Source organism: Stigmatopora argus, chromosome 11 (genome assembly GCF_051989625.1).
Source record: "Stigmatopora argus isolate UIUO_Sarg chromosome 11, RoL_Sarg_1.0, whole genome shotgun sequence".
Taxonomy (NCBI): domain Eukaryota; kingdom Metazoa; phylum Chordata; class Actinopteri; order Syngnathiformes; family Syngnathidae; genus Stigmatopora; species Stigmatopora argus.
In genome coordinates, this window is record NC_135397.1 from 281,558 (window position 1) to 335,799 (window position 54,242).

General features: G+C 49.6%; 6 protein-coding genes and 1 long non-coding RNA gene across 18 annotated transcripts; 4 read left to right on the forward strand and 3 right to left on the reverse strand.

Moving 5' to 3' along the window:
* Positions 1-1,119: 1,119 nt before the first annotated feature.
* On the forward strand, positions 1,120-3,107 carry LOC144084959 (protein phosphatase 1 regulatory subunit 3C-B-like). Its single transcript, XM_077613844.1, has 2 exons — positions 1,120-1,309; positions 1,899-3,107. The coding sequence occupies exons 1-2, from the start codon at positions 1,296-1,298 to the stop codon at positions 2,845-2,847; spliced, it is 963 nt and encodes a 320-aa protein (XP_077469970.1). The 5' UTR covers positions 1,120-1,295; the 3' UTR covers positions 2,848-3,107.
* A 2,209-nt stretch (positions 3,108-5,316) lies between these two features.
* On the reverse strand, positions 5,317-16,769 carry hectd2 (HECT domain containing 2). 2 transcript variants are annotated; one of them, XM_077613805.1, is made up of 22 exons: positions 16,353-16,769; positions 15,017-15,140; positions 13,762-13,900; positions 13,582-13,684; positions 13,430-13,519; positions 13,268-13,332; positions 13,124-13,169; positions 12,940-13,049; positions 12,699-12,847; positions 12,509-12,632; positions 12,316-12,412; positions 12,137-12,244; positions 11,911-12,043; positions 11,666-11,754; positions 10,457-10,521; positions 10,287-10,380; positions 9,384-9,458; positions 8,106-8,193; positions 7,542-7,648; positions 6,838-6,953; positions 6,583-6,726; positions 5,317-6,346 (listed from the first exon to the last, which is right to left on the reverse strand). In XM_077613805.1, the coding sequence occupies exons 1-22, from the start codon at positions 16,419-16,421 to the stop codon at positions 6,226-6,228; spliced, it is 2,256 nt and encodes a 751-aa protein (XP_077469931.1). In that variant the 5' UTR covers positions 16,422-16,769; the 3' UTR covers positions 5,317-6,225. The 2 variants fall into 2 exon arrangements, with proteins under 2 accessions (XP_077469931.1, XP_077469930.1); XM_077613804.1 differs by having other exon boundaries at positions 11,911-12,244.
* Positions 16,770-17,978: 1,209 nt separating this feature from the next.
* On the forward strand, positions 17,979-27,561 carry bmpr1aa (bone morphogenetic protein receptor, type IAa). 2 transcript variants are annotated; one of them, XM_077613817.1, is made up of 13 exons: positions 17,979-18,185; positions 21,174-21,246; positions 22,235-22,488; positions 23,585-23,744; positions 23,953-24,055; positions 24,137-24,236; positions 24,303-24,390; positions 24,485-24,620; positions 25,014-25,206; positions 25,334-25,631; positions 25,724-25,899; positions 26,070-26,200; positions 26,291-27,561. In XM_077613817.1, the coding sequence occupies exons 3-13, from the start codon at positions 22,395-22,397 to the stop codon at positions 26,414-26,416; spliced, it is 1,605 nt and encodes a 534-aa protein (XP_077469943.1). In that variant the 5' UTR covers positions 17,979-18,185; positions 21,174-21,246; positions 22,235-22,394; the 3' UTR covers positions 26,417-27,561. The 2 variants fall into 2 exon arrangements, with proteins under 2 accessions (XP_077469943.1, XP_077469944.1); XM_077613818.1 differs by having other exon boundaries at positions 24,306-24,390.
* Positions 27,562-27,746: 185 nt separating this feature from the next.
* Positions 27,747-29,534, reverse strand: LOC144084968 (ubiquitin-ribosomal protein eS31 fusion protein). Its single transcript, XM_077613862.1, has 6 exons — positions 29,286-29,534; positions 29,110-29,174; positions 28,370-28,424; positions 28,207-28,292; positions 28,007-28,138; positions 27,747-27,937 (listed from the first exon to the last, which is right to left on the reverse strand). Exons 2-6 carry the CDS (start codon positions 29,155-29,157, stop codon positions 27,788-27,790), a joined length of 471 nt encoding a protein of 156 aa, XP_077469988.1. The 5' UTR covers positions 29,158-29,174; positions 29,286-29,534; the 3' UTR covers positions 27,747-27,787.
* A 2,231-nt stretch (positions 29,535-31,765) lies between these two features.
* LOC144084936 (reticulon-1-A-like) lies at positions 31,766-44,846 on the forward strand. Of its 5 annotated transcripts, XM_077613798.1 has the most exons (9): positions 31,766-32,433; positions 35,181-35,255; positions 36,076-37,542; positions 42,773-42,980; positions 43,068-43,206; positions 43,746-43,815; positions 43,929-43,975; positions 44,048-44,106; positions 44,186-44,846. In XM_077613798.1, the coding sequence occupies exons 1-9, from the start codon at positions 32,055-32,057 to the stop codon at positions 44,226-44,228; spliced, it is 2,487 nt and encodes an 828-aa protein (XP_077469924.1). In that variant the 5' UTR covers positions 31,766-32,054; the 3' UTR covers positions 44,229-44,846. The 5 variants fall into 5 exon arrangements, with proteins under 5 accessions (XP_077469924.1, XP_077469925.1, XP_077469926.1 ...); XM_077613799.1 differs by lacking the exon at positions 36,076-37,542 and having other exon boundaries at positions 31,794-32,433; XM_077613800.1 differs by lacking the exons at positions 35,181-35,255; positions 36,076-37,542 and having other exon boundaries at positions 31,796-32,433.
* Positions 44,847-46,140: 1,294 nt separating this feature from the next.
* On the forward strand, positions 46,141-50,437 carry LOC144084973 (peptidyl-prolyl cis-trans isomerase FKBP3-like). Of its 6 annotated transcripts, none has more exons than XR_013303962.1 (8): positions 46,141-46,375; positions 46,728-46,910; positions 48,577-48,703; positions 48,893-48,993; positions 49,668-49,742; positions 49,824-49,936; positions 50,182-50,257; positions 50,343-50,437. XR_013303962.1 is itself a non-coding variant. In XM_077613871.1 (8 exons), exons 3-6 carry the CDS (start codon positions 48,605-48,607, stop codon positions 49,837-49,839), a joined length of 279 nt encoding a protein of 92 aa, XP_077469997.1. In that variant the 5' UTR covers positions 46,155-46,375; positions 46,728-46,910; positions 48,577-48,604; the 3' UTR covers positions 49,840-49,936; positions 50,182-50,253; positions 50,343-50,437. The 6 variants fall into 6 exon arrangements, 4 of the variants coding, with proteins under 4 accessions (XP_077469997.1, XP_077469995.1, XP_077469996.1 ...); XR_013303961.1 differs by having other exon boundaries at positions 46,143-46,375; positions 50,210-50,257; XM_077613871.1 differs by having other exon boundaries at positions 46,155-46,375; positions 49,668-49,730; positions 50,182-50,253.
* A 49-nt stretch (positions 50,438-50,486) lies between these two features.
* LOC144084976 (uncharacterized) lies at positions 50,487-51,906 on the reverse strand. Its single transcript, XR_013303963.1, has 6 exons — positions 51,594-51,906; positions 51,349-51,511; positions 51,171-51,247; positions 50,958-51,016; positions 50,839-50,882; positions 50,487-50,543 (listed from the first exon to the last, which is right to left on the reverse strand). It is a non-coding gene; the product is annotated as an uncharacterized LOC144084976 (long non-coding RNA).
* Between the last annotated feature and the right edge of the window lie 2,336 nt (positions 51,907-54,242).

Genomic DNA, 54,242 nt, shown 5'->3' on the forward strand with positions numbered 1-54,242 from the left:
AACTGTCGCTAGGCGACAGCAACGCCGACACGATCCCAGGTGGCCATCGCTGTGCTGCTTTGGGTGCGTTTGTCATTGGGGTTACGGGGCAGGTTTGGAACGGCGCCAATTTGGAAGGAAGGGCAACAGGTTGGGGTTTGGAACGTGAACCCTGCCAGGTTTGGAGCGGGAACGGCATGGCGCGCTGTGGCGCCTCGCGGGACAAAGTGACCACATGGCGCTCTTCAAATATCTCGTCCAATGTTTGCTGACATCGATTTTGTTATTATTATCGCCAACATGAGGCTTGACAAGCTGTTCTTTTACTAATCATTTACCCAGTGTTCCAAGAGGCAAATGTATCTTTCGGCGCCATTGGCGGCAATCCATTTGGACTCCAATTTGATGCGTCGCTAATCTGCTCCATGATGGTCGGTGGTGGCCACCTGACGTGAACTTTTGCAGGCTGCCAATGTCTCCGTCCTTATTTTTCTTTTCTTTAGAGCCTCCGTTGCCATTTTGCAACAAATTACGCACGAACAAGCTGTAAAAGCAACCAGTGGGTTTTCTCCGGGCGCTCCTTCTTCCTCCCACATCGCAAAAGCGCCCACGCCGGGCTGGTGGAGTGACTAACCAGTGTTGGCCGGGATCAGCTCCAGCACCCCCGCGACCCTGGTGAGGATAAACGGTACAGAAAACATGAATATTTCAGAATATTTCAAAGAAACAAAGGCGATACCGGTACTGTACCTTCATGGTCCAAAAGCGTCGGAATCAGGAAGTAAACAAATGACATACTAGCTTCCTGCTAAATTTCGGTAGCTGCTCGCCAGCTTCCGGCAACAAGCGGCTAACTTCCGCTAGCGCCTCGCTAACTTTGCTAGCTTCTTGGGGACGAGTGTCAATTATGCCGTGAGCCCGTGACCAGCCACGCTCTCTATCCCCTTGCGAAAAGAGTGACTTGCCCGATCAAGTCGACCGGCAGAGGGCGCCGCTCACGCGTTCATCTTGCCGCCAGCCGCTGGCCGGGGCGTGAAGGGGAGACCTGAAGAAGCCGGCCCGGCCCCGCCCTCCCCGGGCCCGCCCCCCTTCGGCACCGCTCCCCGATTGGCCGCCGCGGCAAGCGTGCGACGCTAGAAAGTCAGGAGAGCACAGCTGCGTGGCCACTGTGAGAAAAACGGCGGAGCTAGCGAAAGTGAAGTGGCCGCTCGGAGGAGGAGAAAGACGTTAAGCAGCCCGAAAAGGACTTTCCGGCATGGGCGGAATGTTCTAGAAGGCTTTTTGTCGCCCTCCCGGGACCGCATCTTTACGTTCCCATGAGTTCTGCCAGGTGAGAGCGAGAGAAACTGCGTGCGAAGTCGTTCATTTGCCGTCGTCATTCGGTCACGTCGCTTCCGCTTTCGGGCTCCACGTCCAGCGACTACTTTTTCAGCACAAAACCGAAAGGAAACGGCTTGCTCCAAAGGTTTCATTGAAGTCGGTCGACACTTTTGCTTCCTTACCAAAAAAAACGTAACTTTGTGTGACCTTAAAACATAAACATCAATCTATGTTGACATTGATGACGCAGAATTGTCTCCAACTTGACTTAACTCGCCCCCGTCCAAATATCCTCACCTGAAACTGTTTCAAAATGGAGTAGGATTGCACTTCATAAATAAAAAAAACTTGTGGAATGTCCTGGCTGCACCCAAAACTACGTTGGAGGAAATGTCAAATTTGACCGAGCTACATTGATCTTGATAGCAAGTCGCCTGAAAGTTTTTTCCCCCTCTTGCTGAAAGTAGAAAAATATATCATTGTTGCTAACCCTAACCCAAAAACTCGATTTCAGAATGGATGATGTCAAACTGACTCCTCCATTACACAGGAAATAAGTGGTTGTTTCTAAGCGCATTTCCTTCCTTCCTGTGCGGCAGCCTCCTCAGGTCCTTCAGTCCGTCCGCCATGCCCGGCCCGGTCTTGCCCATGGACGTGGACATGGCCGTGCGCTTCTACGTCAGCCACTCTCCTCCTCCTCTCAGGGGCTTCCTGGGCTCCTACGAGACGCCCCTCCGTCGGAGCAAACGCGAGCGGGCGGCGGCGGCCATGGCGGCGGCGGCGGCGCTCAGGCCCTGCCTGCTGAGGGGGGCGGCGCCGGACGAGGCCTGGGGCGCCAGAGGCCAGAAGAAGAAGGTGGTGTTCGCCGACTCCAAGGGAATGTCGCTGACCGCCGTGCGCGTCTTCTCCAAGAACGAGGAGGAGCGTGGCGTCGGTGGCGGCGTCGGCGGGGAGGAACTGCAGTTCCACATGAGCGACCTGGAGAACGCGGCGGCCGAGCTGAAGATCCGGCCGCCCGTCGGCCTGGCGCTGGACTTCAAGCAGCCCTCGGCCGACTACCTGGACTTCCGGCGCCGCCTGCTGCGGGACTCTGTCTGCCTGGAGAACTGCTCGCTGCAGGGGCGCTCGCTGGCCGGCACCGTCAAGGTCCGCAACGTGGGCTTCCAAAAGTCGGTGCTGGTGCGGGCCACCTTCGACTCGTGGGCCAACTACGTGGACGTGGACTGCGCCTTCATGAACAACGTCTACGGCGCCCATGACACCGACACCTTCGCCTTCGCGCTGGACCTGCCCGCCGACGTCCCGCCGCACCACCGCGTGGAGTTCTGCGTGCGCTTCCGGGTCCCGGACCGGACCTACTGGGACAACAACGACGGCAAGAACTACGCCCTCAAGCACGCGGGCTGCTGGGAGAAGGGCGGCGAGGCCGCCGTCAAGCTCCCGGAGATGGACCAAGACCAGTTGGGGAGTCCGCGTTTGTGCGGTGGCGGCGGCGGCGGCTTCTTCCCGGGCTGGCAAAGCTGGAACCGGGCCGTGCCCTATTGGTGAGCCGGCCCGACTCTCTCAAAAACCCCCTCTGCACCTTTGGACGCGTCGTCGGAAGGCGCCTCGCCTCGCTCGCTTCCGCGGGCGGCTTTTGTGATTTGCACAGATGGACTTAAAGGAATGTGCCTTTGGACTTGCGTGTGTGTGTGAGCGAGTGTGTATGTGTGTATGTGCGTGCGTGCATGCGTGCCAGGCGGCCAATCCAGTTTTACTCTTTTGCAGATAATTTGGAGTTGTTTGGAATAAAAGTTTCTATTCAAGCACGCCTCGCCATGCTTTTTTTTTTTTTGGGTCGATCTCGGTGTACTCTTTAAAATGTCGAGGGTGGAAGGTCCTTGTTTGCTTGCGTGCAAAAAAAATGCCGAGTCACCGCGAGAAGCAATAAAATGGATGCCAGGGTCGCCGCCCCAGTGAGCGGGCGCCAGACACCTTACGCAAGCGAGGCTTGGGAGCCACGTCTGGTGGAGATATTCCAAAAATCCGGCAGGAATCTTGTTAGCCGTGCGCTCCCATCTTTTCCTTTTCATTAAGTGGGCGACCCGCCCACGTTTAGCACGCCAACGGATGCTCCTATTATCAGGATCATATGTTTCCTGTTGCCATGCTACACAGCGGCTCAACTTGACTCCGTGGACCTTTCTCGGAAGGGAGGGGGCGTGAAAGGGGCTTCACCTGAGCGCCTCAATGTCATTGTTGCCCCCCCCCCCCTGAGGTCAAAGGCCCTTTCTCGGGGGGGTACTTGGCTTTTCTCGCACACGTGTTGTGGTCGTTAGAAAAAGGAGCAAATGTCTACGGAAAAAGTTCATGGATGGCGATGGCCCAAAGTGCTTTTCTTCAATCCTGGAATTTGCTAGGCCAGAAAGTCCTCCGGTGGTCCCAAAGCTGATCTGGGCCACCTGAGCGAGCGCCCTCCAAAACCAGCAGCACGTGAAAGAACTCCAGTTAATCTTGGAAGTGAAAAGGAGGCGAAAGATTCCCGAGGACTTTGTCGCGGGGGCCTCCTGCTCTTTGCTCTTTAGCTAATTCTCACCAGATCTGAGGTGACCCACTTGAAATAGGGGATGGGTGGCCTTTATCTTATCTCATTCTAATTTTGCTCCTATGGCATTCTCCGCGTATCTTCCTTTATCTGCGCCTTTAATCTCCGAGTCCGTTATGGATGAGCGCCCCAGCTAATCGCTAGCTAACTCGTCTCCTTCATTTAGCGGGCTTTGTTAGCACGAAGCTAGCAAACTTTGCTTGGAGCGGATGACACCGTTGTGTTTGGTGCCGTGCTAATGGGCTGAGCTAACAGGTGGATGTAACTGCAGAGTTCAGAGGTCAATGTCAGGGAAACTGAATCAGTGTGTGTGAAGGTGAGGAGAGGCCCCACGTAGCATGTGACGGCTAAAGATAAGGAGGACCTTGATGGATTTATTGAGGCGGAGGCCGCAGGTCAAATATGGATGACTTTGCTGCTGATTGGCTGATAAATGGCCAGACGTTCCCATGTTTTCCTGACCAGGTCCATCTAACTCTTTCCCTTGAGGCTTGATTTCTTTTTCTTTGTTTGTGATGAACCAGATGAAAAAAATACATGCATGCACATGCACCCAAAACTCCACATCATTTTGTGTTGGTGTGTATTTTTGCGCGTGTACACTCTTTTAACACACGTGCGCACATGTGAAGACCACACGTGTTTGCGTGCAACATACGAACGGCCTATGTTCGGACTTTAGCACACGTGCGTGTCCTCGGAGAAGTCGGACGGCCGTCGCTGTCGGTAGTGGGAAGGGGAGGAGCTCGCCCCCGGCCGGGTCCAGCGAGAAGGGGGTGGCGGCTCCGTTGCCAGCGGGGAAATTTGTTTGCAAACAAAATGAGCGCAAACAAGAAGAGGACTTTGAAAGGAGCCTCAAATGGAGCGTTAGCGGCTTCTCCGCCCAGGCCCAGTCAAAGAAACAATGTCAATACGGTCGCTTGATAAGAGCGGGCCCCCCAAACCCAATAGAAAACAGATCAATGAACACAACAAAAAAAAAAGGTCCATCAGAGGTCATTACCTGAGCAACAGGCAATTTGCTGTCAAACCAGATATGGAGGCGAGGCGTAGTTACTCAATGACTCAATCTGGTGGCCGTGGCCTACTTTGTGCCTGGAAACTGGCCGTATGGACAGAAACTCCCGGCATTATTCTTTCCGCGACAATATCTTGGTGAGATCCCGTCGCTCCAAATGGCTTGGACTAGAGGTCTCGTGTCGTCCGCTGAAACGGTAGCTTAAATTTAAAAAAAGACAAACTTAGATCGTAGTTTATTTGACAAAATCTACGGAGTTGAGCAAAGAAGGTCCGAGGTTTCAAATGAATAAGAAGAGAGCTTCAGCAAAGACTTTTATTGAATGCCGCTTTTACACCAACAGCAAACAGGAAGTGGACACGCTGGTCTCAAGGCAGCTAGCTTCTTTGGGCTAAAAATAAAAGGGGGTGGGGGGGGGGGGGAACCAAAGGAAAAAAAGGCTAGCGGGGGCATTTGGCAACATTCTAAGCAGTTGGCCCGTCCGTCATCGTGTTCCAGAGAGCCAGCGTCCTCCGATCGTCATCTCGAGTGTCTCACTTTGGGTCGTGCGATTCTGCCGTCTGTATTTTCTAGTCATTGTTGGGCGTGGGTAACAAGTCGCAGCCGGTTTCCAGGTGCTCGTCGTCAAATGGGATTTCTCAAGGGGAATGTTCGAGTTTTCGTCATCGTGGTCATTTTCTCCTCGGCTCGTCTTAGACGTCGCTTTCTAGCCTGTCTAGCTTCTCACAGACTTGAATTTGACGAGGCGAGCCAGAGAGACAAAGAAGCTTTGTGAGCGAGCTGCGGTCGTCGCCGGCTGTTCTAACCCGCCGTGTTCACCTACTGGGCTCCCGGCCAGCGCCATTTTGAGGAGCCGTACGTGTTTGCTTGGAAACCGGGCCAGGAAAACAGAAAAGCCTTGACCTTGCTCTATCACCACCTTTTCCTGCTTTACGTATTTGTGACTCTCACTTCAGTCTACTGCAAAGCTAATGCTAAAGCTTCCCCGCGTCAATTTGTCTAATGCTAATAACTAAGTCGAACATCTTCAGTCTGTCGTCGTCCCTTTTTTTCGCGTTTCAGTGGCACTTCCCGTTCGGTCCGGTGCCCAGGCCGTGACGCGTCCGTGGAAAGCTTTCGAGCGCCCCGGCGTCAAAGCGCGCCGCGTTGTCAAGCGCGACCAAAAATCCAGCCCGGCAACATTTTGGCGCGATAGCCGCTAACTTCCGTAGCGAGTAGCTCGGCTCTATATTTGCAAATGGATGCGTGGGAAAGCTGGCGCCATCCCGTTAAATAAAAGCGAGGCAAAGAGTTGGAGGCGAGGGCGGGGCCGGGCGGGGTGGAGTCACTCCAGGCCGAACCCCTCCGCGTTGGAGATGGCGATGGTGAGTTTGTGCTTGAGTTCCTTCCTACTGCGGTACGGCGGCAAGCAGATCTGATTGAAGCACGTGTGTGACACGGGAAGCCTAAAAAAAAAAAGCAAAATAACGCTTTAGGAAGGCCTGACTTTAGAGAAGCGCTTTTTTTCTAGTGTTGCACCGATACCATTTTGGGGGATAGCAATCCTGCAAGTGAAATTGAAACGACGGCTGGCGGCCATCTTGGAGAGGGCCACCATTCGATAGACGGACCAGTATGGGTGCAACACTATTTTTTTGCCTCGCACGTCCGGCAAGGAAAATGAGGGCAAAAATGACGGTACCAGTCGGTGGGGGCGTCAATCTTTGAGATTTTGAAGTGCAGCTCGGCCATTCCTCCCACGGGAACGCGGTCGCTTCCCGTGGCGAAGTGAAGGAGCTTCTTTTGGAGGTCCACGGGGAAGGACAGCACCACCTCCCAGAAAATCCTGCCCGCAAAAAAAGCCAATGGCCGCTCTGGGATGTGACGACGCTCGCCGGGGTAAGCGCGTCGGTCGGCGGCTAGCTAGCGGGCGGGGCGGGGCGGGGCGGGGCCTCACCTGACGGTGGCGTCGGTCTTGCCGTAGCCCTCGTAGTGCGCGGCTTTCTGCAGGGCGCTCATGTCCAGCTGAGGGCTGCCGCACACCAACACCTCCACCTCCTCCGGACGCAGCAACTGGCGGCAGAACGCCATGACATCAAACAAGCGAGGGTGGTGTCCGCCCAAACCCATCGCAGTGGCCTTTCTTCCCACGCTTCTTTGCACCCGTGTGTCAAAGCTAAAATGGCATTTTAAACACACGGAACTAGAAGATAAACATTTCTGGTCGCTTTTTATTGGCTCGGGGGGCATTTTCGGGGGCAGTGGCGTCCAATTTATTTGGACTGGGATTTCATTTTCAGCCGTGACTTTTTTTAAAGCACTTCCTGATTCGAGCCTTGCTTTACGGGAAGTGAGGCAAGAGCGGACTTTCCAGCGAATTGCACCACCGCTCTTCCTTCCTGCCGTCAAACTCGTTTGTCTGACGGCCGGGCGTCCAATGCGTTTTGAATCGGGGGGAGGGTTGACGGCCGACGGACAAACCCTCCCCTCTCGAATGGATCGGACGTGTACTACTTGGCAATGAACTTGTAGGTAGGGACAGCAAATTGGCTAGTGAGTAGAGGTCAACACATTGACGGGAGGGTGCTCATTGGCCAGAGGAAGAACCCATTGTCTTGTTTTTTTTTTGTTTTAAGCCCGATCACCACCACGCGTGCTCACCATGAGGGCGTCCGAGGCGCAGACGCTGTGGAAGCCGTGGTAGAAGGCGGCAAACTGCTTGGAGATGGATTTATTCAGCAGGAAGTCCACGTAGAGCTGCACGTACTCTGAGCGGGAAGAGGGGCCAAAGGTCAACGGCCAGGAAGGAGGGATGGAGGCAGAAAACAGAAACGCTGGCAGAAAGAGCTTGAACCAAGGGACGCGTGAAAACCGGGTCCGGTCGTTGCCCTGAGCAGGAAGTAGGCTGCAAATTGCCGCAGACCAAGTAGCATATTATACTATCTATGCGGGTCATGTAGGTACCTGGCCTGCATTCAATATTTCATATGGACTGGTAATGTGGTATACAGTATCCCTAGTATATATAATAAACCCTTGTATTTGTCATTGTGACGAAAGCAGAGAATCCAAAGGGTTGGACTTTCCGGCCCGTCGCCCGCCCGAAAGATTACGCTTAAGATTTGGCGGCGCCACGTCACCCCAGGTGGGAAAGTGGAGTGAGGAGGAATTGCTCAATTTGCCGCTCGATGGTGTGGAAAGGCCAGAGAAGAAAAAGAGAAGCACCTTTCCTGTTGTGTTTGGTGACGGCAATCTTGTCTCCTCCGGGCTTCAGGTTGTACGACTTGACCACGCCCATTTCCTCCTGCGACACCTGCCGGCCCAAACAGACAAAGCACGGGTGTCAGTCGGCTGAGCGCCACCTACTATACTTCTTTGGAAGTGAGCTCATTCTCAAAAGTCGGACGTCCAATCCGTGGTGAACGAGTGCCAGACTCGGAGTTGAAAGCGAGTTCCGTGGATTCCAACGGGCCTAAAAATAGCCCGGTGGCAAACTCGGCGCCGGCCGTGTTTCCAATACGCGCCAGACCCAGTCCCAGAAACAAACGCTGGTCATGGCCAATTGTATGGTAATGACGATAGAAAAGAAAAGCATTCAATTCAACTACTAGAGAAAGTGTCTTTGAAAGCAACGTCACACCCAAGTAGAAGCAACTCAATATGTAATAGCCCGAAGCCAGGGTGCGTGCGTGTGCGCGCAATGTGGCCGACCGTGAACGAGCAAGCAGGAAGTGGCCACGGCCCACACTTGAAATCCGTCACAGCATCGGAATTGGCCTCGATTCCTCGGCCGCCATCCACCAGCCCGCTCGTGTCGTGCGCTTATGTAAATTGGTCTTCCCGTTGGTATTTTGAACCTTGCCACTTCAAAACTGGCAATGACGTCATCACGCTCGCGGGTGTAACGCACGAAGCCGCGATAGACGTCCAATCGCGACGTCTCGGAAATCGGCAGCCAGTAGCAGGAACGACCAGTGGCTCGTTGGCCTAAAAAAAGGTGCTATGAAATGTCATTTAGGGACCCAATTTGGCCCTTTCTTGCCACGCCCACTTTTGTGGAGCCGGCGTGACGTCACAACCAGAATTCCATGAAACTTTATGCATGCCGCACTCGGGGAAATTTGACATAAAGTTTCATGGAATTCTGGTTGTGACGTCACGCCGGTTCCACAAAAGTGGGCGTGGCAAGAAAGGGCCAAATTGGAATTCTGGTTGTGACGTCACGCCGGTTCCACCAAAGTGGGCGTGGCAAGAAAGGGCCAAATTCGGTCCCTAAATGACATTTCATAGCACCTTTTTTTAAGCCAACGAGCCACCGGTCGTTCCCGCTACTGGCCGCGTGTTGACGGCAACGATGGAATAGCGCGCATCTGATTAGCGTGCTAGCAGAAAGAGGTTGTTTGGTACTCATGGGCTGCCTTTGGCGGCAATAGACGTCTAAACGTTGGCCACGCGATTGGACGTCCAAGTAACTGATCACAAGGAAGGCAGTTTAAGGCGGACCTGGAAAGTCAGGTAAAAGTCCTCCTCCACGTTCCCGTCGTAGTCGAGCAGCTCCTGTAAACCGTGAGCCAGCTCCTGTCCACACACAAACACGTCCACCATTTATTTGGAGACGAGCTAAAAAAGCCGCTCTTGTTGCACACCTCTTACACAACAGCTGGCATACTTTTAGCACACCAAACATACTCTCTCTCGCTCTCACTCTAATGGCTGACCTTTTGGAAGGGCCATGTTCTTTGCCTCCAGCTAACATTAACACAGAGGCACACGAAAGAGAGTGAAAGAGAGAGAGAACGAGGACGAGGACGAGGACAGGACGCACTTGAACTCGGGACACAAAAGCGCCAGTGTATCGTCTGAGCCATTCGACTTTGTCTCCCTCTGGCGGAAGAGCAGAGAATCGCGGCAGGCGTCTCCTCCAGAGAGGTTTTAGATTAAGCCATATTGGAGCAGACGTACGGTTAAATATCCCCGCGTGTGCTTGTTATTGTCCAATTTCAAATAAAAAATATTTGGAAAATTATCGTTAAAAAAAGAACAACATGAATGATTATAAATAAAGCCAATAAAAATGTCAAAGAAAAAGACCATCCATTAATACAGTACAAATTCAAATACAAAAAAATGCTTCACTGTGTTGCATCCAAAAAGTAAGAATAATATTAATTTATGATTAAGTTAAACAGTAAAAATAATAATTATAAGATCAAAGTGAATTAAGTTATGAAAAAATATACAAAGATGAATTTGTGTGTTTAAGTAAGTCAATAAAATCAAGGAACGAACGAATTGCGACCAAAAACTGTAAATAGCGGCGTCTTATTTAACGTATAGTGGGGCATGTCATGACTGGAAGTAACAAAAAGGACACGATCTCCCCCTCGCGCCGACGACGTGACGTACCGGCGCGATCTGCCGCAGGTCGTCCAAGGTGGCGGTCGCCATGCCGACCGGGCCGTTGGGGTCACATGGCGCGGTGGGCGGAGTCAGCAGCTTCCTGCCACGAGATGGGGTGCACAAAATTAAAGGTTTTCCATCAGGGCCTCGGCGTTCCGGACACGTCCCGCACTGACCTGTAACAGTAGAGCGGGAAATGGATGTCCAGCGCGATGCTGTTGTAAACGGCCAAGCCCATCAGCTGAGCACCAATTAAGGCGGAAAGTGGGGAACCTTGGAATGGCACCCCCGGGCAGAAAGACAGCCCACGATCAAGGTGGCAATGTTCGGTGGCTTTTGGGGGGTGGAGTTTGTTTGTATTTCTCCTCTTGGCTTTTTCCCCCAGTGTGACTGACGTGAGTTCAGCCTTGGGTTCCCCACCCCCGCCGTCACTCCTGCTCACTCAGGTGTCGCCAATTGTCTCGTCAAGCCACGTCTGTCTATTTGGGAGTGCTTGTGTGAGCCAACTGCTATCCAGGCCCGTTTCTAGCCTCTCCTACAACCGTATTTTGTCTCTAGCGCTCCTTCTCCTGCCGTATGGTTTATACTTAATTTATCTTAGTTGTTAGTTTGTCACTTTCTCCGTTTTTTTAATTATTCAAGGCTTTGCCGTTTTTGTGTATACAAGTCCAAGTTATTAAAGTTACCTTAACGCCCCTTCACTCCCCGTGATCGCCCGCTATGGGTCCTACTCAGAACTCCACGCAAAACCTTAACAGTAAACCGTAAACACGGCAACCCCACCCCCCACTCCCGACAGCACACGATCAAGACAAGGTGCCAATGTACGGTGGCTTTTGGGGGGTGGAGTTGGTTTGCATTTCTCCTCTTGGCTTTTTCCCTCAGTGTGACTGACGTGAGTTCAGCCTTGGGTTCCCCACCCCCGCCGTCACTCCTGCTCGCTCAGGTGTCGCCAATTGTCTCGTCAAGCCACGTCCGTCTATTTGGGAGTTCTTGTGTGAGCCAACTGCTATCCATGCCAGTTTCTAGCCTCTCCTACAACCGTATTTTGCCTCTAGCGCTCCTTCTCCTGCCATATGATTTATAGTTCATTTATCTTAGTTGTTTGTCACTTTCCCCGTTTGTAGTATTTAAGGCTTTTGTTGTTTTGTGTATACATGTCTAAGTTTTTTTAAAGTTTCCTTAGCGCCCCCGTGATTGCCCGCTATGGGTCCGACTCAGAACTCCACGCGAAACCTTAACAGTAAACCGTATAAATACGGCACCCCACTCCCGCAAGAGGTTTTCCGCCGGGCCTTCGTTGATCCTCCCCCTTTCCCTCCGGCACCCGCAATGGGAAAGCTGGGGGCCATTAAGGTTACGTAACCCGCCTGGGTTAAGGATACAGTGCCGATGAGCTGAAACTCCGAGTAGTTGTCGCACTTCCAGCTGCTGAACCAATGGCAACCGGACTCCTTCATGTACGTGAACATGCCTGCAAGCACGTGCGCTCGTTATCGTCGTCAAACGTGGAGATGGAAAAAAACAAAATCTAGAATGGCTGGGAAAAAGTCAACAAAGGACCCAGAGAGCATCCAAGCGGGACAATAACCGAGAGAGAGGTGGTAACGTGGAAAGAAGCGTCACCGACCGTAGTCGTCGCGAAAGATCTGTCGGACCAGCAGCAGGAACCACTCCTTGGTCAGGCCGCCCATGTCTAGCCCCGCCTCCCCGAGGAAGGTCACGCGCAGCTTCTTCTTCAGGTCGCAGCGCTTCCGGCTCAACTGCGGGACAGACAAACGGACGGACGGACGGACGGATGGACGGATGGCCCACGGTCGATGGCGGCGATGGAGGGACGCCGCCCTACGGCTCACCTCGTCCAGCGAGTCGGCCAGCAGCTGCGCCCGCCGCACTTTGATGTTGAGGAAGAGGAGGTTCATGTCCACGCGCTGACGTCGCGACACTTTGCTCACCAGGCTTTGCTGCGGTGCGGCGAGACGACAAGGTTAGCTAACGGGAGGCCGACGCTCACCAGGGCTCGCCCGAGGCTCACCCTGGCCCGACGGATCATCTGCTGCTCCGAGTCCTTCTGGATGATGGCCTTCTTCACTGCCGCGGACAGGATGAAAGGAAACTGGCAGAAGGAAAACCTGAAGCGCCAACATCGAGAAGATGACGCGGATGAATTTTAGTCCTAATGGAGTAGCAAATTAAAAAAAAAAACATGGCCAATCGTTGGAGGCCACCTGCTGGAGTTTCCGTAGCTCTGCCAGGTTCGGTACTCCTCCATGAAGTCGATGTGCTCCAGGGTGATGTTGTAGAAGTCGCTGAACGGCATGATGGGAGGAGTCGACACGCTGTTGGCGGCGTCTGCGTGCGGCCCGGCTTAGGAAATGAGGCCAACGAACGAACCGATCGGCGCGCGCTCCGACTCACTGAAGAGGCCCAGCACTTTGGCGGCGGACGGGATCCACCAGGAGCACTTGGAGGCCGGCGGGAGCTCCTCGGGATCGGCGGGGAAAAGTCGAGTGGAGATGAAGTGCAGCAGACGTTCCACCAGCGGACGGAAGCGCCGCGCCGACAACCTGAAAGGAAAGGGCCCGCCGTCGACGTCCTTCTTCATCGACCGACCAACTGACCGCCAGCCGATCTCTGGAGGCGGTCCTCGACGTCTTACTTTTTCAGCCAGTGCACCAGGAAGTGATGATCGGCTTCCGACAAGGCAGCCATTTGCCTCAACAGGTGAGCGTAGATCACGTAGGTGCCGCTGCTGGAGTACTGGGGGTTCTGAGGGCGGCGCTCGGCCATCAGCTCCAGTCCAAAGGCCAACAAAAAAAAAACTCACCGTCGTCAAGTCTCACCTGAATCAGGATGAAGTACGCGCGCAGATCGTCTTTGCTTCGAGGTCTGAAATCGCCACAAAAACAACCGTCAGGGACGGACGGAGAGACAGATGACCGGTCGGAGGTCACCTGCTGATGATACAAAAAAGTTTGTCTGCTCACCCTTTCCACTCTCTCAACAGACTGTTGATGATTCCCTTCAGAACTGATTTCTGGATATCCTGAGGCTGCACACACACACACACACACACGGACACAGAAGCCCAAACCATCACGTGACAGGAAGCGCGCCAGGACGTGCTTCACGCGTCGTCGTCGACTGACGGTTTGGAGCAGAGCGTCGTAGACGGCGTTGACAAACTTGGCGTTGACTCCCGAGTCGTCGATGGTGTCGAAGGAGCCGTTGGCTTCCCGCTGTGGGGTCAGGTCGGGGGGCGGGGTCAGGTCACGATGCGGCCTCACGCTCCGCCTCTTACCTTGAAGGCGGCGTTGAGCTCCAGGAAGGAATCAAAGGTGCTCAGGTAGAAGTCTCCAACCTGGCGCCAGTCGGCCGACAGCGCCGCCCGCTCCGTCTCCTCGCTGATGACGCGCACCAATTAGACGTCGAGCTTGTGTGTGTGTGTGTGTGTGTGTGCTTGTGCGTGCGGCGGTCTCACAGGAAGTCCTTGATGTTCTTGTTGCGCCAGGGGACGACGGGTTCGCTGGGGAAGGGCGCTTTGGCTTCCGGGGGCAACGTGTCCACGGACGCGCGCTGCTTGCCTCGGCCAAAGCTGCCGATGGGAGGTAGCTCACGCGCTGAAAAAAAGAAAAAAGAAAATGCATTCATTGGTCACCCCAGCTGCTCGTATTCACGAGGGTGGTGGGGGTGCCGGAGCCCAGCCGACTAGGGGCAGGGCACAAGCAAACACACGTATCTGAGGACACTTTGGCATACAATTAGCCTAGCGTGCATGTTTTGAGGATGCGCCCGGTCACAATGTTGCTGTCAAAACCTACTGAAAGTCAATTTAAACAGGAGTTCCTTTAGAATTCAATCAAAGTATAACCTTACTTAGTTTAGTATAAAAGGTCATTGAGTAAATTGATTCCAGCGCATGTCATCAAAAGTGACAAATTTCCATATTTTGAATTAGAATCAAAATGAAAACCAAACACACACACACACACACACACACACACACACACATGAGCATGTTTTATAATTAGTTTTTTTGTTTGGCAGTTGCCATGGTCGTGTTGCAGGTGCATCGTGGGGGCTGGAGAGGAAGAAAATAAAATTAAAATTAAATAAAACGTGGTTGGAAACATCTAGTAGTAGCATTTAAACCAATAATTGAAATACATTGTTTTAATTGAAGAAAATAAAATGGCTTCCAGTCGGGAAGGATTTGCCAAAGTAAAAGCCCCGGTGTACTTTTGCCTCGTCGTCGTGTCGCGGTCGGGATGCGCAGCGCGGGCTGACGGCAACTGAAGCGGTCGCCACGACGACCGCTACTCAAATAGAACCCTCCCCCTTTTTTCACCTTCATCTTCATTAGCGCCTTTCCTCTTTGACCATTCAAAGTGTCCCTCTCTCTCTCTCTCTCTCTCGTGCTTTTTTTCCCCTCTGCTCAATTCTTCGGGCACCTGTCGGCGTGACGACCGGTCACCGTGGCGACGACGACCGTCGCTTTGAAGCTGGGGCGGCAGGAAAAACAAACGATGCCGCTTTTGGCTGGCGGGGACATGTCCCAAAAAATGGAGAAGTCCTCAAAAGTCAACACCATGTGCCCAACGTCGGATAGTTTGGATTTTAAAAGTCACCATTTGTCTTAAAAAGTCACAGAAAACCCTAGAAACAGTCGTTATTTCTTCGGCTGCCACGGACGGCGGGCGGGGTTAGCGGGGCCGGACGGAGCTCGGCGGACTGACCGTGCTTGAAGGCCGGCGGGGGGGCGCCCGCGTTGCCGTCCGGGACTCGAACCCTCCTGTGGTTGAGCGTGTTGATGAGGCTCCCCAGAGACGGAAGCGGAGGTTTGCAGCGGGCCGCCGTCGCCTGCCGCGCGTCACAAAAGAACCACGTCAGCCTGGCCACTATTGCACTGCAGGGGTGCAGCTTTTTGTTCCAAAACACAAAAAAGAGGCCTTTTTTTCTTGTTTACCAATGTGCCATCCTACACGTGCAATCGGCGGATTGCCGTCAGGTGCTTCTTGTTTCAGCACAACCCCCGTTGCTTCAACTTTGTCAGCTTTGTCTGTGCCGGATGGCTTAGAACAAAAAGCTGCACCTACCCACAGGGCCACAGTGGCCCTCCACGACACCATATAGCGATACCGTGTATCCCAAAGGCTTATACTTCTACTATATCCTTTTAAAAAGGTGTCCTAAAAAAGGAATCAATGGGTTGCATACCTGTCAACCTCTGCCGATAACTGCCCTTATAAATGATTATGATTCCCCTTACAAACCCCCAAAAAACCTTACAAACACCGTACGAGTCGTACGGTGTTTGTAAGGTTTTGGGGGGGGGTTGTAAGGGGAATCATAATCATTTATAAGGGCAGTTATCGGCAGAGGTTGACAGGTATGGCCCGGTTGTAGCAAGAATTTTCACTAGAAAAGTGCGGCGGGTTTGGTAGGAACTCCTCGGCGGCCAAAGACGTACATCCGAGCCGCCGGGATCGGACCTCCGTCCACCACCGCCGCCCCGTGTTTTTCCTAAGGGCGGATTTTGCGCGACGGGAACGGAAAAAGTGATCCGTCCGTCTTGGTCACGTCGGATTTGAAGTAATAATGGAAGGAAAAAGAGCCACTCAAAAATCTGTGGCTTTACTTGAACACTGTTGGATTGAGCACGACTAAACTATACTTAGTCGGCTCCCCAAAAAACGAAACACAATCACTTATTGTGGTTTACTCTTTGATAGACGTCCAATCCGGTGTATGCATAGCGAATCTTCAATTGGCTCATTTGCCCATGGAGTTGGCTCCATCGTTTCTCAGCGTGTCATACTTTCAACTCCTCGGCTGCCATTGACGACGATAGACGTCCAATTGGATTGGACGTCATTCAACGGCAGTCGTGGGGTCTTTTGAATAAATTTGCCATTTATCCCTGCCCATGGGTTCGCGTTCACAGTTGCATTTGACGCGTGATAAACGTCCAATCCACTCGAAATTGAGATGGATCGGACGTCTATCACTGTCAATGAGTCGAGAAAGAGAGAGAGAGAGAAGTGGTGCTGAGGGAGGGAAGAGCGCTCTTACGTTGGAGATCGGCGGCAGCTTGTCTCGCTCTTTGCACGTCGCTCCAAAGTCGTCGCTATCCGTCATCATTCCTTCCTCTTCGAAAACGCTTGCTTTCGTCCCACGTCAAAATTAAAACAATAGAAAAAATCAATAAATAAAGGTTGTTTGGGGTTTAAAAGTGTCCCAAAGTGTTCATGGCTGTCTTCTCGCCGCGTCGTTGTCGCTGCGCACGCGCAACGCGGCAGCTTTTCAGGTAGGAAAATAATAACAACAACAACAACAAAACAAAAACAAGAAGTTTTCGTTCGTCACGCGCGCGCACGGGTACGCGCGGGCGGGCGCGCGCCAAATCAGTGCGTAAAGTCGCTGCTCGGCGACCGGAAGTCAACAAGACAGCCCGCAGCCAGAACACGCAGACGGCCGTGGCGGCCCGGCGCCATCTTTGGACGGGGGAGGAGCTTCGAGGCGGAGCGGAGGGGCACCAAGAGGAGGAAAATGGGGGGCGGGAAGTCAGAGTTTTTTCTCTCTCCACCTTTTTTATATTGCAACTGAAATCAAGGCACAGTTGCCATCTTCCCCTTCCATCCAAGCTGAAATGGGAAGATGGCAACTTTGAGCCTTTGTTTATTCGCCTCCAACCGTCCCACTTGAAGCAGATTGGACCTGAAAACTGATCGACTGTCATCATCTCCATGGCAACCTTCCCGAAAGATGGATGAGGTCATTTTCCTGTGCTTTGGCTGGAATTGGCCAAGCACTTAGAAGGCTTCTGCTCGGTGACGGATGATGTTGTGCGCCCGCTTATTACATCAGTGGCCATTAAACGAGCTTGGAGGATCGATGGTGGCTGGCGGTGGCCCACATTTTCAAATGTCAAATTCTCTTGTCGTGGCAATGGCACATATTTCATCTTTTAATGGATTTCTTCCATAAGATAACAGCATTCCTATCAAAACCTATTTCCCCAAATAAGCCATTGACGGTGACAGACAACTAACATTAATAATGACATTGAAATGTTCTTTTTAAAATGTCTCTTTAAACTTAAAACTGCAGATGTTTTACTATTGTTGGGATGAACACATAACAATGTTGCAAAAAATATTTTATATAAATATATAGTACTATACGTACTATATCCCAACACACACACACACACACACACTTCTTGTATAAATAACACAATGAACAGCAGAGGGCGCCTTTGTGATTCAAACCTCTTGAAAACAAGAAGCCGCGATTGCAATCACAGAAAAAAAAGAGCACCCGAGACGACGTCCCACTCTGTTGTTTGTTTTGTCTTCGACTAGACCAGCTCGTCTCTAGAGTGGCGGCCGAGGGGCCGATCTCGGTTGACTTTCCCCAAACGGTGGCGTAAAAGTACATATGACAACCACCCGAGACTGCTTGCCGCTAAATCGTAGGGTCCCGGGAGACAAGCATGACGGACGAGGCTCTCTATTTTCGGAGAAAAATGCATCTATTCTAAGCAAAGTCCTGAATCCTGGATTTGGGTGGGGATCTCGGGTTGCTGAGGAGTGGAGAGGCGTGGCGTTTGTAACTTCCTAGACGATCTTTGCTTGGTAGACGATGCTGAAATCATAGACGATCTTGGATTTGCTGCGGGCGTTCCAGTCAGTAAGTCACCCGCACGCACGCACGCACGCGCACGAGGACGTAAGAAGCAGGCAGTTACAGTCGGTCGCACTTTATTGGAATACATACCGCAAAAGCTGGAATTTCAACACCTTTCCTTTGAAATTTGGGACTTTTTGGCCCACACCGACAGAAAAAAGGACCCAAAGGGAAAGCTAAGGCAAGAGAGAAAGCGAGTTCACCACAATAAATAAGGTAACGACGACAAACGTCAACTTTAGTGCCGGGCTACGACTTGTGGGCGCCGTGTATTTACCGGAGCGTAGCGGGTTCGCTACAAGCTGCGTTTTGGTGTTTCCAGCCAAGCAGGTTACTCGGTAGGTTATTTTTCATAAAAGGACACTTTGGCAGTGTTTAAACTATTTCGCTATTCCAATGGTGAACTAGTGTAATAACTTCTTGGATGTGTCGAGAGGACAGAAATGCTCTCGAATGCTGGCGGAGATGTCGAGATTTTCCTGGGTGTCGTTGCCAGGTGATAGACGAGGCCCGTAGGTTGCAGTCGTGGAAAAAAAGTTTACCGTCAACTTCTTTTTTGCTTTTGACTGAACGATTCATGTCAGTTTTATAACCTTTTTAATCCTTCCACAGTCTTTGAAATGTTTACTAATCGGCCCTGACACGTTGTGAAAATTTCGGAAGTAATAAGTGCCTTTATTGGTGTCTTTTTTTGTGTGGCAGTGTTGTGAAGCCTTCAGCTGCATTCCTCAGCTAGCTAACATCGAACTTTTTCGTCTCTTTGTTCGTCTTCTGGACTCTCCGCCAACTTTGACTTTAAAAAATGCAACTTGTTACCGAAAAGAACAAAGCTGTATGAAACATTTACTTCAAATTAATGTAAGCCAACAAAGTAACTGCGTTTTGACCAAAGCCTTTTGTAAACATACGTTTGCACCAAAGTAGTAGTTGCAAATCCAACTACCACAGGGGCTGTATTTACTTCAGTTTTAAACCTAAGCTATTAAGACATTAAATTGCTCGTGTAAAGGGTAAATAAAATCAGTTTGTGAAGACTTTTAAAGGGCAAAATTTAGTCAAATTGGGTCGAGTATGAAGTGCCTTCTCTACGCATTTTTTATTTTATTCCCAATACTAATTACGACACCTGGCTTTGTGGTATCAGGCCCCAATGGGCCATTTTGATAATGTTAATGTTTTGAATTAATTGCTGAATCAAGTTTAAAAAAGGCCAATCAGTAAGGAGACACAACACTACTGTATTTCCTGTTGGGAAAGTGACGTTTTCAAGATTTGGGTCGTTTTGCATTACAACTAAATCTCTAAACCGATGTTAAAGAAAATGCCTAACCCTTGAGTGGTTACTTGATGGAGCAATGAATTGTTTTCCTTTCTTTTCTTATGTTCGAATTCGCCGGCTATTGGGAAAAAATGGCAACGGTGTGGATTTTTAACCTAGTCTTCAGCGGGCCCTACGTTTGGAACACGGTCTAGACAAGTATGGCACTGGTGTGCACGTGCGAGACAGCTGCACATTCCGCGTCCGAGTATTTACGTGGCACTAATAAAGGAAAGAATGCATTGGTGCTCTCCTCTCCAGCTGACTTGTTGTCTTTTTGTTCGGATGAGGCCACAACATCCATCCATCCTCAACGACTCGTGTCCGACGTAGCCCAGTACGAGAAGCCTTGGAAAATGTTAAAAGAAGACATTGATTTTCAACTTTTCTAGTCTAACTTAAAAATAAGGATGGCAATGTGAAAACATTTATTATTTCCAAAGATCTTGGAAGAAAAATGATGCTGAAGCTAAAAATGCCACCAGTGTATCCATCCATGCTAACTGTTAGCATGGCTTTGTAAGCTAAAGAGACCCTTATGTGTCTTTCTTGTTGTTATCAATGGAAGTGTTGATGTGTTTCTTGAATTTTGGAGCATTTCTCTTCCTTTTTTTCTTCTTTTTTCGGTTTTGTGCCGGTTCCTCGGCGGCCGGGATCCGTCCGTCTATTCCTGCTAACCCCTTTTCTTCTTTTTTTTTGCTTTTGCCGAGGCATGGGATCGCGTTACTCGCGGGTTTGGAGGCGCAACGGTGGCACGAGGAGGAGGAGGAGGAGGATGAAGAAGAGGAGGAGGAGGAGGGAGATCGGGTTTCACCCCTCCCTCGGAGGAGCCTGGAGACAGAGTGGCTAAGCCGAGGGGCAAAACACGCTGCCGCTCCTCCTCCTTCTCCTCAAAATGAGCCGCTTCTTCACCTCTGTCATCAATCTGATTTTTTTCCCCCTCACTAAATTTGATTTGACTCTCTTTGCACGCCTACTTGTCACAATAAGAACAAAAACCAGAGAAGGCTATATTTTTTTGAACCCTTCGAAGGTTTCTCATTGGCTGTCATTGAGCGTGCTCGACATCCCGTTTGTTTCAATCAAATGAGCGTTCCAGTCAAAAGGGAGCCAGTCCACTGGGTTTAAATCCATTGGACGTCCACTCTCGTGAGGGCTCCATACTATACTATGAAAATACAACAGCTTAAATGCTGATTTTCATTTTGCGTCGTCATCGGGACGTCTGTAGAAGAATAGAAGACGCGCCGATCAAAATAGTCTTTGATTATTTGGATCACCGTTCGTGGAATTGCGGCAGTCCTGGAGCGGATGCGATATCGCCGTGCTTTGGAGACATCTTGTCGCTTTGATTCCTCTCGAAGGCCATCGCGGCGTTCACGTTGACTCCAAAGGTATTGATCGCGGCGCTAGTGAATTATTCAGACGCGCTGGCCACACTGGCGTCGGACCTAGGCCCTAAAATAACATTTTAGATTTTTTTCCCCACCAAAATAGCATTCCTAACAGGTATGACTCACATCTGGTGCCGTCAATGACTAAATATTGTCACCCATTGTTTTCCATTTGGTCCTTGCGTGGTCTTGGCGAAATTGCCTGCCACCAAAATAAGAAAGCAAAACAATGGACGCTTCCAAGATGACATGAGATAAACCGTTGCTCTTTCTTTGCTTTTTCCCCGCCCGTGAGTCTACGCTACTTCTTTTCCCCGTCCATAAAAAGCCGGCCATACTCGTCCTCCTTTTCTTTCTTCCAGAAGAGGAAGTAACTTGGTCTCATCGTGATTTCATGGGCTTGATTGTTGTTGTTGTTGTTGTTGTTTTATTTTGGACTGAAAAGGAGGCCTGGCAGAAAGAAAGTGTGACTCGGCGTTTGTGTCCCAACAGGTGGCGCCCCTGGGACGCGCTTTCCCCGTGGAGCCGGCCGCCGACATGCTACACGCACGGACAGCGCGCTCAGGTATGGCCGCCGCACGCGTCACTTCTCTTGCACGTAAAAGTAAGTAGGGCAAATTATTGGTGTTATACGAAAAAGGAGGCTCTTTTAGCGCCTCCCAGAGTGCAGGAGGTCCAACAAGTCCGGACTTTCTTTCTACGATGACAGAAGTGGTTCTGCCGAGTCAGCGATCTGCTTTGGAGATAAAAATAAACCCTTTTTCCGTACGTGGATCCCCCTCGGTAACGTTGCCCTTTGAAAAAGGCTCAAATGAGGGGAAACTCCATATTAACCATCAGGAAAATGGGAATAATCCTGTTGATTTGGCACGTTTGATGCAGTTTAATATTGAACTAGGCCAAAATCCGGTTAAAATGGGGGAACACCATCATGTCAGTATTTGTGTTCCAACGGAGCAGGTGGACACGTGGAGTGGACATGGTTTGCGACTGCGTCAACGTGTAAAGAGCGCGATCGCGTCGCGTCTACTCCTCCAAATGGCTCCCATATGTTCCGCAACAAGCGGCCGCATTAATTTCTCGGGCCGAGAAGGCGAGCGCGGATGATTTCAGTCCAAAAGTATGTCGGAGTTCCCCCGAAGGCCAAACTTTGAGGCCACCGTCGGGATTTGATCCATTTTTAGTGCGAGGCCGTCACGTGCCGGTCTATTCTACGCCGGCAAAGGTTTGCTTCTACAATTGATTTCGAGCCATCGGGCGAAAGTCGGCGATCCACGGTTGACTCCAAAGAACCTCTGATCCGATCCGTTTGAGAAGATTTGGTCTACACCATGGTACGGTTGTAGCAATGTACAAATGCCATTTGATTCACGCAAACGAACCAAAAAGCACCAGGAAAAATGTTGCCTCCCTCCCGGCGTGTTGGCGAATATTCTTGGGGAAATCAGACTCAGAAAGTTTCCCACACGAGTGGATTTGGGGCCCGAGTGCTCTCGGAGGATGTCACTTTGCTCACGCATAATGTCAACAAATGTCTGTGTTTTGGCCTCCAGCGTTCCGGGTCTCCAGAGCCAGCCACGAAGAGGAGCTCACGCTCCTCTTGTGATAATCCTCCGGCCAACCAGCGATCCGGCCACCAGCGTGTCTCCCGACCCGGCCGCCATCGTATCGGGAGCGTCCGTCCCGCCTAGCTCGCCCCCGAGCGGCCTCCGAATGGGAGTTCTCCATTTGCGGCTGGCCGCCGCCCCGCCGCCGGCGCTACCGCCGCTACTGCTACTGCTGCTGCTGCTCCTCGGAGGATCGCAAGGTAACAAAAACACTTTCTTTTTTTCCAAAACAAAGCGCCGGCGCTCCCGGCAGGAAGCTGTTGAGCCGATTGTTGGTGCTCCGGCTTCCTTTTTCGCTCATGAAGCCTTTCCTGTATGACGGACAGCGGGAAGCGGCGCGCGTTGTGGGCCGGGAAGCACTCTGGCGCGCCGCCACTCTCGTTTCCCCTCCGTCTTTTATCGGCCGCTCGCGTTTTATCTTTTGGCCCAAAACCTAAAGCTCCTTTCCAACGCGCTTTCCCAAATATTGTACGTGAGCACCGGCAAAAGCGCCGTCCGTGCCAAACCATTGATTTCCAAAACCTATTTAAAGAAAGAACCAAAACGGACCAAAAAGTATTTTGCCATCTTGGCCAGAGGAACAACAATGCGTTTGTTTTTTCTCCAAACAAATGTTTATCGCGACTATACTCACCCTCCCTCCCACTTTGAACCCGTTGGACGTCTGCTAGCGATAAAGTGATTTCATTTGCCAGCCGGCAAACCCGACCGGGGGGCCGCTTTACGGCCCGTCTTCTGTTTCTGTGACCACCGGGCGCCTGGCGGCGTTGGCGCTTCGCGTCCGGACACGTCGGCGCGCTTTGTTGCCGCGAGGAAGGCGGGCCGCCCGCCTTGCCGGCCCGCCCACTCGTCTGGAATGCGACACGCCAGAAAAAGAAAAGAGCGGCGAGCAGATAAGAAGGAAACATCCCCCCGGCTTTCTCTTCCGCCCCCGAAAAACAAGGCGGCCAAGGGATTTCCAAATAGCGTCGCACCCATGCCGTTTTTCCTACGCCAATCCCGCACTTTTTCAACAAATAGACCCGTATTTTCGCTTCCAATCTCCCTGACTGGAAAGCGGCCGCCTCGCCGATGGGCTCCCGTGGATGAACGTCCCGTCCATTTTAAATGGGGCGGGGGGTGGGGGGCGCGTAAGAAGGATCCTTCACGTCCATTTTAAATGGGGGGATCCTTCACTCACTGCCGATGGCGCACCTCGAAAAAAAGCTATCGCGGCGAGTGGTTTCTCGGCGCTCCCCCGATATCCGTGACATTTTAGCGGCGTGGTGAGAACCTGACATGTGTTCGCTTGGGCAGGCGCGGGCCAGAACCCGGACCACGTCCTGCAGGGCACGGGCGCCGAGGCCCGGCGCCCCGGCGACGACGACTCCACCGTGGCCCCCGAAGACGCCGCCCGCTTTCTCAGCTGCTACTGCTCCGGACACTGTCCCGAGGACGCCACCAACAACACCTGCCAGTAAGGCCCCTCCTTCGTCCCGCTAACATTTCCACGGGTTTACGATAGGCTCCACGCCACGTGGATAGAAAAGCCACAATTTCAGCTTGATTTTTTTATTGGATTTTTTCGGAACAAGGAAACTATCCTCCATTACTATGGAGACGGAGCGGGCGTGGCACAAAAGCATATTGGGCCGTTCCGGATAATAACGGGCGTCTTTCCTCAGAACCAACGGTCAGTGCTTCGCCATCATCGAGGAGGACGAGCACGGCGAGCCCGTCCTCACCTCGGGCTGCATGAAGTACGAAGGCTCGCACTTTCAGTGCAAGGTACGTGCGGCATTCGGTCGGGTGGACGTCCAGGGTCAGTCGGTCGGGCTTCGGTCTTAACCCACGCCTCGGCCTCGGCAGGACTCCCCGAACGCTCAGACCAGAAGAACCATCGAGTGCTGCGCCAGCGACTTGTGCAACCGGGACCTGCGACCCACGCTGCCCCCGCAGGCGCCTTCAGGTACGGGCGGCTGACATGGGGAAGTCCGAGCGGGCGACTAACGCCTTGCCTCGGTCGCTCGGGCAGAAGCCGGCCCCCACTGGTTGGCGTTCCTCATCTCCATGACGGTGTGCTGCTGCGTGCTCATCTGCGTCACAGTGGCCTGCTACTACAGGTGGGAAGGACCAGGACCAGGACGGGGACGGGGACGGTCCGGGGCGACTTTGCCGTTTCCTCACCGACCCGACCCGATCTTTCTGTCGCGTCAGGTACAAGTGGCAGAGCGAGCGGCAGCGTTACCACAAGGACGTGGAACAGGAAGTGTTCATCCCGTCGGGGGAGTCGCTCAAAGACCTCATCCACCAATCCCAGAGCTCCGGCAGCGGCTCGGGGCTCCCCCTGCTGGTAAGGACGCTTTCCTTCTTGGAAATGGCCTCCTTTTTGGACTGTCTTCCTGCATTTATATATATACACTAATACCTTGAGATACGAGCTCCGGGACCGAGCTCATGTGTGTCGATTTACGTTTCCCATAGAAAATGTGTCTCGTATCTCAAGGCAGGTAAATATTTGCTCGGAATTTTACCCGTATCTCAAGGTATTGCTGTACACACCTCCAAAATGGATGTCAATATTCCTTTAAGACACACATTTATCTCTTGCTTTCAATTTTCAACAATTAACGTTCAAGGGAAAACATCCTATTCCCAGTGTCTCGTCTACGGTAATGTAGATGTTGGCGAAAAACGAGAGCCAGGTCGACTCAGCCTTGGTCTTTTTTTCTTCTTCTTTCTTTAGGTTCAGAGGACCATCGCCAAGCAGATCCAGATGGTGCGTCAGATCGGCAAAGGGCGCTACGGCGAGGTGTGGCTGGGCCGCTGGCGGGGCGAGAAGGTGGCCGTCAAAGTCTTCTTCACTCGGGAGGAGGCCAGCTGGTTCCGCGAGACGGAAATCTACCAAACCGTCCTCATGAGACACGACAACATCCTGCGTGAGATGGCCTTGAGATTGAGAGATGAGCGCATCAAAAACAATTTGTTGCTCTGCTAAAAAAGACATTCAAATGGAAATTGATGTAGATAGACGGTTGTTGAAGAAATCCTCCTCTTTTCCTCCAGGCTTCATCGCGGCCGACATCAAAGGCACGGGCGCCCTGACGCAGCTCTTCCTGATCAGCGACTACCACGAGAACGGCTCGCTGCACGACTTCCTGAAGACGGCGGCGCTGGACGCGGCCGGCCTGCTGCGGCTGGCCTACTCGGCCGCCTGCGGCCTGTGCCACCTGCACACCGAGATCTACGGCACGCAGGGCAAGCCGGCCATCGCCCACCGTGACCTCAAGAGCAAGAACGTCCTGGTCAAGAAGAACGGCGCCTGCTGCATCGCCGACCTGGGCCTGGCCGTCAAGTTCAACAGGTGAGGAGGAGGAGGAGGAGGAGGAGACAAAAGGACGGAGCGTCGGGCGCCCCAACTCCTCCTAATACTCGTCCCCCCTCAACCCCCTTTAGCGACACCAACGAGGTAGACGTCCCCCTGAGCGCCCGCGTGGGCACGCGACGCTACATGGCCCCCGAAGTGCTGGACGAGAGCCTGAAGAAGAACCACTTCCAGGCCTACCTCATGGCCGACATGTACAGCTACGGATTGGTGCTCTGGGAGATGGCCAGACGCTGCGTCAGCGGCGGTAGCGTAGCGCTCGTCTTAATTCTTGAGCCGGCTCCAAAATGCTTTCAATACTTCTTTTAACAACAACTCTATTGCTTTCATTCAATACTATGCTCTTGTTGAGATGGAGCCCTGTCGTAGGTCAGCGAGCCCTCGCACATTTGCTCTTTTTTTCTCGTCGGCACGCAGGCATGGTGGAGGAGTACCAGCTGCCGTATTACGACTCGGTGCCGTCGGACCCGTCCTACGAGGACATGCTGGAAACGGTGTGCGTCAGGGGCCTGCGCCCCACCGTCTCCAACAGGTGGAACGGCGACGAGGTGAGACCGCTTCGGACTGGACCGGACCGCCCTTCCCCTCCCCTCCCCTCCCCTCTCCACACTCAACTCCCGGCCGCTTTTTCTCCACAGTGCCTGCGCGCCGTTCTGAAGCTGATGAGCGAGTGCTGGTCGGCCAGCCCCGCCTGCCGCCTCACCATCCTGAGGGTGAAGAAGACGCTGGCCAAGATGGTGGAGTCGCAGGACATCAAGATCTGAAGGTCCGGCACTCCCTCCGTCGCGAAAATCGCCCGCCCGCCCGCACGCGCTCGTCCATCTCCACGCTTTCCGTGAAAGCAACGCAGACCGCTTCCTGTCCTCTCCGGCGACAAAACGAAATCCATTCATTCTCCCATCGCGTCGCCGGTCTCGGCCGGAGGAGTCGTCGCCGCGGAGACGCGTGCCGTCCTGTTTTTTTTTTTCTCATTGTTTTATTTGATTTTTTTGTCGTCTGCTCACTCACGAAAGGCCGCCTTCGGCAATCTCGTGCGTGCAGACGATCCTCAGTGGGCGGAGCCGATGAGACGGGATGGCTTCGTTTGGGATAAAAACAAAAAAAATGTTCCTAAGCCTCCATACTAGGATACTCGGTTATGACGTTAAGGCTAAATTCGATTTCGTTTGTGCGTAAGGGCGACGCTACTTGGCGGAGGCTAAAAACGAATGTTGCGCCGATACGACCCGGCTATCGGTAGCCGACACCCATGGTTTTCAGACTATGTCGAAAATGATATCGGTGGAAAACTACTAAAGACTCATTGTTGCTTTCCGGTCCGAAAAGGTCCAAGATAAGTTGAGCTTGTCATCTTTTGGGGAGGCGGACAGAAATGGACATCTTTGTCACGAAATGATGATATATTGTGGCCCGATTTTAACAGAGGTAGGCCAGGATCCATTGAAACGAGCATCGGCGTCGTCCGTCGCCATTTTGCGGAACGAAACTTAAAGCTAGCTACGGCTCCTCCCACTGAGCTTTTTCACGTCCAATCACACTCTTCTAAATGTGTCCGTCGTCGCTTTTAACTTAAGACTTTGGTCGACGGGAAGTCTGTCTATTTGTCCAACGTCCAGGCCAGCGTAGCCAAGCGATGATTTAGGCCAGACCGTTCAAGTTTGGCAAAATCGAGTCACTTTAGGGAACGTCGGCACGCTAGCGACGTCGCCGTTTGTCTTCATCAGTGACTTTTTTTTTTCTTGTGTTGTGGGATGGTTTTTTTCCTCATCTAATATGCAAGAAGCCTCGCGAGGCGTATAGAAATGTGTTTTTCTTTTGTGCCTTATGAGTTTACCAAGGAAACAATGTGTATACAGTCTGTCCAATGTCATCATTTGAAGTAAATAACCTTATTTTTAGTACTCAACAATGTGTTTTAATTTGACTTTTTTGGGCAACTCAGTTTTATGCCAACAGCTTTTTGGGGGACAATGTTATAGGTTTAAAAAAAAAATTACACTAATGGCACTAGGTTTATTTTGGCTGGGGGCGAACAAATTCATTTGATTGGACATCTAGCACCTGTGATACCTAGCTAAGACAAATGAGCCAAAATTTTCAGAAGCAAGCTTTTTATTTATTTAACATCCATTAACCTACTTATCCTCGGGTTTGTTGAAGCAATAAGTGAGGCAACATTTTCCACAATAGTGGCGGTCAAAGTGGCTGGCCATGAAGACGCCGGCGCCGCACTCGTCCGCCGGACACTCGCGCCGGAGACGGTGGATTTTACCGTTCTCGTCCACCTGCGGAGAGGTAAAGGGGGGGGATGTCAGTCGGGGCACTCGGTGGGTCGGCAGCACCGCCCGGCTTACCTTGTAGTACTTGAGCACGGGCAGCTTGACCTTCTTTCTCTTATGTTTGTTCTTCTTGGGGGTGGTGTAAGACTTCTTCTTTCTTTTCTTGGCCCCCCCTCGAAGCCGCAGCACCAAGTGGAGGGTCGATTCCTATATTTCAAAACAAAACACATGGCAAATTTCCCTCATTTTAGCTCCACTTTCTCATCGGCGCTCACCTTCTGGATGTTGTAGTCGGACAGCGTGCGTCCATCCTCCAGTTGCTTGCCGGCAAAGATCAACCTCTGCTGGTCAGGGGGAATTCCTGCACGTAAAAACAAATGAAGACGAGTTCATAACATCTAAAGCACTCAATTCAGCCAATTGTTTCACCACACTTACCCTCTTTATCTTGGATTTTGGCCTTGACATTTTCAATGGTGTCTGAAGGCTCAACCTGTTCGAGAGGACCAAAGTCAAACATCTGCCCGTTGTTTTTTGTCACCATTCTTAAAGTGTGACATGCCTGATACGCCTTTGCAAAAATAGTGACTACTTTTGGCCAATAAAAAACTGATATCGTGATTTGCTAAAACAAATATTAAGTTTTTTTTCAGCCCATACAGACTGGAAGACTGGAATCATAATGGGCACTGGAAGATGATCATTCGAAGCCAATTCTCCCAGTTTATAGGAATTGGATGTCTACACGTCAACAAAGGTAATGAAGGTGACTAAAATACGGAAATGTACTTTAGTTACGGTCCCAGATAACGCTACATTTCTTTGTTTCAAATTGTGTATAATTCCCGGCCTTTAACAACGACAGACGTCAAATCCAATTGACAGCGATTGAACAATCGTTGCCAGCCCTCCCAGTCAAATGGGAGTGGTCGTCTAGTAGAGAAGATGGCAACTAGTTAGTTAGGCAAGAAAATGCTACTAGATGTTATTTTTTCGTTAGCTGCACGTGTTTATGCATTTCGGCTAGCTTTGTTAGCATCGAGGAAAATGCCGTTGGGCTCTTACTTTTTGGTTCACTTCGCATTTAAAATATGTCCAACGGTCACGTATATCTAGATATTACTATGAGCAAAGTGGTTACAACGTGTTTAGAAGGAGAACGCCACCGCGTCGCTCACCTCGAGGGTTATAGTCTTCCCCGTGAGGGTTTTGACAAAAATCTGCATCCTGGCGGCCGATCCACCTGACGAGACAAACACAAAGACACTTTTGCCAGGGCGTCGTCACGCTCAAATATCCTCATTTATCGCAAATATTGATATAAATTGGGAAGGCCATTTTCCTTTCGGCTTACCTCAAATGGCGGAGAAGCAGAAAAGAGGGCTTTCAACTCAGCACGCGGGGTTTTCTAACACATTTTACAGGGGCGCGTGACCGCTGTAATGCCTGATTTAAAATGGCGATATTGGAGCGTTTTTCACCCGTTTAGACAGAAAATTTCATTCTTTCGTGTTATGTTTTCTCTATATGATTACTTATCTGTGAAGAGTCACGTAAAATTTAATATCTTGAATTCATGCTCGCACTTTAAAAGTGACCATTGCGAAGCTGGCACGCACAGTCACTCATTGTCGGTCAAGGAAGTTTAGGCAAAGATATTTAAAACTAGATGTCTGATGCGCACCGTGAGCCAACGGGAACGAACTTGGTCTTTTATCGGTCATTTCGCATCAGAGCCGTTTCCTAGATTTGCCTTTGCAATCAACGGAGCGTTTCTTTTAAAGTGGGGAGAACGTCTTAATTTTTCAACTCATTTTCAAACAGCTTGGTTTTCATAAATGACAAATGTATACAGGAAATAACTCCCAACTTTTTATAACATCCATCGTAGCCAAGTTAACACGATTTGTTATAAACCAGACTGTATGTAAATTCGTAGGAATTCAGCGATGTTACGGTATGTTAGTGGAGAAAATCGCTAATGTAAGGTTCGCCGTAGCAGAGGCAACCAGGTAGGTAGTAAGTGTAGTAGTACTAGTACGTAGTTGGTACTTCTTTAAGATGGCCGCTGTGGCCCCGGTCCCGAGTATATTACTTGATCTCTATAAAGAGAATTAGCAACAAGGACAAAAAAGAGGAGTACGAATTTGAGTACAGAAAGAGGAAATAATGATTTTATATACGTGCACCTAAAATGTGTTTTTTTTTTAAACCCATCCACCCCCCCCCCCTTTTTTTTTTATTTTTAGAAACGATACCTGGTTTATACTGCTGGGGGCGTAGTATGACAAATGAATGCCAGACAACAGATGGCCATTTCTGCTTTTCTTTTTCTTTTGACATTAGTCAAGTGTATAAAATCAACATGAAATAGTCATTGTCATGAAAACAGTGCCCGCAGTGATAGTTCTTTTCTTATATCTGTACTTGGCTGAGGTTTATAATGCTCAGCTCATTTTCAATGATGTCTCATAATATTCAGCCTAATCTCATGATGTAGATATTTTCAATGTTTGCTGAGAAATGAAAAGAATCTGTCATTAAGATTCCGTGACAACTTATACACATTACGTTAGCCATGAGTAAACATGCACGGTCATAGCGCCGCTGTTGCATTGATGTTGCCTCCTTCCGCTGCGAACAGACTGGACGTCCATCGACGTCGGCGGCAGTGAAAGGCGACCGTCGGCCGCCGTCCCTCCCGGTCCGGGCGGCGTCACGTGGATGTCGAAAGGGTGATTTGGTGTTGAGTAAATAGTGGGGTGTGTCGCTAAGCGACCGGCGCTATCTGAGCAGCTGTCGTCATGCGCTGACTCCATCCGGACAGACTAAACATAACTTTGGCCGACAACTGTCTCTCTCGCACACAAACGCTGATGGCCGCCGGTAGGCCCGAGGTGGGACGAAACCAGCGTACGATTAAGGAAGGGGCCCTTTCACAGTCGCAGGATATTGTACATTTGACCCATTTGACCGACACACACGTTGTTTTTTTCCCATTTAGTAAATGAATTGACGAATGCTATTTAGGGACCAGTTTGGAGTGAGCAAGATCGGCGGCATTGGCGGCGCTATCCGTTGCCCTCGGGTGTTATTCTGGGACCCCGTGTGTTCTTTCATCTACATAGACGGACGGGGTCAAGTCCGTCAGGATGTTGCGTCAACTTCATGACATTACAAACTAAACTGCGCTCGCTTCCTTCCGAAAAGGAGACCCAATACGTCCACCGGTTGGCCACCGTTGGCCAGCACGGACGTCCTTGTTGTCCGAATTTCCATTTGGACATGAAGCGTTGTAGAAAAAGAAACTGACACGTAGACATTTCGAGCCTGATAGGACCTTTTTTTAATCCATGTACCTTTAATCCCCACTTTTAATCCATGTACCTTTAGGTGACCGATTTGTATCACTCTCGATGTCAAGTTCAACTCTTTTCATTGCATATTGAGCCCATTTCAAGGCAGGTATATATGCCAATAGTATTTACATAGGATCTACAAAGAGCCTTTTGTTGCCTTGTCATGAAGGTGTTATGACAATCAAGTGTAAATCTCCGTGAAATGATGTATATATATATATATATATATATATGCTTGACGAGGGTTGTCCGTGTTCGCGTAGCTGCCACGTCCTCTTTGGCTTGTTTTGCAAAGAGTGACGAGAGGAGCGAACTTGCGGCAATGTTGCTTGTTGTGTAACATTAGTCCGCCGTCGACAACTTGTCCGCCTTCCAGCAGCGGGTCCCTGGGACAGGCGTGGCCACGAGAGGGCCGCCCTCATTGGTCGTCTTCGACGTCAATAAGCCGAAGGCGGACTGCCATAGGTCAGGGAAAAGCCCCCCTCTTTACCTTTTCGATTTGGCCCGTCCCCAGTTCAGGCTCGGGTTCGACCGACCGACCGCCCTGCTCGTCCGTCTGTCTGTCTTGTCTGTCTGCCCGCCTGCCTGCCAGTCCGCCTGCCAGTCCGCCTGCCAGTCCGCCTGCCCACCGCGGTCCCGGAACAGTGCGCCAGGGGTAGCTTCCGGCTGGCTTCTTAAAAAAAAAGAGAAGTAGAAGATCGAGGCTAGCGCCGCCGAAAGTTTTCCTCGCGACTCGACTGACTCCAATCGAAACAAAAGAAAAGATGGCAGACAGCGAAGAGGTGCAAGTGTCGTCCTCGACCAGCCCGGACTTCGACCCGCCACAAAGTATTTTCGACACGGACGAAATCTTGGACTTGGTCAAAGCCGGCGAGGGCGAGGAAAGCCCCAAAGAAGAAGAAGAAGAGGAAGAAGAAGAAGGAGAAGACGGGGACGAGCCGTTGCTCCCGGACTCCACTTGGACGCCTTCACCCGTCGAACCCGAGGATAGTGGCGAAGCGGAGCCACAGGTTCCCCCGGAGCGCGACACCCTCCCCTCGGTGTCTCCAAACGGGCCAGCCCAGTCCTCCGCAGCCTTCGCAGCCTTCGCAGCCTCCGCAAAGGAAGAGCAGCCACCGGCGGACTCGCAGCAACTACCGTCTTGTGAGTATCCGCGAGGCGTTCCGTCGCCACCGGGGCATCCTTCCTTCCATCCTTCCTTCCTTGTCTTGTTTAGTCTCATTTGGAGCATAATTGAGACCATTCGTTTGCGGGGGGGGGACGGTAACGGGGGTAAGAACGATGCCCGCTCGTGGACGCCTACAAGCGGGGCTAGCCTTGCCTTCACCCCCCCGTTGGGACTCGGCTACCTTGCTAAACTTTGAAGATAGGATTTCCCCTTAACAATACGACCGACATGAGGTCAATGACGCGAATTGCGCTTTAATATTGTGACGACAACGATCGAATTGGCTGATTTTTGATTTTTATTTATTTATTTTCTTTTTTTTCTTTCTTCCCCCCGGTTAGCCGGCTAGCTGGCGGCTAATCGCGTCGCCTCATGACGGGGACTCGTCGTGACACAAAGCTCATCGAGTTGCGCCCCCAAATAACACATTAGAAGGTCCAGAGGGAGACCTAAAAAGTGGTCCAATGTCATTTTGGGCGTTAAACGTGGGTCGGCCGGCCTCCCACAATCCCGCAGCGGCCCACCTGTCATAGGACGAGCTGCTGCATCGTCAGCATCGTTGGCGTCATCGGCCGCTTTTCAACTTCAAATCTATCCGATTGGGCTCACTATTTCATTGTTTTTTTTATGTTCACGTGTGATGTTTGAGCTTTAAGCAGGGCGTTTTTGGGGTGCGGCGTCCATCCGCTCACGGCTTACGGCCCCCGCCCGCTGCTAGCGTCGGCCTCGTTCCCTTAGCGGACAAAGCCGATCCCTTCTTTTGCGGGGGATTTGGAGCCAAACTGACGTGCGTGATCTCATTTGACGTGTGTCGAACGGGAAAAGCGGCCGGCGGACGAGTCGACGTGCCCGTCGTGGGCTCGCCGATTGTTGACGTTCGTCCGTCGCCACGTGAGTGTACGGTCGTTTGCCCGTCGCCTTCTCGTGACCGCGGCGGCGACGGATTCCAATGGATTTGAGTGGCCAGATGCGAGGAGGGCAGGGCAGGGCAGGGCCGTCGTCCCAAAAGGGAAGAGCGGGCAACCAGATTAGTCACAACAAAGGAATCTGCTCGTGGTCGCCGCCGCCGCCACCGCCCAGTTTCCCTCCCGGCATCCGCGCCTCGATGCCTCGACCCCGATTGCGCGCAGCCCACCCACCTTCCCGAAAAGGGCTCGCCAGCAAAGAATCCCCGTCGTGATTGGTGCGAGCGTCCTTTTTAATGGAAAAATGTCGATAGGTGTCGTTGGCTCCGAAGGTGGAGATGAGGCAGATTGTCGGAACGGGCCGCTTGGCCGCGGGGAGTCGGGGCGGGGCGGGGCCGCCCGCTGGACTGAACGCCAAACAAAGGCGCAGCTCCAGCTAGCTTTCCCATCCTTGGCGTCCGATGGCTTCTCCCAAGCTGCCGTCCATCTAAATCTTCTCATTTTGAGGGCGTTTTATGGCGTAATGACGCGCCCGTGCCCGTTTATCCTCCTGAAACTTTATCGATAACAGCTTTTTGAAGAAAAAGATGGCACCGATGCCGGCACGCTCGTCCCACTCATTTGAACCGGTGACGGGCCGAGTCGTGGGACTCGACGCCAGGCCGGGGAAAAATGGCCAATCTGAAACTCTTGCTACTCACCAAAAATACTATGACAGAAATTTGCTAGCCATTGATTAACTACGACTTTAATACATGTGTATTAAAGGTTTTAATTGAGATACTACTTTTTTGAACTCTTTTAGTGTTTCTTAAATGGCGCTCACTATTTTGGACCCCAAAAATGCACTGTCCTCGTTAGAAAAAATCAGTTTTTCCTCCAATGGTGGTCATGATGCCAGCGGATCTTTGATTGACAAATCCGTGAGACGATTTGTATGGCTCAAACTAATTGGAGGGCACGGGGATTAGTTTATCGGCGAATAGAAGCGTCTGTTGGGCCGTGGGCCCCGCTCGCTGCTATTTTTTCCATTTTCCACTTCCTGCCTTTATGCTGGAAAAATGCCCGGAGGGAGCCGGAGCTGTTACGCCACCCGTTTGCCGCCACAAAGGAACTTTTGACTGGGCGCAGTCCCTACGTTAGCGCCGCAGACCCGTGCCCGGGGCGTAAATAAATATGTTTCTGTTGGTTTTGATGTGACGGCCGTCCCCGTTAAACCGCGGCCGAACTGCTCGTATTTAGTGCAGCGCTTAAATCCTGTGTTCAAATTGTTTTCTTGGCGTCCAAGTTCAAGGTTTTTGTCAACCGTCGTTGGCGGGGAGTACCGAGAAATAACGCGCCGGTGCAGTACAAACTGTACGTTTTTAGATCTAGTTTCCAACAAGACGGTCAGCGACACCCAATCATTCTTCTGCTTTGAACTTGGCGTGTCATGACGGAAATGAGGGGCTAAGGCGTTGTTTTTTTCCCTCAAAGAAAAAGTATATTTTTTCCAAAAACATGGTTTCCATCGACTGAGCGCCCGCTATCGGAGCCCAACAACGGTATCGGTGTGACACTTTTACTGGCCACCTTGACATTTGCTAGACGTAATCAATCATGCATGAATAGATTGGCTGAAGAGTTGCTGTCTACTGGGATGCTTCTTTAAAGAATGAGCAGGGCGTTTTTGGCCCCCTCTAGTGTTCACGTACTAGACGGCAGGGCCGGTCTCCGTGGCCGGCCGGCCGGCCGGCGTGGTCGGTCGGCGCCGACGTTTGTCTCATCCCGACGAGCCGACTTATTTTTGCGCTCTGCCGCTTTGTGTTCTTCCGCAGATGTCCCTTCTTCTTCTTCTCCTCCTCCTTGTAAAGCTCCGCCTCCGCCTCCGCCTCTGATGCAATTCCCCACAGGCAAGTTGCACCTTTGCTCGCTTTCCTCATCCTGCATTTTCCTCCTTGTCTTGTGCTGGCTTGAAGTGAAAAAAAACTAACAAAAAAAGAGGCGAAATGAAATGCACGATGCCACGAGTGGACGGATCGCGCCTCGCGTTGCCCGGAATGATTCTCGTCGGCGGTCGCGAATTGGACGCCTCTCGAGCGGCCACTTGGCGCCCCGAGGAGAATCGTGACGCGGCAACGGGTGGGCCACGCCCCATGCGGACGTCTGACGCCGCACCTGGGAAATGGCGGGCCGCCCTGCCTGGCGTATCGCCGGCGAGGGGCGGCGGACAAATGCGCAAAAAGTCTTGACTGTGGCGAAGGGTGGGTGGGATCTACGGCTTTTTTGGGGGGGTTTGGTAACCATCCAAATGACAATAACATCCACATTGATTGCAGCTGAATGTTTTGCCGCTGCCTTTTTTTGATTGGCCCGAGTCTGAAATTCAGAGTTGAATCTTCCGTTCGCGGATTGGACCTTCATAGTGGCCGCTAACCGGTCCCATGAGCTAACCCTGGACATCGGGCGCCAGCTCATGACTTGGTCCAGGCCAGGGGTGTGCAAAGTAGTCCACAGAGGGCAAACTTTAGGCCCCCCTCACCCTCGGAACGCCTTGCCCACCCCTGAGCCGGGCGCCGTCCTAGTGGCGGACAAAATGGCTCCGAGAGCCACTTTTACACGGAAGGGAGCAAACGTCCACAGTCGAGCTTTGAGCGGCGCTTGTCCGCTCTGCGCACGCCAGGGAATTTGTCTTTTGACGTGTGCCGTGTTGCGTTCTCCTTTCTACTCAAGAACTTGGGCAGACGGGCGCTTGCCCCGCTCCCATCTCCCCCCTCCACACCCCCGACTCCCTAGAAGAGCTCTCTTTGACGGAGAGCCCCAACCGACCCTACCCGCCGGCGTCCGCCGCCGCCGCCCTTTCCTCCCGGGACGGCGCCGTCCCGTCCGTGGGAGCCGAGCCGGAGCGCTCGACGGCTCCTTACCTGAGCTTGGGGCAAGAGGCGGGGCCCCGCCCGGCGTGCGAAGACAGCGGAGTGTCCTTCTCGCCCGAGGAGAAGCGAGCCGGGTCTCGCGTCTCGCCCGACCCGACGCGGCGCTGGGATTCGCCCTTCCCGGCGTCGCGGGGGACCTCCGACGACCCTCCCGCGTACGAGCCGCGCGGCGACCCTTCGGACGACGACGACGACTTGATGTACGAGGCGAAGAAGAACGGCAACCCATTTGACGGGTTTTCCCCGCTGGCCGACAGCGGCTCCTACGTCTTCGGGGAGCGTGACGAGCGGGCCGCTCCGCCCTCGGAAAGTCCGGTCCAGTACGGACGGTCGGAAGAGGAGCCGACGGCGTATCCCTCGGCCGAGCCGCCGGCTCGCTTCTCGCCCGGTCTGGAAGAAGAAGAGGAGGAGGAGGAGGACGGCGCCCCGCCGGCGCCATCGCTGCCGGACATCCTGAAGTCGTCGCCGCTCAACCCCGAGAAAGCCGACTCGGGTTCCTCGGAGGAGGGAAGCCCGGAGGAGCAGAGCCCCGTCCTGGAACGGCGGATGATGGAGTCGCCCAACCCGCCGATCAACCTGTCCGCCAACAATCCCTTTGCCCTGGACGCCAAAGTGTCCCTGCTCAAGGAGATGGCCGAGCGGATGGAAGTGAGAGGCTCCGACGCCGAGGCCAAAAGCCCGGGAGCGTTGGATCTCCTCAAGGAGGCGGAGGAGATGGTCTCCGTTGGCGCCCTCGCCCCCGCTGGCGCCCTCGCCCCCGCTGGCGCCCCGGCTAACGCCCCCAGCCGGGCCCAAGCGGAGCAAGAGCAGAAAGATTGGTTCTCCGGCGCCACGTTAGAGCCTCTCCGCTTTGAAAACAAGCCGGATTGGGATTCGGAGACGGCCAGCGCCGACTCCCCGTCTCCGGTCCCCGAAGCGGCGGGCCGGAGCCCCGCCCCATCCCCCCGGGCCGAGGCGGCCGAGCCGGCCGAGGAAGTCTCGGAGCACGAGGTCTCGTCCGAGGAGTTTGAGTTCATCGAGAGGCCGCCCAAAGGAGCCATGGACGAGTTTCTGGAGGCTCTGGAGCCTTCCAAGTCGGCGCCCCCACACATCCCGGAGATCCCCGCCGACGACGACGGCGAGGACGGCGAGGACGACGAGGACCGGGAAGACGTGAGCTCGGAGACGGCGGGTCCCGGCTCATACTGCCGCCCGACCTCCTCCTCCCAGGCGGAACTGGAGAAAGCGGCGCCACGCTTCCAGATGGCCGGGTTCCACCTTTTAGCAGGTAAACAAAAGCACATCTGGCTAGCCACGGAAATCATCCAGCACCCCCACTGCACCCCATTTCATGTCACTCCCGTGGCTCTTTTGTTCTCCCTTGATTTTGGCTGGGCCTCCTTTCCCGACCCCCAATCCCATGGCCATCCCCTTGATGCCCCCCACCTCGTCTTTTTCTTTTCATCCACTTGACTTTTCATCCTCTCTTTAATTTAACCCATTTGTCTTCTAACTACGGTAAGTATTAAGAGGCCCCCATCATCTCCCCCCACCTTAAATGTAACGTGGAAATCTGAAAGGAAACACTCAGGCCTGCGTGGCTAGATAGTGGTCCTTCTTGCTTGCCCCGCCCACTTTGTCATTCACCAGCATGGCATTTGTGAAAAGAAGCTAACAGAACTGTTTTTCAAACTCTAATTGCACATTTGCATGAGCTGGAAATGCATTGTTTGCCATTCATGGTGACAGTTTTTTATTCTTTCCGTTGCTTTAAAAATGTTTTTTCCCCTTTCCTTTGATCATGCAATAACTGGCTACTTGGCATTTTCAAAGCTCACAAACTAAACACTCAGCGTCAACCTTCCGACGTTCATTCGCCCTCGAGCCTTTTAAGAAAGAAAAATGAAATAGTGGTTTATTCTAAATCATCAGACCACAATAGACGGACGGACGCACGTTGGAAATGAATGGAGAGCTGTTTTGTGGTCAATCTTTTGCCACATTGACAAAATTCTCTATTATTTGAACTCTCCGTTCCATGGACGAAGCTAGACGTCAAATTGTGTGCCTTTTTAAAAGTCCCTTTGAGGTGGGAGGGGGCCCTCTCGTCGTCCTCCTTAAAGAAAAGCAAAGAAATAGTCCCTTTTCGGACCTGGGATGACTCACTGGGCAAAAACATTTTTGGCACGGGAAGTGGACGGCCAGTTGGAATCCTTCCTTTTGTTCCACCTTGTGTGAGCGCACGTGGAACGCCAGAAGCTAAATTTCCACTTCAGCTGCGATGTCTGATTCGTTGGAAAGGCGCGTTCCCATTTATTGAGAAGACGCCTTCCCGTTCGTTGGGAAAGACGCGTTACCATTTATTGGGAAGACGTGTTCCCGTTTGTTGGAAAGGCGAGGCCCGATTCGTTGGATAGGTGTGAGCCGTTCACTTGCGCCGGACAAGATGAAAGGCTGAAGGCGTAGGGTGAGCGAGGCTAGCCATCCCATTGGTTTAAACCGGGAGCACCGGTGTTGGATGCTCCTCTTTCAGTGGCGTTGACTGCGCTGGATGTCCGTGGCATCATGCGAGCGAGTAAATGACAATGCACTTAATGAATTTGGCCGTCTTTCGTACTTGTTTGGAGGCTTTAAATGTCAGCGTGAACGTCTTTGGGGAAGTTTAATGGAAAATGCTGCCCTCCTGTGGTACTCCTCCGTTACTACCACTCTCTGTTGGCCAGGAGGAATGAGTCGGCACATTCGAGCCACACCTTTTTTTGGTCAGATATAGATCTTTTGTGTGTGTTTTTTTCACTTGTTCTTGCACTTCAAGTTGATCTGGAACATTTGACTGATGGCCAAGTCATGAAACGATGTTGGGCAAAGATTTGAGGAATGTTGTGAAGAGTTCATTGGATTGGATTGGATAACTTTATTCATCCCGTATTTGGGAAATTTCATTGTGACAGTAGCAAGAAAAGGCATAGTTATAAGTTAGACAGTACAGTCAAAGGCCGCAGAACAACAAAGCAAACGCAAAAAGCACAAAGTACAAAGCAAATCAAAGTCAATGGGATCATTAAGAATCATTGGGAGCATTTCATTTGCTGAATGGCTCGGTCGGTCTCCATGCCGTAAAACTTGGGCTATCTTGACATTTGAATTTGGAGTGTTCTTGAATCAATGAACAGATGAAAACCTATATACATATTTTTTCAACCTGTATGAGATAATGCTGATCTTAATGTGAGGTAAAGCACTTTTGACTCCAATTTGCTCTCAAGAGTATCTGTTTTTAAATGAACTCATTGACAGTGATAGATGGCCAAATGGCAAATGGAACTAGGGATCTTTTTTGCAAAATCATCACCAAAATGTCGAAAGAGAGAGAGAGAGAGAGAGAGAGAGAGAGAGAGAGAGAGAGAGAGAGAGCCGTGTCAACTGTTGTTGCTGCGTCAGGCCCGAGGGAGTTTTGGGCTCAGCTGACCTCTCCTCTGCGGCGTGGCTCCGCCTCGCCCATTGGCTCCTCCTCCTTGCTGTCCGGTGCAGTAGTTTATCTTGGGCTGGCGGCGTGGAATGCCCGCTCCGCTCGCAATCGTCCGGCATGGAGACGGCACCCTCGGAGCCCCTACAAGCCGCGTGGAGGCGGCACGGTACGCCCACTTCCATTTCCACTTCCACTTGTTACCCGCTTTCTTTCGCCCAGGCTCTTGAAAATGTCTTTTGTTTGCACTCCTGTGTAAATGGCCTTCTTTTCCACTCTGACCGATCAGTCATTTGCGCAAGAGGCTTTCAATCGATTTGAGCTTGGCGACCAACGCTTTGCGGAATACACGACTAAATGAATGTAATCACGGCGTTAGAAAAAAAAGAGAAAAGATATGAAAATACAGGCATTGTAAATTTTCTACACTTTTTTCTTTTAATTGAATGATTGCTGTTTTTGTATGCGTCTTTTGAACATTATTTTAATGCAATTTTGATGTCCTTGTGTAATCCTGCTTTGTTTGTTTTTCATTTCTGGCATCGAGGAGTTCGAACAAGTGACTTTGGTGGAAGTTTTTGCTCAGCTGATTTTCACGTCATTGAAAGCGTTGCACCATTTGGCTGACAACCTTTGTCCCCAATTCCGCTGTCCAAAGGACAGCAGAAGACGAGGTGCTGAAAAGCCAGCGACCTTAACAAACACTTTTTAACCCCTTGATGCCCGAATGAACCTAGACATAAAACCATCGGGAGAGTAAATACAGAAATGTAGTTTTCATTTGAACTTTGACAGCCTTGAACCGTCCAAATGGATTTAACGTCTTTGAATCGAATGAATAGTGGTCCTAGCTGAAGGGAAATTCCATTCATTTGAAAAGGATGATGTGTATCGGCGGTGGCGGTTGGATGAGAAAGAAGGTCATTTGTTGCCATGTTTTGGCTGCCTATCAGGTGATTCCTCACAAATGGGATCTTGCTATTTGGCCCCACCTATGTATTCATGTTCACGTATGCTAGCTAGCTACACTTGTTTTTCAATCAAATTCAGCACCGGTGTTGCTTGTGGGGGATCAAAAGTCGAAGAAAATCTGTGTAAAAAAAGGCAGATTGTTATAAATCAGTGGTCCTCAATGATGTGGTTGATTATTTGGTGATGGGCAATGAACGTGAGGGCGCTTGCATTTCATTGTCAAGTATTGCGTGTCGTCTACCTTGTGTACTGGATTCTGAGATGCTCTACCTTGTGTACTGGGTTATATTTGAACTTGTCCCACTTTGTTAGGTATTAAGTTGCAGATGTGCCGAACGTCCACTAGGTGGCGACATATACTATTTGGATTGGGAGTGATAACTATAAAAAAACATTTGAATTATGACTGTGGTCAAAGGAAGCCGCCCACTTTGATAACCGTTTGCGTTTCTAAAATCCAGCGTACATTCTTTTTTGCAAACTGCTTTCTCGAAGCTTCTCGTCCGCGACGTGCGCGCGTCCGGTAGCGGCCTCTCTCTAGACGTGCGCGAGACCCCCCGCGTGGCGCATGCGCACTGCGTGGGTCCGAGCAGCAGCAGCTTGGTGTGTCCGCGGAGGCTCAACATGGACGCCAAGCAAGGTTTGTCCAATGATCACTTTTTGATTCATATTCCTTTGAACGCGCGCGGTTTCCTCACGCGACGAGCGGATTCGCCGCCCGGGGGAGGGAAGCGCTAGCTATTAGCTCGCTCAGCTAGCGCCGAAAGGGTCGCCCCTTAGCCTGCGGAGGTCACGCGGGACGTTTCGAGGTTTGGCCCCCGCAGGAGTACGCGGACTTGCGCGGACGTGCTCGCCGTTCGGTGACGAAGCCGCCGGCGGCCACGAGAGCTAGCTAGGCCGCCGCCTAGCTGGCTAACTAGCTAGCGCGGCGCCTATTTTTAGCCCTTTCCGGTGCTGCTCGCCCGCCTGAGACCATATGTAGCCAAGCGTGGGCTCCACTTGGACGGCGGTCCCGCCTCTTTTCTTGACCCCCCCCAACTCCTAGTCCCGGTCGCCGCTTTTGGATCTTTAATTTCGATTTTCCCCACTAAAGCTAGGGCGCGCTTTTTGATGACGTCGAAACAGAAGGTAAATAACGGACGCCCACCAAAAATCTGCGCTCACCATGCACCTTTTTACCCCGACAAAGCCACTGAGACTAACAGGCAGCAGCGTTTAATTCGGCACCCAATGTTCGTGGGTTGACAACTTGTGTATTCCCAAAACAGGACATTATTTTGAATGCAGAAAAGCCATTGAATCGTGGCTTTCCAAAACTCGCAAAGATCTTTTATTTTTATTGAACCTGACAAATGGTCCTGATGTTGTAGGGGTCGCACCCATTGGATGATTCAAAGGGAACATATCTATTGAGATAGACGCAACAAAAGACTTGCACATATGTGCCTCAACGTATAAGTTTTTCCCATATTGTTTACATTTTCTGATCATTTCAAATTGTTTAGGCCGTATAACAACTTGTACGTTAAATGTGCATTTTTTTTTCGTAAAGCCGATCTCGTTTTACCCCCTTTGGTTCTAATTCGGATCGTCTCGGTCAATGGTAGCAGACGAAAATATCATCGCCGACTACTAATAGTATTGTCATGCTTTAAGCATGGTATGTGCAAGCGCATTCCCCCTTTTCGCCCGTTCACGGTTTCACTATATAAATATAGCGTGTCAGAAAGCGATCCACTTTGGAGAAAATTTTATACTTTTATTTGCGCCGTATGTGAGTAAATCTGTGCGGCGTTGCATTTGTAGGTTTTTTTTTTCAATGGCTTTGTATGAGGAATTGCAATTATTACCAAGGGGAGCAATTGGCGGGGCTTGACAGATATGCTTGCATGAATGACGTTGTTATTTGATCTTGTTTTGGCAATTGTGGTCATCCAATTTTTTGTGGGTTTTAGTGGTCGGCCTGTTCCTCCGGGACGCCGAGTAGCTGCCGCCGCGGTTCCCCGAAGGGAGGCGTTAGCATTTTGGATAGTTGGCTCTGGAGTCTTGACATTAAATGTGCTTTTTTTGTCCCCTGCAGTGGCGGATCTGTTGTTTTGGCGCGACGTGAAGACCACGGGCGTGGTTTTCGGGGCCACCCTGCTCCTGCTGCTGTCCCTGACGGTGTGCAGCATCATCAGCGTGGGCTCCTACGTGTGCCTGGCGCTGCTCTCCGTCACCATCTGCTTCCGCATCTACAAGACGGTCCTGAACTCCGTCCAGAAGTCGGACGCTGGCCACCCTTTCAAGTAAGCCTCGCCGCCGCCGCCACGTCCCGTGCGGTTCTACTTCCCGCTCCCCGTCCGACCGAAGACCTCTCCGTCTACGCTCGACAGGCAGTACCTGGAGTGCGAGGTGGCGCTGTCGGAGGACCTGACGCACAAGTACACCGACATCTTTCTGGATAAAATCAATGGGATCGTGGGCGAGCTCAGGCGCCTCTTCCTGGTCGAGGACCTGGTGGACTCTGTTAAGGTGCGGATAAGTCGTGTCAATACGCCCGACTCCAGGGGTGGCCAACTCCGGTCCTCGGGGGCCCCTCCCTATCCGCTCTGTTTTCCATATCCCCCTCCTCTAGCACTCCTGAATCAAATGATCAACTCATCAACAAGCCAGCCGTCCACAAGCTTGATACCGATCCTGATGATTTGATTCAGGTGTGTTGGTGGAGGGAGACGTGGAAAAAACAGACTGGATGACGGGGGCCCTCCAGGACCGGAGTTGGAGACCCCTGTCCTACACACACACACCTCTGCCTGGTAGGCAGGTGGTTCATGCCTTGACCAATATCCTTCCAGCAGCATTGGCCTGAGTAGAACAAAAAATACCAAAAGATGCATATTTACACATTTTTATTTGCAACATAGAAAATAACAGGCTTAGAGAAGAGTTTTGGGAATGGATGTGTTTATTTAGTTTTCGAAGATCTAGACTCCCAACGTGTGTCGCGGAGGGCGCCGTCGGTCATTTGGTTGCGAAATGCCCTCGCTAACCACAGCCTGTCGCGCTTGCAGTTCGCCGTGGTGATGTGGATCCTGACCTACGTGGGCGCTCTCTTCAACGGACTCACGCTGCTCATCTTGGGTGAGTCGTTGCCGCCGGGCTTCCCGTCGCGTCCGGCTTTCCTGCAAAGAAATGGCCGTGGTCATTTTTTGTTGCTCTGAAAAGTCAACCCTTTGCTCTTTGGTTTTGTTTAGCCGTCATCGCGGCCTTCACCTTGCCCATCATCCATGAGAAGCACCAGGTGAGCGAGCTAGCCTTGTGTCGCCCCGCCCTCTTTTTTCCCCCCCTTTTAAACAGCGGCTCTCTCGTCTAGGCTCAAATCAATCGCTACATGGACGTGATCTATGGCCTCTTCGTAGAGATCTCTGCAAAGTAAGTGGGTCCAATCCAATGTGCACCGCCCTTCTATAAGAAGACGGGCAGGATGAGTGAATGTCACTTTGCCTATCAGGATCAAGGCCAATGTTCCTGGGTTGAAACCTAAAGCCGAGTGAGAAGAAGACGCAGGAGGGAAGAAGAGGGAGGGGAAAGTGAGTGGCTGGACGGAGCCAAAGGAAGAAAGTCAGGAAAGATGGCGGAGGAGGCTTGGCTTCATAAAACCTTTTTCCTTTTGGGTAAGAGAGAGAAGAAGGTGCCCACCCTTCTTGTTTTATTGTGAAAAGCAATTTTGTAAGAACGCAAAAGAACTGTTTCCCCCCCCCCTTCTTCCTATATGGCCGGCTACTTGTTTTTATTTTTATTTTTTTTCCTCCGCGCAAAGCACAGTGAGCGGGCGGGTGGGCGGGCGAGCGGGTGTGCATTTGACCTCTTCTTGGCCCTCATCTTCACCACTTGTAACTGGCTAGGGTCATCTTTCTAGAAAACCTTTGGTCTCATGGCTGCCGCTGCGTAGTGACAGGAGAGACGCGTTTACACTGAAAGAAAAAGAAAAAAACAAACAAGCATATTATGTCAAGCGCAACTCGTCTCTTTATAAACTTGCAGCATTTGTTTGAATGGTGTTATCCACTTGTTCGTACTTCAAATAGTGACCAGAATTAAAAACAAAATGTCTGTGGAATGCATTGTGACATGTAAACATTAGCCATCAATAAAGCTTCTAGAACAACAAACCTATCACTTGTCTTCATTTCATGTCCGTTTACTTTAAGAAAAAAACCCTTACTATACTATGTCATTTTTTACGAAAAAAAGGCTTACTATATACTATGTCATTTTTTTAAAAGAGAAAAGCCTTACTATACATGGTCTTTTTTTAAAGAGAAAAAGGCCTTACTACTATGTCTTTTTTTTTTTTAAGAAAAAAGCCTTACTATATAATGTCATCTATTTTAAGAAAAAAAAGCCTTAGGGCAGTGTTAATCCCTCTGCATGGCCTTTTTGTCTGCTGCCGTGCTTCCAGCGTAGCACACTGTAATGCAGTATGCCAGGATGCTCTCCACAGTGGCTCTATAGAAGGTTACCAGAAGCTTAGTGTCCAAGTGGTTCCTCCTGAGTACCCTGAGGAAACGGAGTCGTTTCTGGGCCTTCTTCACTACTGCCGTGGTGGTTTTTTTTTAGACCAGGAGAGCTTATCCGTGATGTGGACCCCCAGGAATTTGAAGGACTGGACCCTGTCTACGCATGCTCCATTTATGAGGGTTGGGGCTAGATCTGTGCTGCGTTTGCGAAAGTCCAGGATTATTTCTTTAGTTTTCGTGGTGTTCAGTGTGAGATTGTTCACCGAGCACCACAAAGACAGTGAAATATCATTCAACAAAGGTACTCTTAAAAGAGTCCAAATGGTTCAAAGTCTGCTCTTTGATGGCCAACGTTTTCAATAGATCCTGAAAAAGTCTTGGACTTGCTCAAGGGCCGCTGTGGCTTGGGCCAGCATTTTGTTCCAGGACATCCAGCACAGGCACAGGCACAGGCACAGACACAGTTGAAGCAATGGGGGTTGGGCAACGAGGAGCACCTGACGCCAATCCACTGATTGCACTGGTGACATAGCAGAGTTGTGGAAGTCTCTCTCCTCTTCTCTTTAGCAGCCCCGCAGCCACTGCACTTTTAGTGCTGCACAATAATTTGCCCACGCCTGATTTAGCCCGTCACACTAAGCTTTCTACGCAGCTGTGTATGATGACAATAAAGGCTTTTGAATTTGAATTGAACAAATCCAGTCTCAAGCGTAATGACCATGACCACGTACATATATGGGCAAAACGATGGGAAGCTAGGATTTGCCGTTCCCCGTGCCGTAGCATTACCGCCAATCGACCTCCAGGTGTCCCTATCCTTCTAGTAAATTGCTTGAAAACGACACCAACCTTCTCTGCAGTCCCCTTCAACAGCTACCCTCCGTGTCAGTCATTGAAACCCCAGTTGAGCCCCGTATTGGAGCACAGCACCTGACGTCATCGACGTGCGACGGTGATGTGTTGAGCCTATTTGCGGCTTTTTTCATTGGAGCCACGACGTATACCAACAACACCAGTTGTTGCTCAATTGTCGACAAAGACCGTCTTTAAGTCACAGGAGCATTAAACATCATTCATAGGAAAAAAGAATGCAAAAGTCGATAGGAGAGGAAACCGTAAAAGGAAACAAGCGACCGAACGAAAAAGGAAACAAGCGACCGAACTCTAACAAGGCTAACAAGGTAAGGGTTCGCTCACTTGAGGAAACACACACACACACACGAAGGGACTTCTGTCCCGTCCATGATGAACTTTTAAAAGTTTGCACTAGAGCTAGAATTGGTATTTTGTCTATTGACGGTGTTGCCCATCCTGAAAAAAAACGAACGACGGACGAGTGATACGTACTGAGCTATTTTGACATGAAATCTTATTGATTGCATTTTGAAACGCCGATTTCAACAGCAATTGAATTTCACAAAGCACAATGGCGGTCCGTGAGAACCGAACAAGCGTCACCTAACTTGATAGCCTGATGAAATGAGACCAACTTTGATTGTTCATTCATTCTCTGAACCGCTTTGTCCTCACAAGGGTCGCGGAGGGTGCCTGAGCCTATCCCAGCTGACTTCGGGACACCCTGAACCGGTGGCGGAGGAGACGAACAAGCATTCACGCTCACACCTAGCGTGCAACCAGCCTACAGCCTTTGAAATGTGGGAGGAAACGGGAGTACCTGGAGAAAACCCATGCGGGCCTGGGAACAACTCCACACAGGTGGGCTGACCTGGATTCCAACCCTCCATGTATCGTAAGGCTTTAAAAAAACAACAACGACATAGTATAGTAAGGCTTTTTTTCTTTAAAAAAAAACGACATAGTATAGTAAGGCTTTTTTTCCTTAAAAACGACATAGTATAGTAAGGCTTTTTTTTTTCTCCTAAAAACGACATAGTATAGTAAGGCTTTTTCTTTAAAAAATGACCATGTATAGTAAGGCTTTTTTTCTTTAAAAAACGACATAGTATAGTAAGGCTTTTTTTCTTAAAAAAACGAAATAGTATAGTAAGGCTTTTTCTTTAAAAAATGACCATGTATAGTAAGGCTTTTTTTCTTAAAAACCGACATAGTATACTAAGGCTTTTTTTCTTTAAAAAAAAACCGACGTAGTATAGTAAGGCTTTTTTTCCTTAAAAACGACATAGTATAGTAAGGCTTTTTTCCCTAAAAACGACATAGTATAGTAAGGCTTTTTTTCTTAAAAAGTGACATAGTATAGTAATGCTTTTTACTAAAAAATGACCATTTAATCTAAAGTATTTCAATCAACATTGCAAGTTCTCGAGAGAGAATGAAGGTTCATTGGACTGCTTCAATAAAAACACCATCTGCTATTTAATAAATTGACAGTAGATGGCAGTAGCCGATCAGGCGACCAAAAGACCGGCGACCCAAAAGACGACGACCAAACTTCCGGGCGACCTAAAGACCGTGACCAAAAGACCGGTGACCAAAAGACCGGTGACCAATCGACCGCACACGAACAAGTGACTAACAATTACACTTGTTTTAATTGTGCCCAAAAGAGGTTTTGTTTACTGTTGTGCTTGGTTTTGACAGCATTGCAACAAATTGATGATAATAAAAATAGAGTTTAGGTATTCATTGAGTTGTTGTTCAAAACAAAAAATAAAGTTGACAGCAGGTAAAAAAGCAACGAGTTAGTGATCGTGAAATCATCCCAAAGAATTCTATTAAGGACTTACAATGATATGCTGTGATTTATTTCACTGAAATTTATTTCAGTTAGTGGCTTCTTACTCAATTTGTTTCGATCTCTAGCCATCGGGGAGATGGGAGATGCTGGGCGATGATGAGCTAGTAAAACTGGTGGTATTTGAAATTGGGCGACGTTATTTTTTAAATAAATGAACAGGTATAGTAAGGATTCTTTTTTTTAAATGACCATGTATTGTAAGGCTTTTTTAAAGAACATGTATAGTAAGGCTTTTTTCTTAAAAAAATGACCGTGTAAAGCTTTTTTCTTTAAAAAAAAAACTGTATGAAAATGAAAAATGATCATGTAGAGTAAGGCTTTTTTCTTAAAAACAAGACCATGTATAGTAAGGCTTAAAAATGACCATGTATACTAAGACTTTTGAAAAATGATCATGTAAAATAAGTAAATGTATAGTCTCATTTCATCTCATTTTCTGAACCGCTTTATCCGCATTAGGGTAGAAGGAAACAAAGGAGGATGGATTTTATGTACAAATAAAAATATTTTTAGTGAGTAAAATGTGGCTATATTCCTAAATAATATTTCAAATGTATGAGGTTATTATTGATGCTTTTTTATATGTGTCGCATAATACACGTTAGTATTATGAAAACAATGTAGTATTTTGATGTGTCTATTTTTGATACGCATTACCCACGTCAGAGTTCAAAGGTCGGCTCCACCCTTCAAAATGGCGGATGAGCCAGCTGCCAGTCCGCTAGTAGACTGCAGGCAGCTCAGAAGTGACGATTTACCGAAGAAAGACCTGATCAAGTTCTCACAGGACACGGTACGTTGTCATTTGGGGGATTTCGAAGCCCCAGTTGTCATTTTAAGAGGGCTTTATGACGGTAGTAGCATGCTTCGATCGCGTGATGTGGCCCAACGTGGATGATGCAGACAGTCAAATGTTTGCAAACAAATTGGCTACATTGCGTTAGCTACAGCTCTTAATGTTTCATTCCATTGTGTGTTTTAGTTCCTCAACGAACAAGGATTGCTGAGAAACATCAAGAATGGGGCCGTAAGAGCCAAAAAGGAGCAACTTGTCGACGCCATAATGAGCTGTTTGTCAGCAAAGTGAGTCATTTTTTTTAAATAGTAGTTTCTATTTACTATATCCGTGTCATCATTAAATATCAGCTTTCGGTATTCACGGCTTTGCTAAATTGGCTTGTTTTTCATTATGATACATTCCAATTTTGAATGAAAACACTAACTGGCTTGGCGTTGATTTTTTTTTTTTTTTTTTTTTTAAATAGCAACAACTTGTGTGGATAACTCACAACCACATAAATGCCATCAGTGGAGGTGTAAGGAATAAACAGTACACTTTTATAGAATATAGACATTTCCCTTCACTTTCTTAAAGGAAGACCTCAGGGCTTGGACCTTTTAATTTTTTTATTTTATTTTAAATGCGTTTGAGACATTCAGTCAACAAAAGCGCAGGGGCCATTTTTCACTTGAGTTTAAACGTGATAAAATAACAATTTTCCGTCATTATAGGTCTCCAAACTGGTCCTCGAGGGCTGCTGTGGGTGCAGGTTTTGCTTCCAACAGATCCAACATTAACAGTTGAACCAATGGGGTTTTTCTGCTGAAAAAAAGAATCACCTGAATGCAATCCAGTGATTGTACTACTAGGATACCAGATTGGAATGAAAACCTGCACCCTCCGCTGCCCTTTCTGGAATAGTTTGGGGACCACTGGTTAAATGAGCAATTCTATAATCATGCTGTGTTTTTTGTAGAGGTTTAAAGCCACGGACACGGACGGTGGAAGAGGTGACAGCTGTCAAGAAGTCAAGGCAAAGGTTGTGGACGATGTAGGACCCAAGTGTTTCAGGTTATTTAGTTTCTTGTAATGTGTACTAAACCTACTTATTGTGTATCTTGCTTCTCTTCAGTGTCCACCCAAGTTGACCAAATCAACGCTGAAGAAAGATGACCAGACAAACTTTCCCAAAAAGGGTGACAGTGATGGACGGTGGCACACTTTTTGACAGCAACATCCCCTCAGGTACTTGTCATTATAGAGCAGGTGTCTCCAACTCTGGTCCTCAGGGTCCCTATCCAGTATGCTTTCCATATCTCCCACCACATTTGAATCAAATGATTACGGTGTGATGGAGGACATGGAAAATAAACTGGACAGGGGCCCTCAAGGACTGCAGTTGGAGATCCCTCTTATAAAGACTCAGATCATTTTTAAGTCTCCCTGTTTCTGCAGTGGATGTCTAATATTGATATCTTTTTTCCTCCTAGGGCTTTAATATTGTGCCTTCTTTTGCAGTGGGATGAAGGCTTGCTGACTGAGGAAAAGAGAGCCTTTCTGATGTTGGTAAAACCTAACTTTTAACTTAACTCATCCTGTCCATTTTTTAATGTTGGACTTAGTCTATTGACCCTCTTTCTTTATTTACCAGAGTGCCAAGAAGAGATTCTTTGTCCATGAACAGCAACACAACCTCATCTTTAAATGCTGGATGGCTTGTGGACAAATAAAAGTTCTTGAAATGTACATATGCATTCTTTTTTTTGCTAGTTATATGAAGAAAAAAACAAGTGGCTTGACATTTGAAAGTTTTTATTCAAAGGTACACATTGGTATGGACAGTCTTCTCCACCTGTAGACAAGATTAAAACACTTAGAAAAATTTCAACAGCACTTATAATAAAAAACTGTTTTTTTTAGCCCAAAACACGTAGAAAATTTTCAACACAACACTTAGGCAAAAAGAAAAAATTGGGTTTTTTAATTATAAAACACTTAGAATATAAACACCAAAAAAATAAAAGGAAAAAAAAGACCATTGAGGGTCTTGGGTCTTTTTTCTCCAAGTGTTTTAACAAAGACAATTGACACTCAAATCTCTTTTATTAAAATTTCTGACTGAAAAAAAGAAGTGAGATCCTCCTTACCTTCAGGAACTGGTCACCATGAGCCAGAACACTCTGGACTTCACCTAAGAGGAGGGAGAGTAAATTGAGTCAATAAAATGGATCTGGATGAATACTTGGATATTCGACAATAAACTAACCTCTCAGAAGACTGCGTTCAGAGATGAGGCATCACTTGGAGACCCTCCAAAATCTGGACCTGATGTGTGCAAAATTTAGCATATTTAGACACTGGAGATTCAACAAATAGACTTACATTTTTGTTGTTAAATCTAGTTTGACCTTGATGAGAAGACCAAAGATGATGCTATTTAGGAGTTGCCAAACAACTAATACAGGAAGAGAAATCTTACAGAGTTCAGAGACGCCACATCATGCAAGAGGCATCATCTTCAAGTGGGCAACCTGGGAAGATCACCTGGACATGGACCTGATGTGTGCAAAAAAAAAAAAAGAAGCAAAAGTTAGCATATTTAGACACTGGAGATTCAACAAATACACTTACATTTTTGTTGTTAAATCTAGTTTTACCTTGATGAGAAGACCAAAGATGATGCTAAACGGGGGAAACTTCATTTAACAAAGCTATTTAGGAGTTGCCAAACAACTAATACAGGAAGAGAAATCTTACAGCGTTCAGAGACGCCGCATCATCTTCAAGTGGGCACCCTGGGAAGATCACCTGGACATGGACCTGATGTGTGCAAAAAAAAAAAAAAGAAGCAAAAGTTGTCATATACAGAGACTGGAGATTCAACAGATGGCATTAGTTTTACCTGTAACCTCAAGGGTTTGAGTGTCCTGGGGCACACGGGAACAACTGCATCTTGATTTAACCAAGCTATTTGGGAGTTGACAAACAATTATTACATGAAACAAATCTTACAATAAATGAAAATAAGTTAGTGAGTGCTCCGTGCTAATTCCCCTTTTCCAGACAAGGCGATTAAATATACAGACTGAAGTTAACAGCTAGGAGAAAGTTGGCATAACAACTTTTGATTAAAATGATTTGTTTAGCACTCGCAGTGATATTGAGCACGTCCGGTCAGAATCAAACAGTTCCACATACATCATTTTGGAGTGAGCCTTTACCTAACAAACTGTCCGTTGATATCTCGGCTTTGTTTGAATCCACTAAAAGTCTTCTATACACGACTCGAAAATGGAGAAAACAGACTATAGATCTCTTAGTATTAACATCAAGACGACGCTTGACGTGGTCAAATGGAAAGCGTTGTCGTGACGCTAATGCTAAGATAGCTTGTCACCCAAACTTAAATTGTCGACGGTGCGGTCAACCTGGCATTAAACTTACAGATTTGTTGGCAGTTTTGCTCAATTGATTCCGAAAAAATCTGCCGGTAGCGTGATAAAAACGCACTTAGGCCAGTAAATGGCTCGAGGCCTTACCTCGTAGGCGTGCTACACGGCCATCAGCATGGACATGGCTGTTGGAGAAGACGAGCCAAAGCGGATGTGCTTCATTTGTACAGCTGCCTTGAAGATAGGCCACGCCCATATCACCCCGCCATTCTATGTCTATGTTTTGAAGATGACATTCCTCCCAACTCAATGTCTATGTTTTGAAGATGACATAGTATAATGGTCATGATTTTTGTGGTCTTGATCCTATAAACAGTGTGTCTCATATCATTATCTGTAATGCCTTACTTTTTAAAAAAAATTGCTTCACTATACCTGGTCATATTTAAAAAAAAAAGCCTTACCATACATGGTTACAGATTATAGTACTGAATATTGAGCACGTCCGGTCAGAATCAAACAGTTCCAAAATAACTGCAGTGTTTTAAAAAGCCTAACTATACTATGTCGTTTTTTAAGAAAAAAAAGCCTTACTATACATGGTCATTTTTAAAGAAAAAAAGCCTTACTATACTATGTCGTTTTTTAAGAAAAAAAGCCTTACTATACTATGTCGTTTTTTTTAAGAAAAAAAGCCTTACTATACATGGTCATTTTTTAAAGAAAAAGCCTTACTATACAATGTCGTTTTTTAAGAAAAAAAAGCCTTACTATACTATGTCGTTTTTTTAAAGAAAAAAGCCTTACTATACTATGTCGTTTTTTAAGAAAAAAAGCCTTACTATACTATGTCGTTTTTAGGGGAAAAAGCCTTACTATACTATGTCGTTTTTTAAGAAAAAAAGCCTTACTATACTATGTCGTTTTTTTAAAGAAAAAAGCCTTACTATACTATGTCGTTCTTAGGAAAAAAAGCCTTACTATACTATGTTGTTTTTAAGGAAAAAAAGCCTTACTATACTATGTCGTTTTTAGGAAAAAAACCTTATTATACTATGTCGTTTAAAAAAAAAGCCTCACTATACTATTTCGTTTTTTTAAGAAAAAAGCCTTACTATACTATGTCGTTTTTAAGAAAAAAGCCTAACTATACCATGTCGTTTTCTTTTAAGAAGGCTTACTATACATGGTCATTTTTTAATGAAAAAACGCCTTACCATATATTGTTGTTTTTTTTTAAAGAAAATAAACTCATTACTATAGGTGGTCTTTTTTAAAGAAAATATAAGCCTCAGTGTGTACTATTTAGCAATACTTGAGCATAATAAGATGATTAAAAAGCGCGGTGTACGACAATAAGGCATTTTCTACCATAGGCTTTTTTTTGGGTCAGTGGAAGGCTCATCTGGACTTTCGGGGCCAAGTGGACAAATTGCTTTTGACCAAGCCGAGGAATTTGGACAAAAGATGCTGCCTATGATGACGTGGGCTAAATAAACAACAACATCTATACCTTATCAAGTGAGCGCTTTTCCAGTCCACCTGATTTCTTCACGGCGAGGGCGTTGGAAGAATGGGATTGCGGTCGCGGTCGTGGTCGCTGTCGCCATCGCCGCCCCTCCTCCTCCTTCTCCTCCCTCCTCCTTTGTGGCCACAGCCCACTCGGACCCGGGCGACGATGACCGGCAACTTTGCGCCCGACTCCACTCGGGCCGCCCTCATCTCATCTTCCTTCTTCCTCCCTTCTGGCGCCGGCCGGCAAAGGAGCTCTTGGACCGAGGACCGCCACCGCCGACGTCGTCGTCGTGGTCTTTGTCTTCCGCCAGCCCGGTCCCAGCCGGACCCGGAGCGCCCCTCCGTCGCCCCCGCCTGCCGGAAGAGAAGAAGGTGAGTGCTCGCTCGCTCGCGTTTCGCCGTGGCTTCACGGCGCGTGAAAACTTCAAAGTCTAACTTCCGGACGTGTCTCTTGGGCGGTTCGGGTCGGTTTGTCGGTTCCCCGTGACTTTCTCCGTGGATTGGACGTGTTTCCCGGCGCCATTCATTCGTTGACCAAACTCCGCCGTGAGCCAGCGACATTTTTAGCAGCTCCTATTTGGATTTCAAAGGGGGGGGCAAACAAAAGAAAGCTAAACATCTTCCAAAAGAAAATGAAAAAGTCT

Coding starts and splice junctions, on each gene's coding strand:
- hectd2 (XM_077613804.1), bottom strand. CDS start 16,421: ATGATGACGGATAGCGACGACTTTGGAGCGACGTGCAAAGAGCGAGAC. Junction 13,333..13,429: donor ACGACGCTCTGCTCCAAACC/GTCAGTCGACGA, acceptor GTGTGTGTGCAG/CCTCAGGATATCCAGAAATC. Junction 6,347..6,582: donor ATTGACGCCCCCACCGACTG/GTACCGTCATTT, acceptor TTTTTTTTTTAG/GCTTCCCGTGTCACACACGT.
- bmpr1aa (XM_077613817.1), top strand. CDS start 22,395: ATGGGAGTTCTCCATTTGCGGCTGGCCGCCGCCCCGCCGCCGGCGCTA. Junction 22,489..23,584: donor GCTCCTCGGAGGATCGCAAG/GTAACAAAAACA, acceptor TCGCTTGGGCAG/GCGCGGGCCAGAACCCGGAC. Junction 24,237..24,302: donor GCCCCCGCAGGCGCCTTCAG/GTACGGGCGGCT, acceptor TCGCTCGGGCAG/AAGCCGGCCCCCACTGGTTG.
- LOC144084968 (XM_077613862.1), bottom strand. CDS start 29,157: ATGCAGATTTTTGTCAAAACCCTCACGGGGAAGACTATAACCCTCGAG. Junction 28,425..29,109: donor GGAAGACTATAACCCTCGAG/GTGAGCGACGCG, acceptor CCTCTCGAACAG/GTTGAGCCTTCAGACACCAT. Junction 27,938..28,006: donor CCGTGCTCAAGTACTACAAG/GTAAGCCGGGCG, acceptor ACCTCTCCGCAG/GTGGACGAGAACGGTAAAAT.
- LOC144084936 (XM_077613798.1), top strand. CDS start 32,055: ATGGCAGACAGCGAAGAGGTGCAAGTGTCGTCCTCGACCAGCCCGGAC. Junction 42,981..43,067: donor GACGCTGGCCACCCTTTCAA/GTAAGCCTCGCC, acceptor TACGCTCGACAG/GCAGTACCTGGAGTGCGAGG. Junction 43,976..44,047: donor TCATCCATGAGAAGCACCAG/GTGAGCGAGCTA, acceptor TCTCTCGTCTAG/GCTCAAATCAATCGCTACAT.
- LOC144084973 (XM_077613869.1), top strand. CDS start 48,605: ATGGCGGATGAGCCAGCTGCCAGTCCGCTAGTAGACTGCAGGCAGCTC. Junction 48,704..48,892: donor TCAAGTTCTCACAGGACACG/GTACGTTGTCAT, acceptor TGTGTGTTTTAG/TTCCTCAACGAACAAGGATT. Junction 48,994..49,667: donor ATGAGCTGTTTGTCAGCAAA/GTGAGTCATTTT, acceptor TGTTTTTTGTAG/AGGTTTAAAGCCACGGACAC.